We start from the raw sequence: 72,089 nt of genomic DNA on the forward strand, positions 1-72,089 counted from the left end.
ATGAGCTAGACAGAACCTGTAAATGGAACAGGTCCTCCGATGCACTTTCATAGCTACAAGAACACCATAGTAGCAACAAAAGAGGACTTGGCTTTGGGATCCCTGCACCTAAGTGGGATTCCAAAAGCAAGTACCTTACACTTCCTAAGAACAAAATTTGCACACACTGTGGTAAAACTAGTCACTATAAAAGTGAATGCACTGCAAAAGAAAAGGCAAGTCAAAAGAATAAAAAATTTGTTAAAGGGAAAAAATAGGCTGCCAAGTTGGGCTAAAAAGAATTTGATTCATCCTTTTGCCCATAGAAAGGAACCCAAACTAGATTGTATTCCTAAGACTAACCCATGATTTCCTTTTGCAGGTCCAAGTGAAGGGGAGCAGCCAAATATGGTACATGGATAGTGGCTGCTCAAAGCATATGACAGGAAGCAAGAACCAGTTTCTTTCACTTGAGGACCTTAAAGGAGGTAATGTCTCCTTTGAAAATGGGAAGAAAGGTGAGATTATTGGGGTTGGCAAGGTAGGTAAGACTGACTCTCACTCTATTTAGAATGTCTACCTGATTGATAGACTGAAGTACAGTCTAATAAGTATATCACAATTGTGTGATAGAAGTAACATGGTTGCATTCACCTCTACAAAATGCTTTATGACTAATTTTATCACTGACAAGATAGTTTTGAAGGGAAAAAGAGTGAACAACATATATATTGTAGATTTGTCCACACTATCAGATAATGAACTCACTTGCTTAAGTGTGTTGGATAATGATCCCTTCCTTTGGCACAAAAGACTTGGACATGCCAGTATAAGTCAACTCAACAAACTAGTCTCCAAGGACTTGGTGATAGGATTGCCTAACATTAAGTTCAAGAAAGATAAAGTTTGTGAGGCTTGTGCAAGGGGGAAGCATGTAAGATCCTCTTTCAAAAGCAAGAAAATGGTAAGTACCACCAAAACGATGGAATTGGTCCATATGGATCTTTGTGGACCGATGAGAACATTGAGCAGAGGTTGTAAGAGATATGTTATGATGCTTGTTGATGATTACTCTAGGTTTACATGGACATTGTTTTTAACATCCAAAGATGAAGCATTTAACATGTTCACTTCTTTTGTTAGAAAAACTCAGAAATAACTAGGTAATCAACTTGCATCAATTAGGTCTGATCATGGTACTGAATTTAAAAATACTAAATTTGCTGAATTTTGTGATAAGCATGGCATAGATCATAATTTTTCTGCTCCTAGGTGCACTAGAGGAAGAAACAGGTGATGGAACAGGTTCTTCTACCCGGGGCAACCTGATAGGGGGAGCTGAACAAAGAAGAACTGATCCTCAAACCTTGAGGGAACCTGTCCATGAACATGTTCCTCACCAACAAAACATTGAAGGAACATCTAGGGGAAACCAACTGGTTGTGAAACCTTACAAGTACCAAAGTTCTCATCCAATTGAGAACATAATTACTGATCCAACCTCTTGAATCAAAACTAGATCTTCTTTGAAGAATCTTTGTGCTTTTGATGCTTTTCTCACTACAAAAAAATACTAAATTTGTGGAGGTTTTATTGTGGCAGTTACTATAACCTCCGCAATCTTTATCAAATTGTGGGGGGTTATTCACCCCGCAGATATATTATATTTACGGCGGTCAGTAACCTCCGCCACCCTTAAAAAAAAATAGCGCCCACTAACCCTAATGTTTCACTCATCTTTTATTCCTTTATCTCTTCTTTTTTTCCAAACCCTTTTCTCATTTTGAGCTACTCTTCTCTCTCCCCCTCGCTCATTTTCAGCTTCAAATTAAAAAAAAAACCTTTCATTTTCAGAAACCCTCTTTCATTTTCAGGTACAAATGAAAGAGATATGTAAAGGAGAACATGTGAAATAGTTTTCTACAATCAATCTTCAGATCTATGGTAATTCCTCTTCCCCATTTTTTGATTTTGTTTTTTTTTGTCTTTCCTTCTTCTTGCATGTGGGTTTTAAATTTATTTTCTATGTTAATTTGTGTTTTTCCTTTATTGATTTCTTCTCTTTCTTTCATCTTGATGTTTTTCGATTCTCAACAGAAAGTAGCAGAAATTTGGTAGAATCGGTGTATTTTGAAGAAGGATATAACACTTTTTGTTGAAATCGAGATATAAGTCCTCTTTCTCCTTTTGCATTAGGTATTATAGGTTGTAAAATTTAGTTTTTTGTATATTTTGTAGGTTAATTTTTATGATATGGGTCTTAATTGAAATATTTCCTTTTGCATATGTATTTTAGAACTCCTGGGGACCTTCAGAGAAGACGCAATTGTCACTGGCTGCTTTTCCTCTTTCTGCTCTGCGTTGTGCTTGAATCAATCTCAAGGTACTATGTTAGGACTGTTCAAAGAGCACAACTAAAGTATAAACACATTTTTAGTTTTCTTCGTAGTGTTGAATATTAATTTTTTTCTTTCCAGATTCAAATTGGTTTTGTTGTAGATGTGCTTTATGTGTTTGAAAACTATTTTCTGGAGTTGCGATTTGGTTGGTGATGTTTACAAGTATGCAGTTTTCGAAATGTGTTATTTCTGGGATTTAGAATTCAACCTATTTGATTGTCAATAAGCTCTATTAATGTTTTGGAAATTCCATTAGTTGCTGGCAAGATAATCTTCTTCTCATTAAAGTTTGTGCACCCTTATAGAGCTCCAAACAACATTATTTTAATTTTATACCTGCTTGAGCATGTAGATGATTGAATATTAATTGCAGTTATTTCAGTCTCTTGTGATTTCTACACTGCATCTGGCTTTATGATGCATCTACAGAATTCTACTTCATAACTAAGTAATTAGAACTATGCTACCGAAATTATTTGGCACTTGTAGAGTTGAAATATGATATATAAATCATTTGGTGCTTTGAGTAAAGAATGGGTTTATGAACTACCATGAATTCTTAGCCTTATTACCACTTATTTGTTTTGAAGCTTCAATATTTGTTCTCAGCTTTTATGAATTTGCTGCGTCAAATTCTCAGCTCATAAAACTTATTATATTTTCACACACACACACACACAAAATTCACATCAACTGCTAGTCTGCATTTATTTACACATATAGCAGTCCAAGCTAATAGTTTAGACTCTGAAGTTAATTACTCATGATTAATTAATGGCAAGGAGAATAGCAGTAGCAAGTATATTTTGCCCAGTGATGATGTTTGTGTCCCCATTGGAATATCTTACAAATTCCATATTTACCTCCAAATCAGTGCTTGAAATGTTGGCTACATTTGTGAGATAGTGGCAAGGCCCATGCCATTTTGTGATTTTTCTTCCAACAATATTTTCCTTCTGCCATTTGCATCTCTGCATGAGTAGGAAAGGTATAATTGCAAAAGATGATATACTGTTTGTGTAAAAAAAGACACTTTCTTGAGACATTCTGAACTTCAAAATTATATATATCACGGTAACTTTATGATTTCCATCTTATTCTTTAACAAATATTTCTTGTGCCATTTTTTATTATCTTACAAAATTTTATAATGTTGTTGCGTTGTTAGGTTACTAAATCATCCTTTCTCATGGAACTATTGTAGGTTACAGTAAACACTCTTGCTCAGAGAAATCCTTATCGGTGGCACACTAATCTAATTGTAGATCAGTTTCACTTCTGAAACGTTATATATCAATACCTTCCAATGGATAAATCTTGGATTGAAATGCCTAGAAATACAACAACGTATTTACTTGGTTTGAATCAATTTCTAAATTTTGCATTTGAGAATGCTTCTATAGGAGATAGAATAAAATGTTTGTGTCCTAAATGTGGTTTTGGGAAGTGGCAGACTAGAGAGATGGTGTACGGTCATTTGATTAGCAAGTCATTCCCTCAAAATTATGTCACTTGGATTCTTCATGGGGAAACAGAAGTGTTGGAGAAATCTAGAAGCACAGAGGTTATCCCAGATGCACTGCCTCTTGAAAATCCTATGGAATTGTTGATAAATGAAGCATTCCCGGGTTTAAGGCATGAGGGCATTGATGCAGGTCCGTCACAACTAGTTGGAGAAGAAGAAATATTAAATGATCTGTTTTCTTCAAATAACAAAGACTTTTTTGAGTTGCTTAGAGATGAAAGTGAAGAATTATATGAAGGGTCCAAGTACTCGAAGCTAGAATTTTTGATAAAGTTGTATCACATAAAGTGTTTGTCTGGGCTAAGTGACAAGGAATGACTTTGATGCTAGATTTACTGAAGGATGCATTTGGATTTGCAAGGATACCTAATTCTTTTTATGAGGCCAAGAATACCATCAAAAAGCTTTGTCTTGATTATATCAAGATAGATGCTTGTCCAAACGATTGCATGTTGTACTGGGGAGATGATGCTAATGAGGAAACATGCAAGCATTATCATACTTGTAGATGGAAGCCAACTAAGAAGAGCAACAATAATCACATGTCTACTACGGGAAATAAGAAAAAGAAGCAAAATATGCCCGCAAAGTTTTTAGCTAGTGATGGTTTCAATCCTTTTGGGATGATGAGTACTAATTATAGCATTTGGCCATTGATTTTGGTTCCATACAACCTTCCACCTTGGTTGTGTATGAAGCAACCAAATTTAGACGTTATGCACATTGAGAAGAATGTGTTTGATAATATTATATACTCTTTGCTACATGATAAAGACAAGTCAAAGGATCATGTTAAGGCTCGAAAAGATCTACAAGATATGGGTATAAGGCGTGATCTTTGGCCAGATGAGAATGAGAATTGTCGGCTTGCTTCATTTGCAATACCAACAAATAAAAGAGTCGACTTTCTCAAAACTTTAAAAAATATCTCGGTGCCGGATGGTTACTCAAGTAAGATCTCTCGTTGTGTTGATCTAGATAAAAAGAGGATATTTTGACTAAAAAGCCATGATTGTCATATCATTATGGAACAATTGTTGCCCATAGCAATTCAAAATGTGCTTCCAAATCATGTTGTTGCAGTCTTGGTAGAGCTTTCATCCTTTTTTAGACAACTTTGTTCGAAAAGCTTGAGCCTCTCGGACCTAGAAAAGCTACAAGATCGGATTGTACTCACACTTTGCCATTTATAGATGTTGTTCCCTACATCCTTTTTTACTGTAATGGTTCATTTAACTGTCCATCTAGTGGATGAAGTAATACAAGGTGGAACGGTACATTATCGGAGGATGTATTTTGTTGAAAGGTAAAACATTACTTATTCAACATAATTTCAATCAATCTTATAATAGTAATTCAAAGTAAGTACTTATTCTAATACCCTTTTATTTTGGTTATAGATTATTAGGTCCCTTATAGGGAATAAAGCACAACCAGAAGGTTCATAGCTGAGGTTTACATTGTTGAAGAAACCCTAACTTTTTTTTCTTGTTATTTTGAGGATATTGAGTCGAGGGTAAATAGGCCTAAACGTGTAAATGATAGACCAAATCTTAATGAGGCTTCTGAAATGTCGTCTATATTCCCTACACAAGGTAAACCTGTCGGAGGTAATGAAACATTCACCTTGACTCAACTAGAGAAGACTCAAGCTCATCGATATGTGTTACTTATTTGTGCAGCAGTAAAGCCGTTTATTATGTAAGAAAAATAAATTAATTTAATTTTTTACAAAAACTTTGAGTGAAGTGATTAAAATTGATACAAGTAGTGAATTTAGGGATTACATAAGAAGGAGTTCAAGAGGCTGGAGACCTTCGGCAACCGAAGTAGAAAGGAGAGTTAATAAAGAGTTTCCTGATTGGTTTCCAAAGCGAGTGAGTGAAAATGCTTGTCTATGCTTAATTAACTTTCTTGTTTTAATTTTGAATATTTGACAAAAAGAATTTTGTCTATTTAGATTATGAATCCGGATATAGCAAACACAATCTCTACTGATTTGGAGTTTCTAGCACAAGGTCCATGTCCAGATGCGAGAAGGTTCACTGCTTATAACATTAATGGATTCAAATTTCGGACATTGTCTAGAGAACAAGGATCACAAACTCAAAATAGTGGAGTTTTTCTTACCTCTGACACCTCTTTTATTGCATCCGACGCTGACAGAAATGCGAGGCAAGCAGACTTGCCATATTATGGGAAGTTGGAAGATATTATTGAGCTTAATTATTATGGTCAGCTTAAGGTTGTGCTCTTCAAATGCGAGTGGGCTGACACTGTTATTCTTCTGTATTGCTGTAATAAACAATTAAACTTTCCGAAAAAATAAAATAGAAAGTTAGTAATACTTGTTTAACGAAATAGATTCTGGAAAACAAATTAAAAAAATAGTATAGGAATAAATCGAGCCCACTGAATACACAGTGTGTCCTTAAGGAAATTATTCCCCTCAAGTACCCGAAGTGCTGGAATATATCTTCCCAGGATAAAATGATTTAACTCACCAGTGTATTGGTACCAAAACTCTGATGAACTGCGAACCACTCAATGGTCGTAAAACACACTGGAAAAGATTGTGCAGAAGAAGAAAAAGCTTAGAAAATTTCATAAGGAAAGATTCTGGGTTTCAAATTCTATTTATAGAGTTGATGGCAATGTTTCTGAAAAGGTTTGCAACTTTTCAGAAACAACCATGGTTGTTGAAAAGGGGTGTTTGAAATATTGCGGGAAAAATATATTTAAAATAATCCGGAAAAGAAAACGGGCCTGACCGAACCGGGTCGCGGGTCATGGGTTATTCCAGATTAAATTTTTTGTTAATTATTTAATTAATTAAATAATTGAAAAGAATTTTATCCAAAAAGATTAATCGAATCCGAGGCCGAGCCGAGCGACGACGACGGCGCGAGGCTTGCCTTTTTCTTAACTCTTTAAGAGCTAGAAGAAGAGCAATTATATATATACCCATCAAAAGCCTTTTCTTCCTCCGATATGGGACAATGTCCATTTCCAAAGGAAAACTCAAATATTTCATTTTCCCTCCATTTCTCATTCACCTTCTTTAAGCTACACAAGCTTAAAATTCCAACAGACACTACTCGAGATAGATGGTTCAAAAGAGATGCTTGGAATTTTAACTGTGTTAATTTTTCTAGATTGATTCACACTGGTGATCGTGAGGAGCATGATCCTTATATTGAAGCATCTCAAGAAAATATGGTGTACTATGTTAATGATAAAACTGATGAAGGATGGAGTGTGGCGATACATTTAAAGCCAAGAGATTTGTTTGATATGGGATAGGTGGATGAAGGAGAAATATACGAGAATGAGCCATTCCAACAACAAGAATTTGAACAATTTTTTGATGTTAATTATGAAAATGTTCAACTTGCAATAGAGGAGCATATGTTTGAATAGGAATTAGGCCAGTCCTTAAGTTTTCCTCCGGTTCTTCATGGTGAGTATTTTTCATCCCTTTGAGAGTCAAAGAAATATCATTATATTTAATTTTATATCATTATAGAATTTGCATCAGATTTGCATTTACTTGCCATGTTTTAGTTCTGGAGATGAGTATGTCTTTCTTATTCAAGTTTAACAGGATGCATGTGTGAATTGTTTCTTCTTAAATTATTCGACTTTTCTTCTACTAATTTTGTGAACTCCTGCTTTTCTTTTATTGCTTGCAGGTATGATACACCACATCTGACTTCATTTATTCAACCGATAACACGACCAACACCTTCAGGTCAGGTTGCAGCAAATCCGAATTTGTCAGATCAGACAACAACACAGCAGGTTCCATCAGTCCGGGCCGCGTCACAACACCCACCATCTAGAAAGCGTAGTGGACGTGTGTCTACGCAACATTGAACTGTAGATGCAATAGATATGTTATTGCCATTCATTTATACATTCTGCCTATTTTACGCTGCAACTAACAATCTGTTACCTCAAAGAATAGAGAACCTATGCTTAATGCTTCTCATCACTTTACATTCGTTATCAAACCTCTTGCATCCTTCCTCATTTTGCAAATTTAGAAGGTATTTCTCCTTCTAAATTGTAGGAGAGATTAATTCTTTTAAGGTACTGAAGCTTTTCTAAAGACTTAGGGATATTGCCTGATAACTCATTTGATTGTTACTTTAGAATAGATTGAGGCATGACTTTGATGTGAATGTTTTGAAAGAAGTAAGAGTAGCAACAATTTCAGATCAATCTATTTATCTTCGATTTCTCTTATTTTGACACTATTTGAATGATAAACTAGCTAGTGTCTCTGATGTTTTTTTTAATCTTCATTAATTTACTGCGTGCCTCAATCAAATGCTGCTTTTCTAACATAGCTAGTGGGATATATGTTACAAAATGATTTATGTATGCTTACAGTAGATAATTTTTACACTGTAATAATTTAACCTATTGTAGTAGTCTCCTCTAGTTTCTAAGTAACTCGTTCTACTTATTGCCATTCATTTATACATTCTGCCTATTTTACGCCGCACCTAATAATCTGTTGCCTCAAAGAATAGAGAACCGCATTGATTTTTGTTTTTTATCTTTTAAGATTCACAAGGAGCTAGCAAGATACTTAAAGTGAAGAAAAGGGACGTGTTAAATTTATCTAATGGAGAACATATTGTGGTTGATTTTGACGACACAGATTCTCCCATTGGTTAAGGACAAGGCGTTCTTGCAGGCTTTTGTGGAATTTTAGCAACTAACTGCTCCATTTTTCCAATTCACTGAGAGAAATGGCCGGATTTACCTGTGACAATCTTCAACCGTTGTTATGATCGATTTATAAAGGTATTCCTGAGGCATACAATATCTCTGTTTTATGTCATTAGATTTTATATTTGCATGTAATAATTATCTAACCATTGGTTTATTTTTAAAGCCACAATTTTGTTTTAGGACAACTGAGTCAAATGCGAGACGATATGTTTATAATTCTATGTGTAAGAAGTGGGGCGCAAAAAGGCTATAGTTGTTTGATAAGGTCTATGATCCACTTAAGAGCAGAGCTGAGATAATGGATAGCGTTCCACTGGGAATTCCACCGGATCAATGGATTTCTTATGTTGATTACCGCTTTAAAGAAAAGACACAGGTATTTATTTTAGCGCTTCAATTAGTATGTGTAATTATATGGCTATTTGTTTGTATAAGAGGTTGAACCGTCGGAGGTTCCATAAGAGGTTGCCTTATGCCTATTATTATTCTGTAAAGAGAGACTGTATCTAACAAAAATGGAAGTTGTTCTACAAACTAAAGGGCTTCTTTCTTTGCTTTCAAACCCCAAAACCAGAGCATTTTACCTATTACATCAAGCGGGTTTAAGGCACAGATTCAATTCTTTTAATTCTTTCTCTATATTTATCTTCTGATGAGTTCCAAAAATTTCAAGGCTTTGCTAAAAAGCCACAATTGGTTAGTCAAAAGAACAGATTTTTTCCCGTTTACAAAGGAGAGGCTGCCGCTGCAGCTGATGGGGTACCTCTTTTGGGAGAAAATGAGTCACCTAATTCATGGGAATTGAACTTGTGACTCTCAAGAAAATTATTCCACTGTGTTTATAAATCAAGTAGGAACTGATAAATCTTGGCATGCTGTTGTAAGCCTGACAGTTTCCAGGCTTAAAATTTTCCTGATCTCCAAAGTACAATATGTTGGTTTATTTTTGTTAAAACGCTCTTCCTTCTCTTGGCATCATTTGTGCCTTTGTTCTTTTGTTAAACAGATATTATGGTTTTACAAGTATACAATAGGCAAGTATGTGTAATTCGTGGTATCTTTTTGTAAGGAAACTTGTAAAAGAAATGCTGAAATTCGGAAGAAACAAATTGTTTCACATATCGGTAGCTCCAAACCTAACTCCAGAAGAAGGGCTGAAATGGTATTAATTCATTTTGAATACTTTAATTAAACTAGCAACTATTCTTAGTTAGTTAAGTTAATGCGACTTTAACTTTTTCATTTATAGATGGCTGAGACTGGACAAAAGCCTGGACGAGGACAACTTTATCTCGCTACACATAGGAATGAAGATGGATCATATGTTAATGAGGCGGCAAAAGAGATATGTGTAAGTTTTTAATTTCTTCCATCAAATTTGCAATCATTTAGTACCTAGTAATCAGTGATTGGTTCTAAAATATGTTGTAACAAGCAATATGCAGGTGTATGTCTTTTCTCTGATTTCTTGATCCGTGACTGATGATAGGCAGCAAATTATAGGCGTTATATCGAGTTCTTGACTTAAGCTTGATTAACTCTTTTTTTTTTTCTCCTACTTGGTTTTCACCCTTTAATTTATCATTTGTTAGATAGATTAAAAGCTTGATTATCATTTGGTTTAAAACATGTGACAGCAGTACTTTATAAGTCCTTGAAAAACTTAAAAAGGTGAAATGTTTTCAAAAAGAAGGAATCTACCAATTGGTTTATGTCGAATAGAAAAATAGGTCTATGTAAGGAAAAGTAGGAAAGGTCTACTACATTTTGGAAGTGCTTTCTTATTTTCTTTTGACACTCATTTTCAGAAGCATCTGAATCTTACCAAAGTTTTAGATGAAAACTTTAGGCCGTGAAGATATTTTTGTTACTGCAAATTGTATTTTCATGTGATATTTACCAATGTGTTGCTTTTGTCATATCTGTATGACAACTATGCACGCGCTAGATTTATGGAAAAAGTTTCATCTTTACCAAATCTGCCTGTGTATTAAAATTTCCAGTAAACATCTTATCTGTTTCTAATTTAAGAGTTTAGTCATGAGTATTGGAACAACTGTTGTTACTAGTTGTTATCCGTTAGGATTAGTCCTTATCTTTAATGCTTACCTTAGATTAGATATAGATTTAGAATTCTACTTTCAGTTCATATTTATCATTTAGTTAGTTAGCTTTTGATAGTGTTTTGATTTGAATAAGTCATCTAATTCAAGGAGTACTCTTAGGAAGACTTGTATTTAAATTGAGCTTGGCATTCAATATAGATACAGTTTTTTTCATCATATCTTTGAGTCTTTATATGGTATCTGAGCCTATATAACTCTAACGAGCACGATCCTAATTTTTTTCCCACCAAATCCTCCAATGACGAAAGATGGAACCACTCCCAGAGTTGTCAATGCCGACAACACTACTAGTACTACAACCATTGTTCAATTCAACCCCGCTTCCCAACTACCTATCAAACTTAGTGGCAGTCACAATTTTACTACTTGGAAAGCTCAGTTCTCCATGCTTATGCACGGCCATGACCTCTATGGTCAACTTGATGGGTCCACTCTGATTCCCACCCCGAGCACCACTTTTGGCACGAACAAACTTCCAACTCTGCTTATACACTTTGGTTCCGTCAGGATCAACTCATCCAGAACGCCCTTATGGCGTCTGTTGACTCAACCATTGCCTCCACAGTTGCTGCTGCCAGCACATCCAAAAATGCTTGGGGACTCCCTGTACAATGCTTATGCAAACAAGTCCCAAACTCGGATCTTTAGTCTTCGTGATCAACTTGCACGAATCACCAAAGACACCATTCCCATTACTGAGTAGCTTCACGTATTCGGTCCCTTTCAGATGAACTTGCTACTGCATGTGCCCCGGTCACTAACTCCGAACTTATCGTCAAAATCCTAAGTGGACTTGGCCCTGAGTTTCGTGAGATTTCGGCTACCATACGAGCACGTGACACCACAGTCACCTATGAGGAATTATATGAAAAGCTTCTTGACCATGAGCTCTTTATCCGTCATGAGGAAAACAAGAAAACCAATAGTCCTATCACAGCAGCAATTGCCACTCACAACAAACCGAACAACAATCGCAACAATTGCCGCTAATCTTAGAATAACAATTCTCAACCATGGCGACAGAACACCCGCCCCAATACATCTACCCAGTGGCAACCCCTACACAATAACACAACAGGTGTTATTCGTTGTCAACTATACAACAAGATTGGCCATGTTGCAAAATGTATGCCGATCCAAGTCACACAACCACTTTGAGGCCAAAGCCAATCACATCACAGGCTTCAACACCACTGCTAACCCGTGGATAGTCGACTCTGGTGCCACACACCACATCACAACTGAACCTCATAACCTACAGCCGTACCACGGCAACGAGGATGTCTCCATGGGTGATGGTAACAAAATTTTCATCTCACATATCGGCTCTACTCAGTTAAATGCATCAAATAATATTTTTAAGCTAATTCACACTCTATGTGCTCCAGCTATTAAACGCAATTTTATTTCTGTTTCCAAATTCTGTCAGGACAATTAACGTCTGTTGAATTTTTTCCTTTCTCTTTTCTTGTGAAGGATCTGAAAACGCGGACACCATTGGCACGCGGCCGAACCAAAAATGGACTATATGAGTGGCCCACTTCACATCCACAAGCTCACATATCTGCCACTGCAACTTTCTTAACCACTTGGCACCAAAGACTGGGACATCCGCACTCTAGAGCTCTTACATGTTTCCTGAATAAATTCTCGCTTTCGTTTGTTGAGCGAGACAAGTTTCTTTATTGTAATTCTTGTTTGTCTAATAAAGCGTATCGGCACCCGTTTCACCAATTAACTCTGAAAAGCTCTAAACCTCTTCAAATTATTTTTAGTGATCTATGGGGGGCCTCTCCTGTGTTATCTATTGAAAAAAAATTATACTATTGTATTTTTGTTGATCAATACACGAGATATACTTGGCTCTACACACTTAAAAAATAAATCTGAAGTCAAAGCAATTTTTCAAAAATTCCATCCTTTGATAGAAAAATATTTCGATACCAAAATTTTATCGCTTTATACTGATGGTGGAGGAGAGTATAAAAGTCTTGACTCTTATCTATTGCCTCACGGTATCGAACATCTTTCCACCCCACCCTATACGCCTCAAAAAGTTGCTCTTGCTGAGCGAAGACATCGCCACATTATTGAAACTGCTAGAACACTCTTACATGAGGCGTCTCTCCCATCACTTTTTTGGTCCTTCGCATGTCACCATGCAGTTTATCTAATTAACCGACTACCTACACCACTTTTAAATAATAATTCTCCGTTTGAAAAATTATTTGGAAAGGCACCTGACTACGCTTCTCTACGAATTTTTTGTTGTTTATGTTATCCATGTCTTAAACCATACTCCAAAAATAAACTTGAACCAAAATCCACCCCATGTGTTTATCTCGAGTTTTCCCTGTCCCATCACTGCTACCAGTGCTTTGATCCAATCTCGTCAAAAATTTATCTATCCCGAGATGTGCAATTTGTTGAGAATAATTTTCCATTCAAAAATTTATTCTCCAATTTTGCAATTAAACCAACTCACCTTGAATGGGCAAATACTACAATTATTGATTCACCCAACCCCACACCTAATGTTTCTGTTATTTCAAATTTGCTCCAGCCCATTAAAATACTAAATGACCCCCCAGTTGCAAAACATTAGTTACCCACGACTTCTCCTCACCCTGCCCAAACAGTACCACCTCTCCAGTCGTCCATCTCCGGTGCGCCAGCGGCAGAAGCGGGTTTGGACTCTCCACAGACTTCTACTCAAGGTAATCCTCACTCTTCTCCTTCTTCTATAATTCCCATTGCCCAGGACTTTATTTCCCATGTCCATCTTCTCTGAATTCCTCTCCCACTTCCCGTCACCCGCCACTCCCCAACACCCATATAAATGCACCAAGTTCCAAATTCAGAGCATCACAAACCTCTCTCTCCCCCCCCCCCTCTTGTGTATCATCGCAGATCACCCCAATCCAAAACCATGGCCTCTCCCCCTGTTGCCTCTGTTCGAATCGACAACTGCCAAGCGGCTCCACCAGTTGAACCCACAGTGACACAATGCCCTTCCCCTCCCAATCGCATAATCACTCGTTCTCAGAATAATATTCAGAAACCAAAAAGAATTTTTGACTATCTTGCTCACTTAGAAACCCCACTTGTACCGCATACCTTCAAACAAGCCGAGCAACACCCTGAGTAAAAGAAAGCTATGAAACTAGAATTTGATGCTTTACTTAATAACCGTATTTGGGAACTAGTTCCAAATGATCCTTCTAAAAATTTTGTTTCGTGTAAGTGGCTTTTCAGGATTAAAAGAAAAGCAGACGGGTTTGTTGATCGCTACAAAGCGAGATTGGTTGCCAAAGGATTTACTCAGAGGTCGGGTGTTGTTTTTCACTCGACTTTCAGTCCGGTAGTCAAATCCACCACTGTCTGAATCATACTTGTTGTTGCCCTCCGGTTTCATTGGCCTCTTCGCCAACTCGACGTCAACAATGCCTTTCTTCAAGGTGACCTTAAAGGATAGGTTTACATGACGCAACCTTCGGGCTTTGCCTGTGACAATAATCCGACTCATAATTGTAAGTTGCGCAAGGCTGTTTATGGCCTGAAGCAAGCACCTAGAGCCTAGTATAATGCACTCAAAGGCCATCTTCTCTACATGGGATTTGTCAAGACCGAATATGATAACTCCTTATTCGTTAGGATAAGCAATGCTGGCTTCACGTTCATTCTAGTATATGTCGACGACATCATCGTTATGGGCAGCAATCCTATCACTGTGAATGAGGTTATAGCTTCTCTTGCCTCTCGCTTTTCACTTAAAGATTTGGGAAACCTTCATTATTTTCTTGGTGTTGAGGTGATTCGAAGTTCTGATGACATTATTCTCTCTCAAGCAAATTATGTCAATGAAATTTTAAGTGTTGAATTGATGTCTGATTGCAAAAGTGCTAAAACACCAACGAGTAATTCCGAGTTACTCAAACTCAATGATGGGGCTCAACTTACAGATGCAACTCGTTATTGCCGAGTCTTAGGGAAACTTCAATATTTTTCCTTTACATGGCCGGACATTTCCTATGCGGTTAACAAATTGTCCCAGTTTATGCAATCACCATCGGACTTACATTGGAAAGCTGTGAAACTTGTTCTCAGGTATCTTCATGGTACAATCCAGTTTGGCCTACGTGTGTCTCCATTCTGTTTCTTGATCGAAATCCCACCAGTTGGTCTTCAAAAACACAGAAAATTGTAGCCCGCTCATCAACTGAAGCTGAATATAGAGTTGTTGCCAATGCTCTTGCCGAGTTACTGTGGGTGAGAAACCTATTGCTTGAGATGAAGCTCCCTGTCAGAAATACCCCTACAATCTACTATGACAACATTGGTATCACTTACCTAAGCGAGAATCCACGCCTTCACAGTCGCATGAAGCATGTGGAGGTGGACTTTCACTTTGTGCGTAACCATGTTGAACAAAAGGTGGTTCAGGTTGTTCATGTGCATTCTGCTGACCAGCTCGCTGATATGCTCACCAAACCACTTGCCAAACCAGCCTTTGACCGAAATTTGTTCAAGTTAGGCTTAGTGACCCATCACCTAACTTGAGGGGGCGTATTGGAACAACTGTTGTTACCAGTTGTTATCCGTTAGGATTAGTCCTTATCTTTAATGCTTACCTTATATTAGATATAGATTTAGAGTTCTACTTTCAATTCATATTTATCATTTAGTTAGTTAGCTTTTGATAGTGTTTTGATTTGAATAAGTCTCCTAATTCAAGGAGTATTCTTAGGAAGACTTGTATTTAAACTGAGCTTGGCATTCAATATAGATACAGTTTTCCATCATATCTTTGAGTCTTTATAATGAGAAGCTGGTAAGTATGATAAATTTGCTGTTGTAATTGATACAAAGAAAAAGATATTCTTCTTCTCTTGTTTTTCTTTTTTAATAACTTATCAATCACTGATTGAAGGTAGGACACTGACTTTTGGTGTGTAATGTATTTAGGAAAAAATTGAACTAGAATTGAGCCAAAGCACCGTGGATGAGTCTGAAATTTTGCCAAATGATGCCGTTGGTAAGGTGCTGGGAAAAGAGCATTCTGGAAGGGTAAGGTGCTTGGGATTAGGAGCTGTTCCTGGCAGAGATTTTAGACAAACAAGACATCGTTATAGTGATTTGAATGCTTCAAGTTATAATAATGGTTCATGTTCTTCCCAATGGCAAGAGAAGTACAATCAGATGTTGAATGCTCACAATCAAATCCAAGAGAACTACAGAGAAATGATGAATGCTTTTAAGGCGTATATGATAATGAAAGAAGGGAGGATACCTGAAGAATTTGCAGGGATCTTTGTTTCTCCTCCTCATTCAACGGTAAGAAAAGTTCATAACTTTCTTATTTAATTTTGAAAGTGTGCTTGATCAGTCCAAATGTGACTCTGAATTAAGAAAGAAGAAAACTTTTGTGCTATGTGGTGTTTGACTCTTTTTCTCACTTTCTTCACTCCTATATCTACACATGCATTCTCATTTTGTTGTCAGTGTGCTTTTTTTTTTCCCACTTTCAGTTTGTGCTTAGCTGCTGCTCTCTCCAAATGTTAAGTTTTTGTGAGGTTTTGATTTTAAGTTTTGAGCTTTAGATTCTTCTTCAAAAGCTAAGTCACATAAGCTAAGTAGCTTATGTAATTACAAAAGCCAAGTTTTTGTAAGGTTCTGTTGCTAACTTAATTTGCTTCCTTGAATGGTCTGTGATATAAATACATATGCTTTCTATGAATAATACCAAATGTGTAAGTACTGAAAAACTGAAATGTATTGAAATGTATTAAAATTGCAAACTAAATTTGTAGTCATTATTCTTTATCACAGAGCCAGAAATATAGTAGTTTAATTCCCTCAGAACTCAGAACAATAAACATGCATGTTATACACAGTACAACAACATATGAGGCTTTCATCCAATAGTCATCAGTGGCTATGATAAGTATAGCTCACCTAACACATGAACGTACTAAGCATCAGAATCCTCCACCTTCCCTCGATTCTGATGTTGCTAGATTTTGACCTTCAATTTTGAGATTTGAATCACCATTTTGTCTATTATCTTTGCAGTTATCGTGTCCCATCTTTTTCTTCTGTTTCCCAACCCATCTTTTCGTAACTTTGTCTACAAATTCCTATCAATGCAATACTCCCAGATTTGATTCTTCAGGTGTCTTGTGCAGTTTATGGTATTGTGGTTTCTAGGATTAGAGGAAACTTTCTTGGTGTTCTGGATGAAATCTTTTTTTTTAAAATAAAAAATTCCCCTTAAAATTAACCATAAAGTTTGTTAAATATTTAAAGAAAATCTAAAGTGCTCAGTTTGAAAAACTATTTGCAACTGAATCATTTAACACACAATAGCTTTCAGTTCATACGGAGTAATTAAAGATGGCTACAGTGCCACCATTAGCAGAGCTAAACTTTGTTGTGATACCTTTACTTTCAACAATAAACGTACTATGTATTCGGATCATAGAAGTTACTGATACTTGACTGAAGCTAAGTGATTATTAATTAAGATATTGTTGAGGTACTTTTTGTTAATTATATTTTATTTTGATTTTTTTGTAGTCAAGTGATGCGGCTAGCTGATCCATTTCACCCATGGATGTAAGAAGATCATTTGGTGGAAGTAATCCTAACAACAACCATTGAAATTGCTTGCAAATGTATCGTACTCTGATTGAATGGTCATAGTGATCTTTTGTCCATAATAGTTGGAGTAGATGTTCTGTTTAAAGTTAGTTTTAAGACTAACTATAATATTGATGTTTTGTGCTTAATGGATGGATTAGTTGTGTTTAAAGCAAGTTTTTGAGACTAATGATAATTTACTTTAATGTATTTTATGGTTTATTAATATATTGATGTTACTTGATTCTAGTAAGCAAATTATATAATCTGATGATGCTTCATTATATTAACATAATTGAAATCGGATCAGTTATGGGTAACAATTGCCAAAAAAAAAATCAATGAATAGCGGAGGTTATAACTGCTGCAATTTAATGTACAACAATATTGTGTTAAAACTTGCGGGGGTTAAATAAAAATATTGTAGAGGTTTTGACTGCCGCTTATTTTTTATAAGTGGGTTCTTAAAAAGTCAAAATATTGAATTGCGGAGGTTAGACCGATGCTAAATACCCGTCGCTATATGATAACGACGGTCTCCCAAAAAACCCCACGCAAATTGATTGCGGAAAACATTATTGCGGGTTTTTTGAAAATCGTCGTAACAGCATATTGCGGAGGTTTCTGACCGCCGCAATATGTAAATAAAACCGCCGCAAATTTAGCGCTTTTTGTAGTTCTCTTATTGAACCTAAAACTGTTGTTGAGGCTTTGCATGATGCAGACCGGGTAAATACAATGCAAGATAAACTCAACCAATTTGAGAGAAGTCAAGTTTGGCATCTGGTACCAAGACCCAAGGACATATCAGTTATAGGCACAAAATGGGTCTTCAGAAACAAACTTGATGAGATGGAACAGTTATAAGGAACAAGGCAAGATTTGATTGCGGCGAACATTATTGCGGGGGTTTTGGAAACCACCGTAACAACATATTGCAAAGGTTTCTGACCGCCGCAATATGTAAATAAAACCTCCGCAAATATAGCACTTTTTTGTAGTGTCTATCTCTTATTGAACCTAAAAATGTTGTTGAGGCTTTGCATGATGCAGACTGGGTGAATGCAATGCAAGATTAACTCAACCAATTTGAGAGAAGTCAAGTTTGGCATCCGGTACCAAGACCCAAGGACTGATCAGTAATAGGCACAAAATGGGTCTTCAGAAACAAACTTGATGAAGATGGAACAGTTACAAGGAACAAGGCAAGATTAGTAGTTCAAAGATATAGTCAAGAAGAGGGCATAGACTATGATGAGACCTTTGCTCCAGTTACAAGATTGGAAGCAATTAGACTCCTTATAGCCTTTGATACTTACATGGAATTCACTCTCCATCATATGGATGTCAAGAGTGCCTTCCTCAATAGCTATCTAAAGGAAGAAGTGTTTGTCAAGCAACCTCCGGGATTTGAAAGCAAGGAATGTCCTGATCATGTGTACAAGCTTGACAAGGCACTTTATGGGCTCAAGCAGGCTCCAAGAGCATGGTATGAAATACTATCAAAATTCTTGCTTGAGCATGACTACAAGAGAGGTAAAATTGACAATACTTTATTCTTGAAAGAAAAAGGTAAAGATCTCTTGGTAGTTCAGATATATGTTGATGATATAATCTTTGGAGCAACTACTAATAAGTTAAGTAAAGAGTTTGCTAAAATAATGGGGAGTGAATTTGAAATGAGTATGATGGGTGAGATTAATTTCTTTTTAGGCTTACAAGTTAAACAAAACTCAAATGGAACTATGATCCATCAGCAGAAGTATGTGAAACAGTTGCTTAAAAGATTTAAAATGGAAGATTCCAAAGAAATTGATACTCCTATAGCAACAGCCACAAAATTGGATATAGATGAACCTGGTTCATCTATTGATCAGAAGTTGTATAGTGGAATGATTGGTTCTTTGTTATATCTCACTGCCAGCAAACCTGATATTGTTTTTAGTATAGGCCTTTGTGCTCAATTTCAGACAAATTCAAAGGAGTCTCACTTGACTGTTGTCAAGAGAATCTTGAGATACTTGAAAGGCACCACTTACCTTTGTCTATGGTATCCAAAAGGTAGTAATTTTAACTTAGTGGGATATGATGATGTTGATTATGCAGGTTTTCTTATGGATAAAAATAGCACCTCAGGTATGGCACACTTTCTTGGCGCATGTCTTGTGTCTTGGGCTACCAAAAAGTAAAATTATCTGGCCTTATCTACTGTTGAAGCTGAGTATGTTAATGTTGCCTCATGTTGTGCTGAATTGTTGTGGATCAAACAATAATTAATGGATTTTGGAATTGATGTAGGTTGTATCCCTATATTCTGTGATAACACTAGTGCAATTAGTATGACCAAGAACCCGGTTCATCATAAGAGAACTAAGCACAAAGATGTTAGGCATCACTTTTTGAGAGACAACTATGAGAAGGGTTTGATCACTGTAGAATTGTGTTCTACTGACAAGCAAATATCTGACATATTCACAAAAGCTCAAAGTAGAGATCACTTTGAAAGGAACAAGTTAGAATTAGGGATGATTAAGATCACCTAAAAGGAACGAGTTCTAACTCAAAAATTGGTTAGAAAATTATGAATTTTTGTACATAATTAGATTAGATTTTTCTTAGTCTCATACTTTCATAAGTATACTCTTGTGCCATGTGCTAAAATGACTCATTAATCTCTAATGATATTATCTCTATTTTCTTGGAAAATTCAGACTTACACAAGAGATTTCTCAGTGAAGAACCTGGTTCATCAAGATTACTTGGTATGTATTCTCCACTATGCATATTTTGGATAATTATATTTGGATCATGATTAGTAGAAGAGTACCATTTAATCCCAAACCCCTTTGAACTTATCCGTTATAAAATGAACCAGTTTCGTTCAAAAGGAGTCCAAAACCGCATTAAGTGCGTAGATTCTAGGGACACTCTTTAATATCTTTTCAAACTGAATTTCTATTTGATTAGACTTCTGAAAGGTTGTGGTTACCCAATTAGGCACCCCCTTATTAAATTTATTAGTCCTAGTGTTTCTTCACTTCAAATTTTCAAGCCATCAAAATACTCTCCATCTTCTCTGATCTTCCAAAAACACTCAAACTCATCTTTTCTTATACGTAAGCACAGAAATGGCTAACCCTTCTGAGAATCCCTCATCATTACCCAAGAAAACCTCACCCACACCATCTACTAGACCTTCAACTATTCCCATATCTAAGAAAGGAAGGGTAAAAATGATGGCTCGCAAGGTTATCGCTGGCGTAGAGAAAATCAAGAAAATAAATGAAAAATTAAAAGCGAGTAGGGAAGAAGAACCCCAGAAATTTGATGAGTCATTCAAGTCTGCAACTGAGAGGGAAGAAACTGTTTCTTCTGAGACAGAGCAGGTAACATCTGGCCTAAAAGTTACTCCTGAAATTATCTTTGAAGTTGCTACAAATCTAGAAACTAGGTTTGTTCTAGTAGGAACTGTGGCTGGTGTTGAAACAACTGACTCTGGAAATATTGGTGGTAAAAATGTAAAGAGTAAATAAAAAGAGAGAGAGGGTGATCAAAGTGCTGTGAGGCGAATGGGAAAAGGAGTAGCTGAATTTTCAGCACTCTTGTTGGTTTAACTAAAGAATCAGGTGATATGGTAGTTTAGAATAAGGAATCTGCTGGAGAAGAAGAGAGTGTGAGAGAAATAGAGGGAAGTGGATCTGGAGAAGCTGCTGAGGGGTTGGTTCAATTAGGGAAAGATGCTCAAGAACATGTTCCATCTGAGCAGGAAACCCTCGCAGACTTACTGAGAAAGGTATCTGACAATTACAATCCTAAAAGGAAAAGGAGATTATGAGTGAAAGTTCCTGGTACTGCTAGGGCAAACAGGAAAAGAAAGGATGCTTCGTCTATCCCTGTAAAGACTCCTCCTACAAGAGGAAGAGCTACAAGGAGTCAGAAGAAGCAAAGTGAGGTTGAGCTGGAAAAAGCCTTAGAAGAAAGTAAGAAAAAAGCTGGTGCTAAGGGAAAGAAGAAGATGGTTGAGCATGTTGAGGCAGTTGCAATTGATGAGATGGACCTGGTACTTCGGGATGAAGATGAGACATAAGAAGTGAGTGTTGTGACTCCAAAGGCTAAGTAAGTCAAGACTTCCACAAAGAAGTCTGATTCAAAGACAAAGTCTGCTGAGCCATCTACTCTGCTAAAAGAACTAGGTCTGCATTGAAATCAAGAAAAGTGAAAATAGTGGAGGAAGAAGAATGGAATGGAGAAGAAGAAGAAGAATCTGATGTTGAGAAGGACAAGATGGTTATGTTTGGGAAGAGAACCATCTTGAAAGGTAGACTCCTCAGGGATTTGGAGGAGGAAAGGATGTTAATGTTGTTGGAGAAGATACAGTTGCAAGGTTGGAAGGACATGGTCCTTCAGATGGATGGAAAGCTGGCCAGAACTGAGATTGTGGAGTTCATGGCGAATTGTGAGATCAAAGATTGTAAGGTCACCAGTGTGGTCAAGGGGGTGACAGTGAGTTTTATGATAAATAACTAGGAGAAATCTTAGGTATACCTGCTGAAGGGTACAATGATTATAAGAAGCTCAAATGGCCAATTCTAGAGGATCTCCCTGCTACCCTTGCCATTACTAGGAAGTTTGGTGACAATGAAGAGGAGTTTGAGCCCAAGGCTATTTACAAAAGTGAGATGAAGCCACCCCACAAAGTGTTGTTCGAATTTATTAACAAAGTTGTGCTTCCAAGGCAGGAAAGGAAGCACATTGCCACATCTATGGACCTAGTTCTTATGGAATGTTTGGATAGTGGGAGGTAAATCAATTGGCCTCGATTTATCATCCAGGTTCTTGGCAGGGTTCTAAATGGAACCAAAACTCACGTCATACCCTATGGTTTTATTCTCACGGCTGTACTTGCACACTTCAAGGTACCCATCAAGAAATGGGAAGTTGGTACAAGCAAAGATTATTTTAGGGCAAACACTCTAACTACTTGTGACAATAAAGTCCAAACCACTGCCAAAGAACCCGGTTCATCCAAAACGGTACCAATAAACAGCAAAGTACGAGCTTTGATGCAAGAAAGTGGGGCTAAGGATGATGAGATTGATAGGCTGAAGTTGAGACTGAGAGAGATGCTCTCAGAGCTGAGCTGGCAAAAAGAAGGAGAAGAATGATGGCATTCTTCAGGATATGCTGAAACTACTCCAAGCCAAAAACCAAGAACCCGGTCCTTCCCAGCCTTAAGCTTCCTAGCCTAGTGTAGACCAACAAGTGACCCAGTTCGGGATTTTTTTTGTTTCTTTTGCTCATGATCCAGTATTTTTATTTCTTTTTATGCTTTGTGGTAGGATCTTATCAATCAATGAAATTCACTGCTTTTTGCTCTAATTGTTTGTTGATATTTCTTAGATGGCTAATATCCTTAGATTGATAAATGATGCTTAAATCCATGATTGCATTTGAAGTAGCCCCCAGTGGCCATGAGTAATTTCTATTGAAATCTGGTTATCTAACATGATTATGCAACTTTTCGATGATGCCAAAAGGGGGAATTAGGTTGTTCTTTTACTTTGGACTGTGATGTTTATAACCTAATGAACCTGGTCCTTAATGATTAGTGACTTTAAAAAGGTAAAATGTTCTAACTTTGTGTTGATGTTGAGCTGAGTTGAAACAGGCCCTACGCTTATGAGAAGCACAAAGTTTGTCGTCATCAAAAAGGGGGAATTTGTTGGCCCAAGGAACTTAAGCATGAACCAGGTCCATCTACAGTGTACACAGACACGGGCAGATTCAAGCACAAGGGATGCACTTGAGGGAGATAAGCTTAACTTATTATATCTGATATCTCCTGATCGAAAAGGTTGCATAATTGAGGAGGAGGACTCCTTACTCAAAGAGAACAGTATCCAAGATAAGAAAGGATTTAGAAGTTGAGGTTAACTAGAACTCTTCCACCAAGGAAGAGTATAGCATTGGAACTTTAGTTATTTTCTATTCTACTAACTCTATATATTACAGGATGTTCTCACTCTATGATTAGCTGTTACTCATGGACAACTATTCAGAGCCCTTTAGAAACTTATATAGTTCACGTTGAGTCCCCAGAAAGCCAAATTTCCACTCAATCATCATTAATGGATTTGGAGAGCTGGTACCACTCTTTCTTGCAAAAGTCCATAGCAAGCTCTAGCTCAAACGAAGAGTCGCGGTTGATTCATTCGTATCGAAATGTGATGAAAGGCTTTTCTTCACGATTATCAGCATAACAAGTGAAGGAAATGGAGAAGAAACTAGGCTTTGTATCTGCACAGCCACAAAGGATATTGTCTATACACACTACTCATAGTCCAAGTTTTCTTGTATTGCAGCAGAACATGGGTTTATGGAAGGATTGAAACTATGGAAAAGGTATGATTATTGGATTCCTGGATACTGACATTTCGCCTGACCATCATTCATTTAACAATGATGGAATGCTTCCTCCATCTGCTAAATGGAAGGGCAAGTGTGAATCTAATTTCACTACAAAGTGTAACAACAAGCTCATTGGTGCGAGGTCCTACATACAAAACAGTCATTCACCAATAGATGATGTTGTACATGGAACCCACACTTTGCTGGAGGTTTTGTGGAAGGTGCCAATGTGTATGGGAATGCTAACGGCAGTGCAGTTGGGGTTGCCCCTCTTGCTCGTTTGGCAATTTATAAGGTTTGTGACTCTTCTGGTTGCGCTGACAGTGATATTTTAGCTGCCATGGACGTAGCTATTGATGATGGTGTTGACATCCTATCTTTTTCCCTTGGTGAAGGTAGTCGTAACTATTGCGGAAGTCGAATATATAGAGAGTGATTAAATCACAACTACTATATCTAAAAGTAGCTAATAAATAGTAAATGAGACAATAATAAAATGAACACCAAAAATTAACGAGGTTCGGCAAAATTTGATTTTTGCCTAGTCCTCGGACACAATCAACTTAAATTTATTTCACTCTAAAAATACAAGTAAAATACTACAATAGAGAAAGAAGATTCAAATGCCTTAGGAGATAAGAAGGCAAGTGAGAGATATTTACAAATGAACAAAACCCTTTCTATTTATAGAAGGGAAATGGCCTTAATAATATCATGCATGACATCATATTAAGTGTGAACATGCAATGTAAATGCATGAAAAATGCATCTACCAATTTCTTCCTAAAAGGAGGCATCAAATATTCATATTAGTTTACATTAATCTTGTCAAATTCAATAGTAACTTTGATAATGAGGAGCAAGAGGAGTGCTAACCGACTTCGCATATGGCACTCTTGACATATACTCTCATTCAGCTTCATTCTTCGGCGACATAGCAGCACTAAGCTTAAAGTGAGGAGCAAGAGGAGTACTAACCGACTTCGTATTCTCATTCATGCCAAATCGATCTATTACTCTCTTCAAGTATTCTTTCTGAGATAGATAGAGTTTCTTTGAATGTCTATCTCTTTTTATCTCCATGCCAAGAATTTTCTTCGCCTTACCTAAATCCTTCATCTCGAACTCCTTTCTTAGTTGTATCTTCAACTTCTCAATTTCCTCTTGACTTTTGGAAGCTATCAACATATCATCAATGTATAGGAGAAGATATATGAAGGATCTATCTTTAATCTTGCGCAAATACACACAATGATCGTATTTGCTTCTTCTGTACTTCTGCCACAACATAAACTTGTCAAATTGTTTGTACCATTGTCTAGAAGATTGTTTCAATCCGTAGAATGATTTTTCAAGTTTGCACACCATATTTTCCTTTTCAGCAACTTTGAATCCTTCTGGCTGAGTCATATAGATTTCTTCTTCCAAGTCTCCATGTAAAAATGCAGTTTTTACATCTAACTAAACTAGTTTCAAATTCAACTGTGCTACCAAAGCCAACAAAACTCTAATGGACGAGTGTTTCATGATCGGAGAAAATACGTCATTGTAACCAATTCCCTCCTTTTGAGCGTACCCTTTGGCCACCAATCTTGCTTTGCAGCGAACATCTTCTTGGTTAGGAAATCCTTCTTTCTTTGCAAATACCCATTTGCACCCAATTACTTTCTTCCCCTTCGGGAGATTGGCCAATTTCCATGTATGATTATGATGAAGGGACTGCATTTCTTCATTTATGAAAATCCTCCACTTATCTTCTTTTGAACTTTGGACTGCGTCTTTATAAGTGGTAGAAACATCATCAGCTACAATTGAGGTTGCACAAGCCACAGTCTCTATGAGACGAACAAGTTTCTTTATTGTTCTTTTTGGCTTGCTGGTTGCTATTGATTCAAGTTATTGTTGGGGTTCTTGAGTTGGAATCTCCCCTTCCACTGACTCTTCTTCCAAGGGAAAATCTTCTATCGTTTCCTCGTTTTCTCCCTGTGTTGGGAAAATTAATTTTCCCTCAACTCCACCTGCTTTGAAGTACCATCAGTTTGTTTGACATCTTCAACTGTCACCTTATCTATTATGGCAGATTCATCAAAGGTAACATCTCTGCTGAATATAATTTTTCTTGTCTCTGGACACCATAATCGGTATCCTTTGACTCCAGAAGTAATTCCCATAAATATAGCTTTCTTTGCTCTCGGATCCAATTTTGACTCTTTCACATGATGGTATGCAATTGAGCCAAACACATATAAAAAATTATAATCTTCAGCAGGTTTTCCATACCATTTTTCAAATGGTGTCTTGCCACCAATAGCGGCAGATGGTAGGCGATTAATGAGGTGGCATGCATATGTTATTGTCTCAGCCAAAAATTCTTTGCCCAAGCCAGCATTGGACAATATACACCAAACCTTCTCCAGCAAAGTCTGGTTCATGCGTTCTGCCCCTCCATTCTGTTGTGGTGTATTTCTGACGGTGAAATGTCTCAAAATGCCATCATCTTCACAAATCTTATTGTAAAGATCATTTTTGTATTCTCCACCATTATCTGTGCGAAGACACTTTATCTTTCTGCATGTTTGAGTCTCTATCATCGCCTTCCATTTGAGAAAATTTCCCAGTACCTCATCTTTGGTTTTCATAGTATACACCCACACTCTTCGGGAAAAGTCATCAATAAAGGTTACAAAATAGTGTTTCCCACCTAATGAAGGTGTTTTGGAAGCACCCCAAACATCAGAGTGAACATAATCCAAAGTACCTTTAGTATTACGGATAGCTGTTTCAAATTTAACCCTTGTCTGTTTTCCCTTGACATAATGCTCACAAAACTCCAAATTGCAAGTCTTTACTCCTTTTAACAATCCTTGATCTGATAAAAGTTTCAAGGATTTTCCTCCAGCATGTCCCAAGCGCATGTGCCATAGCTTGGTTGCTTCTGCCTCCTTGGCATCACTGGATGTCACTGTTGCTGTCCCAATAACTGTACTACCGCAATAGTGGTACATGTTATTATTTTTCCGAATTCCCTTCATTATCACTAGTGCACTAGAGCATATTCTCGTTACCCCATTTTCTGCAACGACTTTGAGCCCCTTTGACTCTAGGGCTCCTACGGAAATGAGATTTTTCTTCAATTCCGATACGTATCGAACATCTATTAATGTTATGATCAATCTATCATGGTTCCTTAATCAGATTGAACCAATACCATATGCGGTAAGAGGATTGTTATTTGCGGTGTGAATAACTCTACATTCTCCTTCTTGAAAATTAACGAACCAGTCCTTATTGGGACACATATGATAGCTACAAGCTGAATCCATCAGTCATATGTCAGATGGTTTGAATGGCTCAGTTGTAACTAGTGAGAAATCAGAGTCGTCACAATCAACTACATTTGAATCCATGACAGCCTTCCCATTGTTAGGTTTGGCCTTGTTTTTCAACTTTGGACAGTTTTTCTTCCAGTGCCCCTTTTCTCGGCAAAAGGCTCATTCATCTTTGCTAGGTCTGGATCTTGACTTGGATCTTCCTTTCTTCGTTCTCATATGATTTTGAGAACGATCTCTCATGACCAGTGCTTCTCCTTCTCCACTCTTTTGTTTTTCTCTCTTTATTTGTTCATAGTTGTACAAGGCAGAACAAACTTCTTTGAAAGACACTTCATCATTCCCATGAAGTATAGTAGTTTCGAGGTGCTCGTACTCATCAGGAAGTGAACTTAATAACATTAAGGCCATATCTCCATCACTAAAAGTCACGTCCATATTTTGCAAATCTGTCACCAACTTATTAAAGATGGTGATATGATCATTCATTATAGTACCAAAAACATATGTGAAGCGTAACCGTCTTTTTTTCATGTAAAGTTTTTTTTGACTGTTTTTCTTCAAGAATTTATCCTCCAACGCATTCCACAATTTACTTGCAGAAGTTTCTTTTGTGTATAGATACTTCTGTTCTCTTGCGAGGTAAGATCGAATGGTACCACAAGCAATGCGGTTGATAATCTTCCAATCTCCTTCTCCGATATTGTTTGGTTTCTTTTCTTCTATGGAAATATCTAGCCCTTGTTGAAAAAGGACATCAAGAACCTCAGCTTGCCACATCTCGAAATGTCCTGATCCGTCAAAAATTTCAACTGCAAATTTCGCATTTGACATAATTCTTGTCATAAGCGAAAATGCAAATGACGTATTACTGACACTCGATGTGGACTCTTCATTTTTATTATCTCCCATTTTTGCTACAGATACTATTTATTTGCTGACAGTACAGAATACCAAAGTAATTCTTTTCTGATATGGAAGTTCAGACTATGCTGCAACCACAGAGCATACTAAGATAGAACCTTGGCTCTGATACAAATTGTTGCGGAAGCCGAATATATATAGAGTGATTAAATCACAACTACTATATCTAACTACCTCGGACACAATCAACTCAAATTTATTTCACTCCAAAAATACAAGTGAAATACTAAAAGAGAGAAAGAAGATTCAAATGACTTAGGAGATAAGAAGGCAAGTGAGAGATGTTTACAAATGAACAAAACTCTTGCTATTTATAGAAGAAAAATAGCCTTAATAATATCATGCATGACATCATATTAAGTATGAACATGCAATGTAAATGTATGAAAAATGCATCTACCAATTTCTTCCTAAAAGGAGGCTTCAAATGTTCACACTAGTTTACATTAATCTTGTCAAATTCAACAGTAACTTTGATGATGATCCCATCACGCTTGGTGCATATAGTGCAACAGAAAGAGGCATTCTTGTAAGTTGCTCCGCTGGTAATAAGGGTCCACTAGATAGAAATCTTGCAAATGAAGCCCCATGGATTCTGACGCTAGGTGCTAGCACTGTTGATAGGAAAATTAAGGCTACTATTAAGCTTGGAAACAATAAAGAGTTCGAGGGCAAATCAGCCTTTCATGCAAAGGCTTCCAATGTAACCTTTTTCCCTCTATTTGATACTTCAAATGACATTGTGATGGGTTTAAAGTATCTTAGATTTATGTTTTGATGATCTAACAAACTTATTGTCAAGAACCAGATAAAGGACCTAATGCACACTTGGTATATTTATCCATCAATGGACTTAAGCTAATGTGAGCTGTATGACTTCAGATAGAAAAGAACCAACTCAGGGACCTGATCCCTTGGAGCTTCCCTGACAGCAGTACGAAGTCAACTCTACAGTTGGAAAGTGACTTCCTGCATTGTACATGCTACAGTACTGAAACAGTGCAGCAGTCACTTCCCATTGGGAAGGGCTTTTTACCAACCAAGTGTTTACATCATCTAAGTGATGTCATTCAAAGGATATTAATAAGAAGCATTATAACAAAACATCACTTGAACACTTGTGATATTCAAACAAAAGCATTCAAGATCTGATTATCCAGCATTGAAGTCACAAGTGCATCAAGAACAAAGTGCAACACTACTACGGACCAGTTCCATAACAAGTCTTTTATATGTCCTTAGTTGAGTTGTATCTTTGTATTGGTTATTTATTGTAATTCCTACTTTGCTTATCTAGAAGCTTAAATTAGGAACCTCAAAAACCACAAACCCGTAGAGCTTGTGTCGTGACTAGAGTTAGTCATGAGTTGAAGTCTTTGTAATAGGTTTATTACAAAGTGGCTTGTAATAGGTGTATTGCAAGTTAGTGAGGGATTAAGAGTTTAATTCCTAGGTTGCAATAGGTTGTAATCTAAAGATTGCTCAGTAGTGAAGTTGAAATCCTACCAGTGTAGGTCGTGATTTTTTTTTATCCCCTTGAGCAGGGAGTTTTCCACATAAAAATTTCTCGTGTCATTTACTTACTGTTAGATTAGCTAGTTCTGTGGGAATTGTTATTGGACCAGGTCTCTATACAGTTTAGTGAACTCATACATTCTATCAATTGGTATCAGAGCAGGTTCTTTATAAAAGGTTAACACCTAAAGAGGATCCTCACCATGGCTGCTCCACCAAACTTCGAGGAAGGACAATCAACTTACAGGACCCCAAGATTCAACAGCCAATACTATGGGTGGTGGAAGACTCGAATGCATGACTTCCTAATGGTAGAAGACTCCGAGTTATGGGATGTTATTTGTGATGGTCCATATGTCCCAACAAAGAAGGTAGGAGAACCTGCTATAATGGTGTCGAAAACCAGGAAGGAGTACAATGACGCTGACAGGAAAAGTGTAGAGAAGTACTTTCGCGCCAAAAAGATTTTGGTGTGTGGTATAGGACCTGATGAATATAACAGGATTTCAGCTTGTTAGTCTGCCAAGGAGATATGGGAAGCTTTACAAACGACACATGAAGGAACTACTCAAGTAAAGCAGTCCAAGATCGATATGCTCACCACTGAGTATGAGCTCTTTATAATGAAGGATGATGAATCCATTCAAGACATGCATACTCGATTCACTTCCATTATAAATGAGCTACACTCTTTTGGAGAAATCATTCCTAGGAACAAGCTCGTGAGGAAGGTTCTTAACATTTAACCCAGCTCTTGGGAAAGTAAGGTGAATGTTATCACTGAAGCCAAGGATCTGCAGACATTGACTATGGATAAGCTAGTTGGGAATCTGAAAACCTACGAGATGAAGAGAAAGAAGGACAGTGAAAGAAGAGAACTAAAGAAGGAGAAGAACCTGGTACTCAAAGCTGAAAATAATGATTCGAGTGAGGAGGATAGTGACATGGCATACCTTACCAGAAGGTTTCAGAAAATGGTTCGAAGAAATGGAGGTATACCAAAGAGATGCAGTTCCAGTAAACCAAAGAATTATGACCTCAGTCATAAGTGTGGAAAGCCAGGGCATTTCATCAAAGACTGTCCTCTTATGAAGCAAGAGCATTTCAAGCACAACTCTGATAAAGCAGCCAAGAGGAACCCGATTCCTAACAAATACTTCAAAAGGAAAAATATAGCTGGCAATATTGTGAAGCAAGCTCTTGTAGCATGGGGAGACTCCTCTAGTGAATCAGAAGAAGAAAATGATGCAGGTGATAGTTCCATGATGGCAGTTGAAAATGAAGCAAATGAATATGACTCAATATTTTCTTTGATGGCTCATTTAGACGATGATGAAGATGATGACAATGATGAGGTAAACTTTATGGATGTTCAGAGGAATCTGAAATCCTACTCTCCCAAGTAACTCATGTCATTAGCTAATATTTTGATTGATGCATATCATAGTCTTGTGAGTGATAAGGATGCCTTGACCATAGAGTTAGGAGATGCTGAGCAGACTAGAGATGACTTAGTGGTTTGTGCAGTTGACCTGAAGGAAACTATAGAAAATCTAAAAAAATGAGAAGGAGGTTCTAATAGAAATAATTGCTAGTGTAGAACATGAAAGATATGATTTAATGGTAGTTGTAGTTGACTTGAAAGAAACCACAGAGAACTTTAGTAAAGAAAAGAATGCCTTAGTGGAGAAAGCTACCATTACTGAGCAAGAAAGTGATGATCTCTTAGTGGTAATTGTAGAGCTTGAGAAAACAATTGAGGGACTTAAAGCAGAATGTAAGCCTGGAAATTCTGAAAAAGGGAAGGAAGTAGCTAGTGAGGCACATATTAAACTTGAAAATGAGCTGAATAATGTGAAAACTAGTCTGTGTGCATGATCTTGAGAAATCTCTTAAGTGGACCTGGTCCTTAGATGCTATTACTTCCATGTACTTTAATAATGGTAGAAACAGGCAGGGAATAGGGTTCCAAAGGGAGAAAGTTTCCTATAACCCTCATAGCAAGTACGTCAATGTACCTAATAAGTGGCTTTGTACCCACTGTGGTAACAATGGGCATTTCAAGGAAAATTGCCAAGCAGAGTCTGGTCTGTTCAGAAAAACAAAGTTTTTGCTAAAAAAGTAACTAGTGGAAGACGACCAGGTGCCACTCACAAAAAACACATGTTGCCTGCATGGACTAGAAGAACTCTCATTCATCCTTTTTCTCATTACAAGGGACCCAAACTTGTTTGGGTTCCTAAATCTTACCCTTGATTTATCTGTGCAGGGAACAGTGAAAGGAAGCAGTCAACAATGGATTATGGACAGTGGATGCTCTAAGCATATGACTGGGAATACCATGGACTTCCTTTCACTAAAAGCCCTGCAAGGAGGGAATGTATCCTTTGGAAATGGGAAAAAGGGGTACATTCTTGGTATTGGAAAAGTTGGAAAGTCTCTCTCACACTCAATTGAGAACGTGTACTATGTAAATGGTCTGAAGTATAGTCCTCTTGAATGTTTCTCAAATCTGTGATAAAGGAAACAAGGTGGAATTTTTGTCAAAGGTGTGCACAGTTACTAATCTGGTAACTGGTAAAGTGGTACTAGTGGCTAAAAGATACAAGAACATCTACGTTGCTGATTTTGAGTCCCTACAAAGTGGTGATATGAGCTGCTTGAAAGCAGTTGATGATGATGCAGAGTTATGGCACAGAAGGTTGGGACATGCAAACTTCTCTCTTCTGAACAAGCTGATACAGAAAGACCTGGTTCGTGGATTGCCAAATTCAAAATTCAAGGAGCACAGAGTGTGATGCATGTGCTAGAGGAAAGCATGTGAAATCTTCATTCAAGCCAAAGAAGAATGTCAGCACATCAAAGCCACTTGAACTCCTTCATATGGATCTATGTGGCCCTATGAGAGTGCCAAGCAGAGGAGGAAAAAGATATATTTTTGTGATAGTAGATGACTACTCAAGATTCACTTGGACACTGTTTCTCATAACCAAGGATGAGACCTTCAAAGTGTTTGCAGCCTTTGTCAAGAAAATCCAAGTAAAGATGGAATCAAAAGTGGCTTGCATCAGATCCGATCATGGAGCAGAATTTTGACAATGCCAAGTTTGATGAATTCTGTAGTGAAAATGGCATCACCCACAACTTCTCAGCTCCAAGAACTCCACAGCAAAATGGAGTTGTAGAAAGGAAGAACAGAACCCTTGAAGATATGGCTAGAACAATGCTTATTGATAATGGGATAGCCAAAAACTTCTGGGCAGAAGCCATAAATACAACCTGCTACTTGGTGAACAGGTGCATGATCAGATACTTCCTGAACAAAACTCCCTATGAACTGCTCAATGGAAGGAAGCCCAATCTGACTCACCTAAGAACGTTTGGGTGCAAATGCTATGTTCTCAACAATGGAAAGGATCAGCTTGGAAAATTTGACGCCAAAAGTGATGAAGGAATTTTTCTGGAGTATTCCTCTCAAAGCAAAGCTTACAAGGTTTACAATAAAAGGACTCAGTGTGTGGAAGAAAGTGTTCATGTAATCTTCAATGAGACACTTCCATCTGGTGAGAAGAGCAACAAGGATGATCAAGACAGTAAGCCACTGCTGGTTCCAGGAGAGATCACCGACATGGCAAATGGAAAGGCAGATATGATGAGTCAAATGAAGGAGACAAATGAAGACAATGCAACCTCTTCCTCTCCAACTCAAGAGGAACTAGGTACACACATTACAACCACTGGAGCTGAAGAAAGAGTAGCTGATGCAGTTCAAAGTAACCCACAAGCAGCAGAAAGAGGAATTCAAGGGAACCATTCAGGATTATCTAGTTCCTCCATTAATGAGATTCAGGTTCCAAATTGGAAACACAAAAGATCTCATCCTCTCGATAATATAATAACCCCCCTTGATTCTGGAGTCTAAACTAGATCAAAAGCCAGAAATTCACTTGCCTTCTCAGCCTTCCTCTCCCAAATAGAACCCAAAAATATTAAGGAAGCCTTGAAGGATGCAGACTGGATCACAACTATGCAGGAGGAGTTGCATCAATTTGAAAGGAACAAAGTATGACACATGGTACCTAGACCCTCAGATAGAACCATCATAGGAACCAGATGGGTATTCAGGAACAAGCTTGATGAGCATGATGTGTGAGCTGAACTTTTTCTTGGGTCTTCAAGTGAAGCAGTCCACGAAGGGAACTTGTATTAGTCAGCAGAAATATATCAAAAAGCTTTTGAAGAGGTTTGATATGGAAGCATCAAAGGTGATCGACACCCCCATTTCCACTGCCGCTAAGATAAACATGGATGAATCTGGCTCTCCTATAAATCAAACAATGTATCGAGGCATTATTGGATCACTCCTCTACCTCACTGCCAGCAGGCCAAATATTGTATTCAGTGTGGGTTTATGTGCAAGGTTTCAATCAAATCCCAAGGAATCTCATCTAAAAGCTGCTAAAAGGATTCTGAGATATCTTAAGGGAACACGGGACTTGGTTCTGTATTACCCTTCAGGTAACAACTTTAATCTTGTTGGTTATGCTGATGCTGACTATGCAGGTTACCTTGTGGATAGGAAGAGCACATCTGGAATGGCTCATTTCCTAGGATCCTGTCTGATTTCATGGGGTACAAGGAAGCAAAATTCAGTAGCTCTCTCAACAGCTGAAGCAGAATATGTTGTTGCAGCGTCCTGCTGTGCTTAGCTCTTGTAGATCAAAAAATAAATGGAGGATTTTGGGGTATACACTGACTATGTACCTCTATTATGTGACAACACCAGTGCACTCAACATAGCAAAGAACCCGTTCCAACACAAGAGAACCAAGCACATTGATGTGAGACATCATTTTCTCAGAGACAACATGGAGAAAGGGCTTATTTGCATGAAGTTCTGTAGTACAGAAGACCAAATTGCAGATATCTTCACCAAAGCTCTAAGCAGGGATCATTTTGAGAGAAACAAGATGGCACTGGTGTTAATCAAGCCAAATTGAGAACCTGATTCCCTTCCCTATGTCTATGAAAATTACATTCATGTAAATCTAGCTAAAGTGTTTTCTGGCCAAGCTTAACTCACTTCTATACCGTTGTAGGTAGACACGGATGATGATTATAGAAGCTGAAGGAACAATGCATGAGCAGAATAAGAGAGTTGAAAATCTTTTTAAAATGACCGATCAGGAACCTAGTTCTTGTACCACAGGTTAGTAGTCTTGTGTTTTTCTCATGCGTTTCTCAAAAGAAAAAAAAATTACCTGCTACGTCATCCACCTTTTCAGACCTTGCATATCACGTCTTTTCTTTCAAATCTTTTCACTTCCCTCTGCAACGGTGCATCTTCCCACAAACCTACCGCCATTTCAGAACCCGTTTCTCTCTTCCCTCATCATTATCCTTTCCCTCCTTAAAACTCCTTCATTCCTAACCTTGAGCGAGCATCCCTCTCTCTCTCTCTCTCTCCATCCTTCCAGAATCTTCAATCTAACTATCTATCATGGTTGAAGAGCAAGCTACCCTACCCACCTTGGAAGGTAACATCTTCGACTCATCTGCCACCTTCGAAACACCACCAAAATTCCCCTCTTCCACCATTACTGACGCCGATATATCTAAACCTGATTCCCTTTCACCTCTTATCTCTCTCACCACTCCATCTGACCCTATTTCTTTGTTAAGTGTTGAGGACTCAGAAGCCTCAAAAGTCGACATTGTTTCTTCTCTGTTGCCTTATACTCTTAAAAACCAGAAGAAGGATGAAAAAAAGGATGAAACTCAACAAAAAAAGGGGTTTTTGAGGAAGATATTGATCAGTACATAAGTTCTCCAGTCTTGGACATTGTTGCTCCCATGGAGTCTCAGGAAAAGGAGGCCGCTAAAAACATATTGGCCATTGCTGCTGAGGGACTGGTGAATGAAGGACCTTCTACCTTGCCTGAGTCTCAGTAGGAAGGGACTCCGCTCTTAGGAGAAAAAGGAACAATGGTGCTCTTTGAACCACCTGCACCTGAAGAAGCTACTAGGAACCCTGCTGATGAACCTGATCCCCTCCCTGAGGAAATAGGTCAGGAATTATCTTCCCAGGTCAGCTTTGACCCTGCTTCTTCTCCTCACTTTGACACTGAGCCGTTGGAGTCTATCCCTCCTGTTGTGAGACCTAGTGATGAGGATGATCAGGATGATGTGGTTCTTAGTGCTCGCTTTAAGATTAGAAAGCCCGTGGTCACTCCTGAGCCCCCTTCTAAGAGACCTACCACAAGATTGCAAAAGAAGGAAGCTTTTGAGTCTGCCCTGAAGAAAAACAGAAGGAGTAGCAAGAAGAAGAAGAAGAAGAAGAGGCTGATGAAGGAAGGGGAAATTGTGTGTGAAAAAAATATTCCAGTAGTAGAGGTGGATGAGGATGCTCAGGAGGAACCAAGTTCCCTGGTTGAGAGATCTCAAAAAAAGAAACAATCTGTTGAGAGTGCTTCAAAGGAAGTTCTTGAAAAACCAAGTAAAAAGTCTATGAAAGGTAGTGTCAAGTCTAAGCAAGTTGTGGAGGAAGAATCTGTGTCTGATGATGATATTCTGGTAAAATAAAGTGGTAAGGGCAAGTCCATTGGCAGGTTTGGCAAAAGGAAGTTGGAAACTGTTGGGGAACCCGGTTCTACAAAAAAGGTGAAAAGTGTAAGTGTTCTAGGGAAAGAAAGGTTGAGACATCAAAAGGTTTTGTGGGGTCGCACTTTTGACCCAGAGATTTCTGAAATGGCGGGTATGAGACAAATTCTTGAGATGGTGGAATTTCAGCAGTGGGGTCATCTGTTCAAAGAGGATGTGGCCAAAGTATATGAGGATGAGGTCAAAAGCTTCTATGCTGACCTTTTCACTATTGAAGATGACCACATCTGTGTTTTAGTGAATGGAGTGGATATGGTATTGGATGCTACTATGTTGGGGGACATTCTCAAGGTTCCATCTGAAGGGTTGTCATATGTGAGAGGTGCTTGTGGCTTTAATTTTAGGCGCGCCATTGTGAAAGAAAAAGTTGTCCAGCATGGGGAACGGGTACACAAGAAGGCTCTGCTTCCTGTATACCAACTGTTGTTCGAGTTGGTTAACAAGGTTCTGCTTCCTGTATACCAACTGTTGTTCGAGTTGGTTAACAAGGTTCTGCTCCCTCGTGCTGAAAGAAGGTCCATTACTTCCAAGTCTGATCTATACTTAATGGAAGCACTAGATGAGTTCCGTTCTATCAACTTGCCTGCCATTATGATTGAACATATATAGAAAGTGGCAGCTTTCAAAGATGGGAACCATGGACTTCCGTATGGCTTTCTTCTCACGCGTGTCTTCAAGTTCTTTGATGTACCCTTAGGAAATCCCAAGATGGGGATCAGAAAACAAACCTTCTCGAAAACTACACTGGAGGAATGTGAATGTATTGAAAAGGTTGGATGAAAGGGAAGCACTTCGACGATCTTACAGCTAATCAACGCCCAGAATAGTGCCACAGAGGAGATCAGGAAGCTGAAGGCAAGAAACGCCATTCTTGAGACTCGGCTTAGTCAGGCTATAGCAGCACCAGGACCCTTCAGTTCATCAAGTGAAGAAGTTGCTCATCTGTCTAAAGAAAATGCTGAGCTCAGGCACAAGTGGAGAACCTGAGAGAGAACCTGCTCGCAGAGCAAATGTCCGCAAATGCTCGGTTTGACCTTGTTCTCAACACTCTTATTGCCTCCTCCAAGACCTCCTCCTCTAGTTCCCCCTAAGAAAATCTTCCAATGACCAGTGTCAAGTTTCTTTATTTTGTTTTGATGACTTGTGGTAGTTGTTTTTGTCTTTTTTTTTATGTGGATGGATTTCACCTATACTACTCCCGCTTTCAACAGTCCAAACTTGCCTTTGTTGTAATAGAAAAGGCTTAAGTTTTATAAAAATCAATGAAGAGTCTCTTTTGCTGTTAAATGCTTGTCTTTTTCCGTTTCTCTTTTCTATCATGTTGTGTGTACACATGTGGCATGAGTTAGCTAGGCTAGACTTCTTTATGTTGATTGCTTGCTTGTGTATTTTTAATGATGCCAAAAGAGGGAAGATAAATTGAAGGATAAATTGAAGCAGGGGGATCTAATTACGGAGTAAGCATAGAGTTCGGGGGAACTTGTGAAATTCCTGATACTTTATCTGGTTTATTGTGCTCTGCAAATGGTTGTCAATTTTTAAAGTTTGTCATCATCAAAAAGGGAGAAATTGATGGGTTTAAAGTATCTTAGATTTATGTTTTGATGATCTAACAAACTTATTGTCAAGAACCAGATAAAGGACCTAATGCACACTTGGTATATTTATCCATCAATGGACTTAAGCTAATGTGAGTTGTATGACTTCAGATAGAAAAGAACCAACTGAGGAACCTAATCTCTTGGAGCTTCCCTGACAGCAGTACGAAGTCAACTCTACAGTTGGAAAGTGACTGCCTGCACTGTACATGCTACAGTACAGAAACAGTGCAGCAGTCACTTCCCATTGGGAAGGGCTTTTTACCAACCAAATGTTTACATCATCTAAGTGATATCATTCAAAGGATATTAACAAGAAGCATTACAACAAAACATCACTTGAACACTTGTGATATTCAAACATAAGCATTCAAGATCTGATTATCCAGCATTGAAGACACAAGTGCATCAAGAACAAAGTGCAATACTACTACGGACCAGTTCCATAACAAGTCTTTTATATGTCCTTAGTTGAGTTGTATCTTTGTATTGGTTATTTATTGTAATTCCTACTTTGCTTATCTAGAAGCTTAAATTAGGAACCTCAAAAATCACAAACCCGTAGAGCTTGTGTCGTGACTAGAGTTAGTCATGAGTTGAAGTCTTTGTAATAGGTGTATTGCAAAGTGGCTTGTAATAGGTGTATTGCAAGTTAGTGAGGAGTTAAGAGTTTAATTCCTAGGTTGCAATAGGTTGTAATCTAAAGATTGCTCAGTAGTGAAGTTGAAATCCTACCAGTGTAGGTCGTGATTTTTTTTTATCCTCTTGAGCAGGGATTTTTCCACGTAAAAATCTCTCGTGTCATTTACTTACTGCTAGATTAGCTAGTTCTGTGGGAACTGTTATAGGACCAGGTCTCTATACAGTTTGGTGGACTCGTACATTCTATCACATTGATACTATTGGTTGCGATAAAGGTATGCTGGCTGACCCTGCTATTAGAGGAAAAATAGTTTTGTGCTTTGGAGGTGGTGTTAATACGAGGAGTGAAAAAGGACAAGCAGTAAAGGATGCTGGAGGTGTTGGCATGATTATCTTCAATGAGCCAGAATATTGTGTTACTACGTTAGCCGGTGCTCATGTCCTTCCTGCACTGGATATTACTTATGATGATGGAATGAAAATTCTTGACTATATGAATTCAACAAAGAAACCAGTAGCCAGAATTACATTTCAAGGAACGGTAATCGGCAATAGAAATGCACCAGTGGTTGCTTCATTTTCTTCTCGAGGACCAAGCTGGGCTAGTCCTGGAATCTTGAAGCCTGACATTATTGGTCCTGGTGTTAACATTCTTGCTGCTTGGCCTACCTCAGTTGAAAACAACACAAATACAAAATCTACCTTCAATATTATTTCTGGCACCTCCATGTCTTGTCCTCACCTCAGTGGAATAGCTGCATTGTTGAAAAGCGCACACCCCAATTGGTCTCCTGCAGCTATCAAGTCAGCAATCATGACAACTGCTAATACAGTAAACCTCGCCAACAAGCCCATCCTGGATGAAAGGCTTCTACCTGCTAACGTCTTTGCCATTGGAGCAGGACATGTCAATCCATCAAGAGCAAATGATCCGGGGCTAATTTATGATAACCCCATTCAGAGACTATATACCTTATTTGTATGGTTTGAATTACACAAATCGACAGATGAGAAACATTCTACAATGCAAGGTGAATTGCTCGGAAGTGAAAAGTATTCCCCAAGCACAACTGAATTACCCTTCATTTTCCATCACACTCGGAGCAAATTCTCAAACGTATACAACAACAGTCACTAACGTCGGGGAGGCTAAATCATTTTATAGCGTGGAGATCGTTTACCACCCCGAGTTTCAGTGACTGTTAAGCCCTCTACTCTAAAATTCTCCAAGTTGAACCAAAAGTTGACATACCGAGTGATCTTTTCCGAAACAACCAATAGTTCAAATAATGATGTAGTTCAAGGATTCTTGAAATGGGCTAGCACTACACACTCTGTAAGAAGTCCAATAGCAGTTGTGCTAGCCTAGTAAAACTGTCTGATCATTGCATTTCTGGTTTCTTTTCTTTTTAGTATTTTGTCCTTTACATTATGGAAGGCTTTGCAATTATTAAGATCTATTATGTTTTGGAAGTTTCATTAAAATATTATATTCCCATTGTAGTTGTTAATGAAATGGATGTTGTTTAATTGTTTTATGGCATCCTTTTTCTCATATGAAACTAGTCAGAAATTAACAACCAAAGAGCCACTTCTCTCATCGGCAAAGAAGGGCCACTACCAAGTTATTGTTACGTGTTGTCTTAATTTTCTTACCATACAGTTTTCCTTTGTCTTGTAGGAAAAGGTTTGGACTTCTATAAATTGAGGATCCTTATTTCTCATTCAGTAGCATCCACAATGTAATCATAAGGGGTTTGAGAGTCTTGTTTAGGGGGGAGAACTTTTCGGGACAAGTGTGTCACTTGTGTTTGCCTCTTTGTGAGGTTGTTCTCTCGATATTTTGTACTCTCTTTTATATAGTGGATTGCTCATCTCCGTTGTGGACGTAGGTCAATTGACCGAACCACATTAAATATTTGTGTCTCTTTTGTTGTTTAATTTATCGTCGTTCAAGGTTGCTTTAATAGTTTCTGCATGACACCTTACTTTTTCGGTTCTAACAGTTATGACCAACTTATCATCGAATGACTCTCGATAAGCGAAAAGTATAAAATAAATTGGGACGGAACAAGATGGATTTTATAACTTAATTTGAATATTTTTTTCATCACAAACATACTTCTTTTGCTATATTTTTAATGCTATTTAGATTTACTCAATTTTAAAAAGCTGAAAGTTCAGATTAATATAACACCAAATTGTTATGAAATTAAACATAGCCCAATCTGATATAGTTCGTTCTTGTCTACTTGTGGGATCACACACTACGTATGTTGTTGTTCAAGATTATGAAAATTGTATTAGCATTCAAACTAATAACAATTCCAATATTGAGGAAAATATAAAAAAATAAATAGACACTATCACTACATTGCGTCAATCAAGCACCACAAGTCTCAAGATATAATGTCTAGTATTTAGATGGGAATGTCAACATCCAAACAACAAAAGTTGGAGTCACAAAAACATAAAAAATTATCAAGAAAACCATTATGTCGAAGTGACGAGATTATGGAAGATTAAGGTTCAAATTCAAGCAAAGACAAAAAATAGTAGATAATTTTTATCAATCTGTCAAAATTTTAGTGGACAAAGTAACCTCATACCTTTGTCGGTGAAAAGTAGCAGGTGTCTCAGACACTAATCGAGACGCTTTGATGGACAAAGTTAGACGGGACTCAAGCACTACTTTATGATCCCAAAAGAAAAAGGAAAAAGGAGGTTGACGTGGAAAAAGAGAGTCAAGAATGAAGAAACAAAAAGAGTTGTTGCTCAAAAAGATTCAAGAGCTTTGTAATTCAAAAGAGTTAAGCATGCCAATAATGACAGAGGCCAACTCCAACTTCTAATAAGTGGACAAAATAACATCCACATGGTACATGTTATATACAGAGAAATAAAAGTTCCCAACTTTGAATCATTATAATATGCACGGAAAAAGGGAAAGCAAGGCTGAATTGACCTGGTCCTTAATTTCTTTTAGTGCCATTACCAGCTCTTTTTTGACATAGGGAATAACTTCATCTTTTTTCTTTTGGTTTCCACATACCCGCTATAGGGTCTGACTAATTTGTATTTGTGATGTGAAGTCCTACTTTTGGGGGTGGGGTGAGGGGTAAAACACTCTTTACTAAAGGCGACTCTATGTCCAAGGCTCGAACCGGAGAGTTGTAGTTAAGGATGAAGAGGTAGTTACTATTCCACTACAACTTTATCCAAAAAAAAAAGATAAGCTTAAAGGTAAACCACTTTCGTTTAGAAAAAGAAAAAGTAGAGTGATCTGTTTTTTTTTTTTTAAATCTCAAGGGACCATTGGAAGTAGTAGATAAAGATTTACAGCTCAAAAAGGATTTTCCTCTAATGAAACTCCTCCAAAACTCTAACTATGTATTAATTCCAAGTAAGTTGTGATCGGCTATATAAATTTTCACTGTCTATTTCGCTCCATATATTTTTAAGATATCAAAATTGGCTGGCTGCAAACATAGTACAGGCTTGTAGATGGTGATTAAGAATAATCAATAATATAGGAAAGAGTTCACCTATTCCTAGGTAGTAATTTGTTCACATCAATGTCCTTTTCTTTTCCTGCTTTTCTTGAGTCTTTCTTTAACTTTGTTTTTTCTTCTAATGATGGTATTCCTTTTTCAACACAACAATACTATAATCAACATGAGGTGCTTTATGTGAATTAATAATTGAAAAAGCTTCAAGAGTGTTGAACCATAAAACCAGTAAATATTAAAGGGCCAAAGCACTATATATACTACTAGTTGTTTAAAGAATTTCAATCGCATTACATTTCTCCTATTACTCAGTGAGTTCTCCTCTGCACATGCTTTTGACACATGTCCCGTCCACAAATCCAAGCTTACCATTTCCTCTCAGTGCTTACTTCATCGCCCTACTCCACAAGGCATAATTTTCTGTCCCTGTGAGCTTTATGGGAACTGGAACTAGACCTGGAGCATCGGATGCTTGAAGAAACAGCGGGTGATTATGTTCTAGCAAAGTCACTTCGTTTCTTGCCATGTATGCATTGAAGATCCACGAATCTCTAATTTCAGAGAGATTCTACTGTCATTCATCGAAACTTCGCGTTTGAGCCCTAGATTCGAGATCGCTGCTCTGATACCATATTAATTGAGCTAGCAACGACTGAAAATCATACATGCAACTGACTACAATCAATGAAACAGTGATGAATTCAATCATAGAGAACGAGAGATGAAGAGAGGAATATTTTAGAAGCTTTGGTAGTTAATTTTGTTATTCTTAAATCTGAGATCAGTGTGATCTCCTTTTATATCTAATTACATGTACTCTTAGCTCTCTCACTTTCCTTATTTACAATATGTAGTCTCCTAGTTCCTTGTAGCCTTCTTTTAGTCCCTTCACTTCAATAATAAGTGATGATTATTATTTTTCTCTAAGAAATAGCTTTCATCTTGAGCCGATGGTCTATCAAAAATAACCTCTTTACCTTCTCAAGGTAGGGGTAAGACACACTATCCTCTCCAGACCCATTGTGGGATTACACTAGTTTTTTTTTTTTTGTTGTTGTTATCTAAGAAATTGCTTTCACAACTAGATAACATTCTCAGAAAGTATAAGGATTATAATAATAACCATGAGCAATTTTTCTATCTTATCACAAACACAGTTGCTGTCTCGAGTCTGAACCAGCGGTGTCGACCTCCATCCTGCCAGTGTCCTGTATAACAAAGTTTCTCAACAGGGCAACTCTCTGGTCTCGTTTCTGGATCACCCCTCTCATCTATAACTTCAACATTAAGCCCCGGCAACTTCTGACCTAGCAGCTTACATACTCCAAAACTTACTGATAATTAGACATCCAAAGGGATCACATTGTCTCCAACTTTGCAGCATTGGCCAATAGAGCCTTGTCACGAAAGGAGCAGTCTCTAATCTCCAACTTACGGAGGCTTTCACAACTAGAGAGCGCGCTGTGGAGGCCAAGATTGCAATCGTTATCAAGAGCATCTCTAGCTTCTTAGTGTGGGGACTGATGTACTCAAACACACAATCTGTAACGAGGCAAGAAACAGAAAGTCGACGGAATTCCTTGCAGGGGTTTGAGGCTAATATGATCCAACTTTAGCATATTTCCAATTTTAGCTATCTTTCCATTTTTGTGTCGTCGATTAGTTGAGTGAGGAGTTAGTTGTGAGTTTGTTACAAATGTTAAAGAATCTCACGTGGTTAGCACATGTATATGAATTCAGCACATGAATATGAACAAATCTTTTTGAGAGTGTGATTGTGTGTGAAAGAAAGAGAAAGAATAAGCATATTAGCATGATAAATGGAAGAAGAAAAGCCGGACAACGTTGCACTATGAGTGGCTTATGAGGTTGTTTAATGTCATTTTTAGGACGGCAAGAATGCCCGAGGAGTAGTGGTGGAGTACAATGATCCCGCTAGTGGGGTGTTCATGGTTCGGTTTGGATCGATTTTTCCCTAAAAAGAAACTAAACCAAATAAGTCGGTTTTTCAAATAAACCAAACCAAACCAAACCAATTAAGTCGGTTTTTTATCTATTCGGTTTTTCGATTTTTTCATTTATTTATCGATTTTTTCTTAAAGTATGAAACATATACTATACATATTTCGGCGACTACATTTACAACATAACACAATCAAATCAATTGCTCTTTGATAAATCTATCATTTACTAAAATATATTGATGATAATTGAACCAAATAATGATGAATAATTTTAGGACTCAATTAAAAATAGATTATATAGGTATAATAATAAATTTTAAATAGCTACTTTTATAGTCAGTTTGGTTTAATTTTTGTCTGTTATTTTTTTATTAAAACCAAAACCAAACAAAATTTGGCCAGTTTTTAAAATTCAAAACCAAAACCAAACCAAACCAAACCGAAAGAGTTTCAGTTTTTTGGTCAGTTTGATTCGGTTTTCGGCTTGCCTCGATTTTTTAGATTTTTATGAACACCCCTAGCCATTATACAAAAATAAAGGTGATATTCAGAGTTGCAATAACTACAGGGATATCAAGCTACTAAGCAACAACAACAACAATATCAACCGAGTATAATCCCACTAGTAGGGTCTGGGGAGGGTAATGTGCACGCAGACCTTACCCCTACCTTGGGGTAGAGAGATTGTTTCCGATAGATCCTCGACTCCCTATCTCCAAGAACTCCCTGCCTTGCTCTTGGGGTGACTCGAACTCACAACCTCTTGGCTAGAAGTGGAGGATGTATCAAGCTACTAAGCCACACTATGAAAGTTTGGGAGAGGGCGGTGAAGATGAGGGTAAGGAGGAGTATATGATCTATTTCTGAGAACCGGATCAGGTTCATGCCGAGCATTTGACGACAGAAGCCATTTATCTTGTTAGGAAATTGGTGGAACAATATATGGAGAGGAGGAAGGACTTACATCTGGTGTTCATCGATTTGGAACAGGCATATCACAAAGTCCCTAGGAAGGTTCTGTGGAGATGCTTGGAGGCCAGAGGTGTACATATCGTATACACTAGGGCGATTAAATACATGTAGGATGGAGCCAAGACCCGAGTGATAACGGTAGGAGGGGGTCAGGACACTTTCTAGCAGAGGTGAGGTTGCATCAGGGATTCGCGCTTAGCCCGTTCCTATTTGCCTTAGTGATGGATGAGTAGACACGACACATTCAAGGGGAGGTACCTTGGTGCATATTATTTACAGATGACATGTACTGATTGACAAGACACGAGGCGGTGTTAATGTTATGTTGGAGATCTGGAGGCAGACCCTGGAGTCTAAAGGTTTCAAGTTGAGCAAGACTTAAACAGTATACTTGGAGTGCAAGTTTAGTGACGTGACTTAGGAGTCTGATACTAAAGTGAGCTAGACACACAAGTCATACCTAAGAGAGAAAGTTTTAAGTATCTTGGGTCTATAATTCAGGTAAATAGGGAGATTGACGAGGATATCACACATCGTATTGGAGCAGGGTGGATGAAGTGGAGGCTCGCATCTGGCATCTTGTGCGACAAAAATGCTCCACCAAAACTTAAAGATAAGTTTTACAGAGTTGTGATTAGACCGACCATGTTGTATTGGGCAGAGTATTGGTCAGTCAAGACTTCTCATGTTTAGAAGTTAAAAGTTACGGAGATGAAGATGCTGAGATGGATATGTAGTCATACAAGAAGGGATAGGATTAGGAATGGAGATATTCAAGATAAGATGGGAGAGTCCTGTGTGGTGGAGAAGATACGGAAAGCTAGGCTGAGATGGTTCGGGCGTGTGAAAAGAAGAATCATAGATGCCCCAGTGAGGAGGTGTGAGAGGTTAGTTGTGGCGGATCCAAGGGAGAGGTAGGCTGAAGAAATACAGTGAGAGGTGATCAGACCGGACATGGCACATCTTTAGCTTACCGTAGAGGTGACCCTTGATAGGAGGGTATGGGAGTCGAATATTAGGGTTGTTGGTTAGTAAGTAGTCAAGCGTATTTCCTTTCCAAACTGATATTTTCTTCCCTAGCTGTAGTATTAGTAGTATTATCGTTATCCTTGTGTCAGGTCATATGTCAGGACAAGAGGCGTGCAAATAATCTTCACAAATTGATTAATTAAGAAGATTAAGATGATAATGGGCATTAAAAAAAATCAGAAGTCAATGAATTATATTTTAATATTATCTTGGAATTGTCAATCTTGATCTTAGCTATTTGATTCTTTTTTTCTGTTGGTGGCTTTTCATAGTTGATTCAAGAAAACAGCATGCTGACACCTCACTAATATACACTTACTGTATATATATGTAGATCTGAAAACGAGCAGAGTATGTTAGGTTACAGGTCAAATGTCAAGATCCAAGAGACGTGCAGATAATTTGCACAATTGATTAAGAAGACTAAGATGATAATGTGTGTATTAAAAAACTTCAGAAGTCAATGAATAATGTTGGATTAATCGTAAATCTCTAGCTATTTGTTTTTGTTGGTGGCATTTTAAGTTCTTCTGTCGAATTACTTGATCAACTTCTCTCATAAATCTTTCTGAATCCCATCTTCAGTCAATTACTACAATTTCTCTCACAAATATTTCATAATCCCATAGCTAACTTTCTTTGCCACTGTTGAGAATTATTTCTCAAACAAGCGGTTCTGACATCAGAATCAAGGTTTAATTGTTGAAGTCAAAAGGTAAGATTATGTGATTGATGTTCTCTTACTTTCTATGTTCTAGTTTTCTATATATGTTACTAGCCTGCAGTTAAGACTGCACAATTTAAAACAACAGATATATATATATATGTCCCTTATTGCCTTGGTAGTACGGACAAATAGGAAAAACTGTTGTAATGGTAAATGAGCAGGACTAGGGAAGAATATATTATGTGGTGATAGGTAATGTTTTGTTGAATATTTTTGTCTTGTACTTTCTTATGTTTCTGGTGTTAGAAACTAAAATTACTGTTCATCTAAATGGGTATTTGCTATTTCTATAGTCTTGTAGCCCATCTACTTATGTTTTATGGAGTACAATATAATAGGGATAGATCTTCAAATTAAATTTGTTTCCTTCTTTGACTTTTTATATATACTTCTTTTCTTCAGTTTCTTGTATTCTTCTATTAGATCCTGAAAGGAAAGGGAAGGATCGGAGAAGCACTTGGTTTGGCAGTACTGAGTAGTGAAAGTTACAAGTATGGAAAGAGGAAAAGAAACTGAGGGAGAAAGAGAGAAAGGGAAAGCAATCAGATTATCGGTATGTCATACAATATATTATCATAACACCATATTGCATATTCCTCACAGATTCTTCATCTGACTTGAGCTCATTAAAAATATGTGGGAACCTAGTGTGCATGTCCTTTATTGACTGAGTCTAAAACTTCCTTAAAAGGTTTCTGCAAATTAAGAAGAAACCAATGTGTTTTTTCTCCACTCTATCAAAAGTAATTTTTTCCTTTCTAATATCAGAAAAGAGAAACTCTCTTCAACTACTGTGGAGGATTCCTTGAAGCGGCCTTCTACAGAAAACTGCAACTATGTTCTACAACTCAGGTACGATTTTAGACTTGGAAACTTTATAGTTACAGTACTGTTGACAACAAAATAGATCTTGGGAGGAACTTTGTGTTCTTGATTGTGTTTTCTTTCAAATTAAATTATAAACATACTTGTTCTTATTCATTGGTAGTAATAATAAATAAGCATACCATGCACCATCAAGTAATAATTTTTAAGAATTCTCGTAAGATGAAACCTTTGAGTTGATGATAATGGGACTCTCAACAGGAATTTCAGTCAAAAGCTATAATTATATACAATTTGAATTTAACCTGTTGTTGTACAGAATATGGTAGAAAACTATAATTTACATACAATTTATATATAATTACTTGTATACAATTATATTAGTTGTGTATATTGTATGTCGTTTGTACATCTGACATACAAAATATATACAATTTATGTCTTCTTCTTCGAGTTTCAACCTAAAATTCCAACCAAAATCAACTCAAATCTTCACCAAACTCTCTCAAAATTGAGATCTTGTGCCCTTATCCCCTTACCTCTTCATACGAATTTTTAACTTCTTATCTCAAGTAGTTGGTTTATTGCCATATATCTCAGATTTTTCATCTTCAACATCAATTAAAAAGGTTAGTCAACCATGGTCTTAGCCTCGATTAGCTAAACAAAGTTTATTTAACTGAATTTTTATGTATGGTTATATCTGCAAAAATGTTTTCTGCATTGACTTTCTTCTGTTTCAAATTTGGCGTCCAACCTTTTGTCATTTTCTACCTAACATCAATGATCTCACCTTCACCTTAATTTTCAACTTCTTATCTTAAGTAGCTGGTTTGTTGGAAAGGGAGAATTCATACACTATCATATTATATTATATTATTATATGTTATATTATATTAATATATATCATACTATATTATAAGCATGAATACTTTTAGGTAAAATTAATTTACTAAAATGTCCTTCAAAAATTGAATGACAATTTTATCCTTATAAAACAAAATCATTTTATTAAGTGTTAATTTCAACTGCATTTGAATCGAATAATGCAGAGAATTGTGTCATCTTCCATTAACAGGGTTTTGTAGTAATTGTTATAAGTACTATTTACGCTGTAGCCTTTTAACATTCTAAACTTTATTTGCTTCATCTTTTGAGTTTCCACTGATAATAACAACTATATGTAGCATTTTCACACCTTTATTGCACTATATAAAGTGCTCAACAAAAGTTTCAAATCAATATATTCTTTTTTTTTCTCCTCCTAAAAAATTCTCTTCATCTCAAAATCGACTGCTGTGTTTTGCTCAACACCATCTTGATAGGTAATTAGACCAATTCAATTTCATATGATTGCATTATGTTTGTGAGCCTCCCTGTTCTATTTATTTCCTGCAGAGGAGTAGGTCCTACTTTACGATATATTAAAGGGCTTACGAAGTTAAGGCAGACACTGCCCTTTTTTCCGTTACATATGCATTCTTAGGTCTGTTAATTTTCCAATTGGTTTATGCCTAGGTTATATGAAAGATTTTCTTAGTATCAACTTGATATATAAGATGGTGTGATTCATGTTTAATGAACAATGTTTTTAAATATATTTTTACGTAGAATACAAAGGAAAGTAATTTCTGGATGCTTATTCTACATAACTTAGACACTAAAAGTGATATATATATATATTGCTATAAGGTATTATGAGATATCAAAAAATAAGAAATCTATCAACCTGAATATTTGATACGTTAGAGGAACTTCATAAAAAAAGGGTTGTAACAATTCAATTGATTTTTTACAGATACAAATTGTGATAGTGAGTGACAATCAAGCCATTCGATGATTTGAATAGGCTTACTGTTCATCAATTTTAGTTTGTACTTCCCTTTCAAATTTCCAAATACTCACGATTACATGTTTTAATATCATCTATACTGTTTTAAAAAGTACAACAAAACAAACCCAGTGTAATCCCACAAGTGGGGTCTGAGGAAGGTAGTGTGTACGCAGACCTCACCTCTACCTTGTGAAGGTAGAGAAACGGTTTTCAATAAACCCTCAGCTCATGGAGCAGTGACAAGGAAGCAACCAACCATAACAATAACGAGAAAAGAAGAATAAAGAAAACAAGGACTCACACATACTAACTATCAATAAGAAAGAAACACATATAATAAAAAGGTCTAGGAACACGAAATAAGATTATTACTAATACTATCAGTAACACTAAGAGACACCCTCGGCTCCCTATCAACCTTCAACCCTAATTCTCGATCTCCACACTTTCCTATTTAGGGTCATGTCTTCCGTGAGGTGAAGCACGACATATCCTGCCTAATCACTTCTCCCCTATATTTCTTACTACACATGTGAAGGGGCCTCTATTATGCCCAATAAAGTCTCACACAAGATGCTTATATTTAGGTTATCCAGCTAACTGAACAAGAAATTATTTACAAATAGTTAGTTATAAAACAACTTACCTTAAGGAAGAATATGTCAGCACATTCCATGCATGGGTAAAAATTTTTGGCCGTTGTCAACTCATCTTGCTCAGACCGACCCATAGTTTGGCAGCACCTTAAAATACTGTTTTTAAAAATTCATTACAAATTAACATGGACACACGTGCAATACACGTGTCCAGAAACTAGTTATACTAAAAGTAGGAATCTCCTATCTTCAAAGTTAGTTTACGGTAATATCCTTTAAAATTTGAGTTATCATTTTGTCCTTGGAAAAATCCCTTCAATTAAATAAAAAAATTTCAGTTACATAATTCTTATTTATTAAATTAAAAATGAACCACTGAATTAGAAATGAAGCAGTAATACTTTACTGCTTCAGACTCAATGCAATGAATCCAGTGAGAGTTGAGGGCATTTGATTCTCCTTCAGTTATTTCCCAAAGACGTTCTCATCACTATTATCATGGAAAACATTCACATTTTTATTTTCTTTTTGATAGGATATATGCATTCTTGTTATGTTTTAATGATCGAACAAATTTAATGATAAGAACCGAATAAGGAACCTGATACACATTCTCAAATACGTGAGAATAAAAAGTCTCAAGTAGAGACGTGAATCAACTCTTCAAAAGTCAAAGAAACAACATAGAGAACCGATGGACACCAGTTCCCTTGGTGACCGTACCAGTCAACCTTCCAACAGCTGTAAAGTTGCTGCCTGCACACGCAACAGTATAAAACAGTGTAGTAGTCAACTTCATTGGGAATGCCCTTGCACCAAACATGCTTGCATCATTCAAGTGATGTCGCCCAAGTTATATTAACATTAAACAAAAGGCAAAACATCACTTGAATTTTGAAGATTCTATCCAGCATTCTCTCAAGTTTGTGCATCATTCTAGCAATCGATTTTTCAAAGGATCAAGAACAAAGAACAACATAATAAATGACTAGTTTCCGGTATTGAGTTTTTACATGTCCTTAGTTGTGTTACACCTTTGTTAAAGCACTTTACTGTGATTCCTACTTAGCTTAGTTAGAAGCACTGTGTATGAAACTTTTGTAAAACCATAAATCTTGTGTTTATGTCTTTGCTAAAGTTAGTCGAGTTGTAAGCTTTGTAATAGAGTTATTACAAAGGGGCTTGTAATAGAGTTGTTACAAGTTAGTGAGGGATTAAGAGGTTAATTCCTAGGTTACAATAGGTTGTAATCTGAAGTTTGCTCAGTAGTGAAGTTGAAATCCTACAAGGGTAGGTCGTGATTTTTAATCCCGTGAGCTAGGAGTTTTCCACGTAAAATTCCATTATGTCCTTTACTTACTGCAGTGTGCGTGCGTTCAGTGGAAACTAATAGAGAACCTGATTCTCTATATAAATTGGTGGACCCTTAGTTTCTATCAATTGATATCAGAGCAGGTTCTTTCTATCAAGCTAACACCTAGAAAGGATCCTCATAGCTGCTCCACCAAACTTTGAAGAAGGTCAATCTACCTACAGACCACCAAGATTCAATGGCCAATACTATGGATGATGGAAGATAAGGATGCATAATTTTATCATGGCTGAAGATTCAGAGCTTCGAGATGTTATCTGAGATGGACCCTTAATCCCTACGAAGACCAGTGGTGACCCAGCAGTATCAGTTCCCAAAACAAGAAAGGAATTCAACGATGTTGATCGTAAGGCCATATAGAAGAATTTTCGAGCAAAAAAAATTCTCGTATGTGGTATTGGACCAGACGAATACAACAGGATTTCAGCATCTCAATCCGCTAAGGACATCTGGGAAGCTCTCCAAATAGCTCATGAAGGGACAACTCAAGTCAAGAAGTCAAATATTGATATGCTTACCACAGAGTACGAGCTCTTCAGGATGAAGGATGATGACTCCATTCAGGACATGCATACTCACTTCACCTCCGTCATTAATAAGCTTCGTTCTCTGGGAGAAATCATTCCAAGGAACAAACTTGTCAGGAAAATACTTAGCGTATTATCCAGTACCTGGGAAAGTAAAGTAAATGCTATCACGGAGGCAAAGGATCTACAAAAGCTGACCATTGATAAACTCATTGGGAATCTGAAAACTTATGAAATGAAGAAGAAGAAGGACAATGGGAGAAGAGAGCCCAAAAGGGAGAAGAGTCTGGTCTTCAAGACAGACAACAATGATTCAAGTGGTGAGGATACTGATATGGCTTACTTGACAAAGAGATTTCAGAAAATGGTTCGCAGAAATGGATGTATTCCAAAATGGGGCAGCTCCAGCAAGCCAAGAGGCTATGACTTATGTCATAAGTGTGGGAAGTCAACACATTTTATCAAATATTGTCCTCTCCTCAAGCAAGATCAGTACAAACATAACATAGACAAAGCAGCTAAGAGGAACCAAGTTCCTGACAAACGATTCAAAAGAAAAGATATTGCTGACAACGTTGTGAAGCAAGTTCTTGCTGCATGGGGAGACTCTTCCAGTGAATCTGAAGAAGATGATGAAAAATGTGACAGCTTCATGATAGTAGTAGAAAGTGAAGCAACTGAATATGACTCTATCTTTGATGGCACAATCTTACAATGATGAAGATGATGGCGATGAGCTAAATTTTCTAGATGTTCAAAGAAATATGAAGTCTTACTCTCCAAAAAAACTTATGTCTTTGGCAAATGTTTTAATTGATGCTTATCACAGTCTTATAAATGATAAAAATAAATTAGTTGTGGAACTAGGAGAAGTAGAATATGAAAGAGATGATCTAGTAGTTGTTATGGTTGATTTAAAAGAAACCATTGAGAGTTTAAAAAAATAAAAAAATGCCCTAACTGAAATAATTGCTAACATAGAACAAGAGAGAAATGACCTAATGGTTGTTGTGGTTGATCTAAAAGATACCATCGAGAGTCTTAAAGAAGAGAAAGAATCCTTAACTGAGAAGGTAGTTAATGTAGAGCATAAGAGAGATGACCTATGAGGGGTAGTTGTGGACCTAAAGGAAATAATTGATGAGCAAAAAGGAGAAGGCAGTCATGAGATTACTTGAAAGGGAAAGAAAGTTCCAAGTGAGGAACATCTTAGGATTGAAGATGAGTTAAAATTAGTAAAATCTAGTCTGTGTGTTGAACTTGAGAAAAACAAGCAAATTCATGAAGATATAGGAAGAGTTAAGAGTGATCAAGAAAAATTATTTAAGTGGATCTGGTCCTCTGATGCTATCACTGCCATGTATAAGAACAATGGGGGAAATAGGAAAGGAATAGTGTTCCAAAGGGAAAAACTCCTTACAACCCTCATAGCAAGTACGCTACTGTACCTGATAATTGGCTCTACACTCACTGTGGTAACACTGGGCACTTTAAGGTAACCTGTAAGCCTAGATTTCAGTCTCAACAGAAAAATAAAGTTTTTTGCTAAAAAAGGGGTAACTACTGCTAAAGAACTCGGTCCCTCGTATAAAAAATGTGTGATGCCTGCTTGGACCAAAAGAGTCATGATTCATCCCTTTCCTCATTACAAAAGACCCAAACTTGTTTGGGTTCCTAGGTCTAACCCTTGATTTCCTTGTGCAGGAAGCAATGAAAGGGAGCAACCAACAATGATACATGGATAGTGACTGCTCGAAGCACACGACTGGAAGCACAAATGATTTTCTTTCACTCAAAGCCCTGCAAGGAGGGAGTGTGTCATTTGGAAACGGCAAAAAAAAGATACATTCTGGGAATTGGAAGGATTGGGAAGTCTCTTTCTCACTCAATTGAAAATATGTACTACATGAACGAGTTGAAGTACAGCTTGTTGAGTATCTCCCAAATTTGTGACAAGGGAAACAAAGTGGAATTTATGTCAAAAATATGCACGGTCATAAATCTTGTGACTGGTGAAGTGGTTTTGGTGGCTAAAAGATACAAAAATATCTATGTTGTTGACTTTGAATCCCTGCAAAATGGAGATCTCAGCTGTCTGAGCGTTGTAGATGATGATGCTAAACTATGGCACAGAAGACTAGGTCATGCAAGCTTTATGTTACTGAACAAATTGGTCAAGAAGGACCTGGTTCGTGTCCTACCCAACTCAAGCTTCAAGAATCACAAGGTGTGTGATGCATGTGTAAAAAGAAAGCAAGTCAGATCTTCTTTCAAGCCCAAAAAGGAAGTCAGTACCTCAAGGCCACTTGGTCTCCTCCATACGGTCTATGTGGACCTGTGAGAGTGCCAAGTAGAGGAGGAAAGAAGTACATCTTCATTATTATGGATGACTATTCCAGATTCACCTAGACTATGTTTCTCAGATCCAAAGATAAAACCTTTGAAGTATTTGTTGCATTTGTGAAGAAGATCCAGGTGAAGATGAGCCATAATGTAATAAGTATAAGGTAGGATCATGGCACAGAATTTGACAATGCCAAATTCGATGAATTCTGTGCTGATACTGGCACCACTCATAATTTTTCAACTCCAAGAACACCTCGACAAAATGATGTTGTGGAGAGGAAGAATAGGACCCTTGAAGACATGGAAAGAACAATGTTGATTGACAGTGGCATTGCAAAAATATTCTGGGCAGAAGCTATCAACACTGCATGCTACTTGGTGAACAGGTGCATAATCAAGCCCCTTCTGAACAAAACCCCATATGAACTGCTGAACGGGAGGAAGCCCAAGATAACACATCTAAGGACATTTGGGTGCAAATGTTTTGTCCTCAATAATGGAAAGGAAGCACTTGGAAAGTTTGATGCCAAAAGTAATGAAGGGATCTTTCTAGACTATTCATCACAAAGCAAAGCCTACAAAGTATACAACAAACGAACTCAATGCGCTGAGGAAAGTACAGATGTGATGTTTGATGAATCTCACCACTCATATGGGAAGGATTCACATGAAAAGATTGATCAAGATGGAGAACAGTCAACTGTCCCTAGTGAAGTCGTTAACATGGCAAATGGAAAAGCTGACATGATGAGCCACGTCAAGGAATCAAATGATAACGGTGCAGTCATATCTTCAACTAATGGGGAGGAACCCGGTTCCTCAATCACTACAACTGAAGCTGAAAACAGAGTTGTTAATGTTGTCCAAGGGACCCCACATGCTGACGTGAGAAGCAGAACTCATGACAACCAAGGATCACATTTAGAAATACCTGGACCTCCCCACAATGAGGTTCAGGTGTCTAACTGGAAACACAAAAGTTCACATCCTCTTGAAAATGTGATCACTCCTCTTGATTCAGGTATTCAAACTAGATCAAAGACAAGAAACTCGCTTGCCTTCTCAGTTTTTCTCTCCCAAATTGAGCCCAAAAATATCAAGGAAGTATTGAAAGATGTTGATTGGATTACAAATATGCAAGAAGGACTCCATCAATTTAATAGGAACAACGTATGGCATCTAGTTCCACGACCTGCTGACAGAACTGTTATAGGAATCAGGTGGGTATTCAGAAACAAACTTGATGAGTTGGGAAACACTACTAGAAACAAGGCAAGGCTAGTAGTTCAGGGTTACAATCAGGAAGAAGGGATTGACTATGATGAAACATTTGCTCCAGTTTCTTGAATGGAGGCCATCAGAATCTCCATTGCCTTTGCATCTTATATGGAATTCAGATTGTTCCAAATGGATGTCAAAAGTGCATTTCTGAATGGCTTTCTAAAAGAAGAAGTTTTCGTCAAGAACCACCTGGATTTGAGAATGATGAATATCCTGAGCATGTTTTAAAACTTAACAAGGTATTATATGGACTAAAGAAGGCTCCTCATGCTTGGTATGAAAGGTTGTCCAAATTTCTTCTAGAAAATGGATTTACCAGAGGAAAAATTGACAACACCTTATTTTTGAAGAAATGAGAGAGGAACCTGCTCATTGTGCGAGTCTATTTTGATTACATCATCTTCGGAACAATAAATGATTCATTGTGTGAGGAATTTGCAAAACTCATGGGAAGTGAATTTGAAATTAGCATGATGGAGAATTAAATTTCTTCTTGGGATTGAAAGTCAAACAAACTACTAAAGGGACAATGATAAGTCAACAGAAGTACATCAAGGAGCTTCTGAAGAGATTTGATATGAAAGGATAAAAAATCATTGATACTCCCATTGCCACTGCTACTCGTCTGGACATGGATGTACCTGATTCCCCTGTGAATGAGACCATGTATAGAGGTATCATAGGGTCACTCCTGTATCTCATAGCAAGAAGACCAGATATTATTTTCAGTGTGGGACTTTATGCCAGGTTTCAGTCTAATCTAAAGGAATCTCATCTGAAGTCTGCCAAAAGAATTCTGAGGTATCTCAAAGGCACACAGGACCTGGTTCTCTACTATCCCTCAGGAGACAACTTTGATTTAATCGGATATGTTGATGTTGATTATGTTGGGTATTTGGTGGATAGGAAAAGCACTTCTGGTATGGCACATTTTCTGGGATCATGTCTGATCTCATGGGGTACAAGAAAACAAAATTCAGTGGCTCTTTCAACTACTAAAGCTGAATATGTGGCAGCTGCCTCTTGTTGTGCTCAATTGTTATGGATCAAGCAGCAGCTGGAATATTTTGGTGTATTCTCTGACTGTGTGCCCTTAATATGTGACAACACCAGTGCTTTCAACATGGCCAAGAATCCAATTCAACATAAGATAACAAAGGGCATTGATGTATGACACCACTTCCTGAGAGACAATGTTGAAAAAAGGCTCATCTGCATGAAATTTTGCAGCACAGAAGATCAAATTATAGACATCTTCACCAAAGCACTGAGAAGAGGGCACTTTGAAAGGAACCGCTTGGCACTAGGGTTGATAAAATCAAGCTGAGGACCTGATCCTTCAATGATTGGCTATGAAAGAATTTAGCAGGTAAAGTGGCTAAAAAGTATTTTCTGGCTAAGTCTAACTTATCTCTATACCGTTGCAGGTAGATACGTATGACGATTATAGAGCAAATAAGTAGCCAATGATATCGCATTTCAGTCAAAAGGATAAAGTTTACATTTACAAAATATGTCAGGGAACCTGGTTCCTTTGACACAGGTTAGTAGTTTCTACGTGCTCTCATCCACATATTTTTAACGGGTAGAATGGTGCCACGCCATTAAAATGTAAGTATTTCTTTTCTCTCTCCTTTGGAACTCAAGTATCCTCCTATCTGTTATGAAAATACCCGTCCACCTAAATTGGTACCCGTTCTTACCCGATCCCTCACTCCTCTTAAATAACTTCTCTCATGGTCACTATCATAATTGTTTACATCAAAGCTATAAATACCTTTTTTTTCTTTTCAAACCAAACACTCTCTTCTTCCATCAAATTCTCACTACCCTCCACCATTCAAAATGTCCCAAGCATCGTCCCCACTGTTTCTTCACCCATTGAAACCTCAGTGTTAGAGCCTACAATCCCTAAACCATCTAGTCCAAACCATAAACTAGAGTCACAACCACCTACTGATTCCTCTCCAACTCAGTCACGCACTGGCTCTCATCGGAGTAGAAAAACCTCGACGCCCAAGAAATTTATGGCAGCAACCTCTACTTCGGTCTCGTCGGAAAAAATGGTAGAAGCTGATACAGTGGCAGAAGAAGAAAATCAGGAAATCTCTAGTCGACAAGTGGAAGAAAGTTCTGAGATGTAAGGAGTGGGTTGTAACAGTGATGAATCGGTAAAGACTACCCCAGGCCTTGATCTTAATGCTGCTGATTCTACAAGTAATGCTCTTCCTATGTCTTCTGAGTTTATCTTGGAATTACAAGAATAAGAGGCTATAGAAAATATGCTGCAATAGTTGATGGGGGAAATCTTATTGGGGGTTATGAGGGTGTGTTTGAAGCCAATAGGTCTCAGAGGGAAGAAAATGGTACACATGTAGAGAGTAGGGAACTGGTGCATGTTGATACATTAGCACCTGACAATACTATTAGGGAACCAACTGAAAGACCTGATCCCTCCACTCAAGAGGAGCCCTCTGCTTCTACTTGGGATAAAACCCCTGGTTCTCCACAAGAACCCTAGATTAGTACTGATCCCGCTCTCTCTCCTCATTTCTATGTTGAGCCATTGTCCATTGTTGTTCCTGAAATGAGATCTTTTTCTAAGGAAGAGAATGAGGATAGTGAAGATGACTATGACAATGTGGCTATTGCATGATTCATTAGGGCTAGGAGTAGACATGCTACTCCCTAAGAGCCAAATTTTAAGAGACCCACCACTAAGGTTGCAAAAGAAGGAGGCTCTTGAGTCAGTTCTTAGGAAAAGCCAAAAAGAACAGAAGAGAAGGAGATTGGTCAAGGATGGGAATATTGTAAATGAGAAGGTAGTGTCCTTGCACTAGCTGTTGATATTGATGATGAGGTGAATGAAGAACCTGGTTCCTTAGTTCGTAGGGATTCAAAGAAACCTACATTTCCAAAGTCCAAGACAGAGTCATGTGTGAGTGAGATGGGTTTGAGCAATGTTGAAGGAGAAACATCTGGTGAGAAAGTAGTTGACAAATCTGATGAGAAAGCAGTTGCTAAGTCTAGGAAGAAGGTGACTTAAGGGTCGGTTGGACAAGTGTCTGAGAAATCTGCGGAGAAAAGAAAGAGTGCAAGAAAATCAGTGAAAAGGAAGGTTGATGCCAGTGAGGAATTTGGTTCCTCCAAGAAGACCAGGGTTGGTGCAACCCAGGATGCTGGCAGGGAAATATTGAGAAACCAAAAGGTGTTGTGGGGCCATACATATTCCCCTGATATTCTTGACATGTTAGGAATGCGCCAACTAGTGGAAATCTGTGAATTTCAACAGCGGATACATTTGTTCACAAGTGAGAGTCCCAAAGTGTATGAGGAAGAAGTGCGTAGTTTCTATGTTGACTTCTTCATAGTTGAGGATGATAACATTTGTCTGAAAGTGAATGGTGTTGATTTTGTGATGGATACTGCTGTACTGTGAACCATTTTGGGCGTGCCCACTAATGGGATGTCCTCCATTGAGGGGGACTACTCTCCAAACTTCAGAAATGCCATCGTGAAGGATAAGGCAGGGCAGCAAGGGGAACATGTACATATGAAGGCCCTCCTTCCAGTGTACCAACTGCTATTCAAAATGGTGAACAAAGTTTTGCTCCCACGTGCTGAAAGAAGCTCAATTACATCACGAGAAGACTTAGCTCTTGTGGAAGCACTGGATGACTACACCACTATAAACCTGCCTGGTCTTATGATAGAGCATATGAAGAAGGTGGCAGAGTTCAAGGATGGTAATCACGGGTTGCCTTATGGGTTCCTCCTCACTAAAGTGTTTGAATTCCTCAAAGTCCTCTTGGGACGGGCTAAAGTAGGAACTCGCAAGCAATCTTTCTCCAAAACCACACTTTAAGAGTGAGTGCATTGATAGGAGTGAGGGGGGGGGGGGGTTGGCATCAATTCCACTTCTTCTCAGCTGATCAACGCTCAACATAGTGCCATTAAAGAAATAAGGAAGTTGAAGGCACGGAATGCCATTCTCGAAGGTCAGCTCAGTCAGGCCTAGGAGGCATCGGGTTCCAGTAGTGCCCAAAGCACAAAAGTTGCCCGTCTGACAAAGGAAAATGCTGCTATCAGGAAACAGGTTGAGGACCTGAAGGAAGGGCTGCTAAACAAGCAAGGGTCTGCAAATGCTCGAATGGACATCCTTCTTAGAACCCTTGCTTCTTCCTCTGCCTCCAGTGCTCCCCCTTCCAATGCTCCTTAACAACTGTCCCCTTCCAAGTGTCCGGTTCTTTTTGTTCGTAACAACGGAACTGCTCCCTGTTTTATTTCCAAAAACTTAATGATAATCTCGTCCTTTTGTTGTGCAAGTCTTGCTCTTTTGCTCTGTTTTCTGTTATGTTGTGAGCACACATGTGGCATGAGTTAACCAAGCTAGACTTCTTTTTGCTTCTTGCTAGCTACTAATCTTTTTATGATGCCAAAAGGGGGGAGATTAAATAGAGGGGGAACAAGATAGGGTACAACAGATTTAGGGGGAATTCTAGTTCTAATGGGGAACTTCAATTAAATGTTTCTCATCGTCAAAAAGGAAGAAATTGATAGGATATATGCATTCTTGTTATGTTTTGATGATCTAACAAACTTAATAATAAAAACCAGATAAGGAACCTGATACACATTCTCAAGTACGTGAGATTAATAAGTCTCAAGCTGGAGACCTGAATCAACTCTTCAGAAGCCAAAGAAACAATAAAGGGAACAGATGGACACAAGTTCCCTTGGTGACCGTACCAGTCAACCTCCCAACAGCTGTAAAGTTGCTGCCTGTACACGCAACAATGCAAAGCAGTGCATCAGTCAATTTCATTGGGAATGCTCTTGCACCAAATATGCTTGCATCATTTAAGTGATGTCACCCATGTTATATTTACATTAAACAAAAGGCAAAACATCACTTGAATTTTGAAGAATCTATCCAGCATTCTCTCAAGTCTGTGCATCAATCCAGCAATCGATTTTCAAAGGCGTCAAGAACAAAGAACAACATAACAAAGGACCAGTTCCCGATATTAAGTTTTTACATGTCCTTTGTTGTGTTGCACTTTTGTTAAAGCACTTTACTTGTGCTTCCTACTCAGCTTAATTAGAAGCATTGCGTAGGAAACTTTTGTAAAATCATAAACCTTGTGTTTGTATCTTGGCTAAAGTTAGTCGAGTTGTAAGCTTTGTAATAGAGTTATTACGGAGGGTCTTGTAATAGAGTTGTTACAAGTTAGTGGGGGATTAAGAGGTTAATTCCTAGGTTACAATAGGTTATAATCTGAAGTTTGCTCAGTAGTAAAGTTGAAATCCTACAAGGGTAGGCCGTAGTTTTTAATCCCGTGAGCTGAGAGTTTTCTACGTAAAATTCCATTGTATCATTTACTTACTGCAGTGTGCGTGCGTTCAGTAGAAACTAATAGAGAACTTGGTTCTCTATATAGTTTGGTGGACCCTTAGTTTCTATCATTTTTTTTCCTTCAATATTTCCCATTTATTTCCTATACTATTTTAAAATCCAAAAGTCGCTTCTTGAATTCTCTTAACTGCACCTCCTCTTATCCCTTTTCTTTGAAAGTTCAACCTTACATTATCTTCTCTTCTCTTATCTTTATCTCTCTCTGAAATAGTTTTTGCGTTAAGGTATGTTTGTCATTTACTCATTTACTTTATATTTGTTTATTTAGGCTCTTTTGCAAGCTTTAACTCACATTTCTAGCGCTTGATGTATTCTTTGTTGTTACTATGTTATTTGTGTTATTGGAATTGCAATGTTTTACTGTCTAGCGTACGTGTATCATCGTTATTTATATGCAGTGCCAAATCAAATAATTTAATAAATCCTTTCCCTACCTTATCATTACAATTGAAATTCTTTCTAAATATTCCTTCCATTCTGTTATGAAGAAAAAAAAAAGAAAGAAACCTAAGCAGATAAGAGGAAGAGTAGATGAATGACGCTAGAGAGAAATGAATATGGTAGTAATTAATGTTAGCGACGAGGAGAATGACAATTCCACCATCATTGTCCTAGAGCTTTATTTTCACTGTGAAGGTCGTACAAAGAAAGAAAAACATTAATCAATCCATTTATTTTGAAGGTAATTAACAATTCTTTAATCTATGCATTGAAAATTATACAATACAATACCGTAATTTATGCATTGGATTTTTGTTTGCGTCTATTGAAATCGTCCATTCTATAGAGTTCATATGTACTTTAAATCTTGAGTACAAGTCTCTTCTTGGTATAAGAGAAAGAGAAAATAAAATAGTTTATTATACGATTACTATTTGTAACTTTAGGATTTAATGAAATTAGTTTTGGTTCATTCTTTTCTTATAGTATTTGGTTTTAACTAATTTTTTAAAGAAAAATTTAAATATTCTGCTTTGAGAATTAGAGAAATGCATGATCAACTGTAAGATAATAACCTTTTTTCTACTTACAGAATTACAAAAAAAAAAGTGTTTGTTCCTTTTCGTATTATAAGTCTTTTATAAACTTATCCACTTGTGTAAATTGTACGCGCCTCACGTGCGCCCCCTTTCCTCTCGTAAACCCCCTGTTTTCTTCAGCTTTTTCCACACGCCCCAACCGATGGAGCCGCCGGAGGACGCCACTATGGCGCGTACGGTAGCTCAAACAAACTTTCAAATAGACTCATACATACTTGCGAACGATTATTGGAAGATTCTCGAGAATTAGGCCCCAAATTGAAAATATTTGGTCGAGATTCTCGGAGAAATTTGCTCTGAAAGGTTCAGTCAAAATAGGAGTGCTTGACAACATAAATGTATTCATGGATTTCACCACTGATGAGGATTTCAATACCATTTGGAAAAAGAGAGTCATAGAGATTGAGGGACTGCAAATGTGGTTGCAAAAATGGTCTCTCGATTTTAAGCCGGAAGAAGATCTTCCTATAGCGCCAATATTGGTGCTGCTTCCTCAATTGCCTTTTCACATGCATACTTGGCACTACGTCAAGCAAATAGCAAGTGCAATTGGGACTCCTTTAGAGATGGACACTGCTACCAGAGGAAGAACCCGTCCAAGCATGGCAAAGGTAAGGGTGGAAGTCGACTTACTGAAACCTGTACTTAGCAGCGTTTGGGTGAGAGATGAAGATGTGAACTCACCATTGAAAGGTTTTACCCAAAAGATAGAGTATGGTGGTGTACCCAAATACTGCAGACATTGCAAGAAGATGGGGCATTCCTTGATTGAGTCTCGAGTTGTAGAGAAACAGAAACTTGCAGAGAAGAAAGAACTGGAGAGGGTCCAAATGAACACAGCTGATAATGTTACTACGACAAAGAAGAGTGACAATGAAGCTGAGGATACAAATGGTGTAGACAAGATTGCACACAAACAATAGAAACATAACAAAAATACCAGTAGCACAAGCGCAAGACAAGAGAACAAGGAAGTGAATAAAGGAGGTGAGGAAGCAGCAGAAAAGGAGGCTAAAACAGACATGAGGGAGAGGTTGAGAACAAAGAAAAAGAAGAGCAAAGTTAAGAAGATGCCAAGGAAGAAAAGCAAGGTTTCTTTTAAGCTTAGCCTATAAATAGGAAGGGCAAGAAGAAGATAGTTACAGTAGAGGAGGGCATCAATATCTCTGTTGAGGAAGCAGGAAATCTGTGTAACATCAGAGAGAATGGGACTCAGACTATAGCAGAGCAGGAAAAGAAAGAGACTGTAGAAGGGCAAGAGAACAAAGAAAATTCTGGTGATCAAAATAGTTTAAAGTTAATTGCAAAGGCAATGGGTATACCAAGTTCGGATAGCAAGGGCCCCTCTCAAACAATGGAGGACCAAGATAGCAGCACGCCAGAGATGAATGAAGTTATTGCGGAATCATCGAGCTTGGCAGCTCAAATCAAAAATCAGAAAGGGATCAACCTAATCTTGGACATAAGTATGTATCATGCAAAAGAATTGGTGATAGGGGATGATTGGCATAATGAAGAAGAACTGAACAGTATTACGGAGACAAACACACCAATGAATCAATCAGAAGAAGAACCAGAGGATCTAGGGAAGAAAGATGAAGAAAACAAGATGACAAGTGAGAGCATGTCCCTAACTGGGAGGGGAAGGAGTAGACAGAAGAAGAAAGGAAGAAAGAACAAAATCAAAATAGCCCCGAAAGCAAGAAGGGGAACTCAAATCAATCCGAATTATTGATTTAATAATCAGTGGAATTTTTTGAAATATCAGAGGAGTTAGGTCTAAGAAGGCTATTCACAGATTCAAACACCTTGTTACTATAAATTGGGTGGACTTTGTAGCTATTATGGAGCCTTTTGTTAGTAAGGATAAAGTAGAAGGATATATGAGATTCCTTGGATTTCATAACTGTATTGCCAATGACAATGGTAAAATATGGTGCTTTTGGACAATAAGTTGTCAAACTACTATAGTAGCCAATGAAGAACAATAAATCACTATCAATTTCAAGGATAACACAAATGAAGTTGGAGTTTTTGTCACTGCTGTTTATGCAAAGAGTTCTTCTAATGAAAGGAGGGATCTTTGGCACAGTTTGGAGATCACCTCGAACATGGTAATAGGTCCATTGTGTGTGGGAGGAGATTTTAGTGCCATTTTGGATGCGGAGGAGAAATTAGGAGGCAGGCCTTACAGGGCTTCAAGAAGCTTTGATTTTGCCTCATGTATACAACATTGTGACTTAGTCGATGCTGGATATATAAGAGCAACTCACACCTGGTGCAACAATAGTAACGCCAAGGAAAAGAATATGGAAAAGGTTGGACAGGATCTTGATCAATGATCGATGGATTCAAAGATTCCAAAGTAATAGTGTGAGACACTTAGTGAGAACATGCTCCGATCATAGACCTCTTTTGATGAAATGTCACGCAGGTCAACAAGTCATCAAATATTTCAGATTTCTAGATTTCTGTGTGGAGCAGCCAAGTTTCAAGGATTTGGTAAGAGCCACATGGATGCATGAAATTAGGGGCAATCCTATGTGGAGGCTTCAACAAAAACTAAAACTACTCAGCAAAGCTTTGAGTCACTGGTCTAAAGAAGTGGTTGGGGATGTCTTCCGGAATATCAGTGAATGGGAAACATAGGTGCAAAGATTAGAAGAGATTAGTTTAGCTACTAATGATGCCAGAGTAGGGAAAATCTTAACAAAGCACATGCAGAATACATCAGGTGGAATCCATTCTAAGACAGATTTGTAACCTAACTCTTTATTTCAATATATACCCTTTAACTTTAAGGGTGATGGTTAGTTAAAAAAAACTAATGTTTTCTTATTTTGAATCTTGTGTAAATGTTTCGAATCGTGGAAACAGCCTCTTGCAGAAATGCAGAGTAAGGCTGCGTACAATAGACCCTTGTGGTTCGGCCCTTCATCGGACCCTGCGCATAGCGGGAGCTTAGTGCACCAAGCTGCCCTTTTTTTTTGAATCTTGTGTAAATACTTTGTGATTTTTATTCCTTAACTTGTGTGTCATTTTCTTTAATATAATGTTGCAATTATAAAAGTGTGTTTAGAATAATACATTAATTAATTTTTGAACTTTAAATGTGCTTATAAATAAGGGTTCAGTTACAATATACATATTTCTTAAATTCTCTTGAAAGAAAATTTTGAGATAATATGAAAACATAAAGCATTATTATATAACGAAAGGTTCGCTTTTACATGCAAAATAAAGAAAAAAATAATAAAAAAAGAGAGAAACATATTGTGTATGCGTCTGTGATTTTGACACTCCTGCAAATTTTTGTCCCTCTAGAAAAATAATAATGATTTGGTTCAAAGTTTCAATTTTAGTTAATATTTATACTTACATGCATTTAGAAGAGAGAATACAAGAGTTTGGAGTCTCAATCATAATATTCTCTTCTCAATACAATATATTTTTTATGCTTATATATATTAGTACCTTGAATAGTAGTATGTAGTATATCTTTGTAAATTGGCAGAGTAGTTTTACTTTTGTAGTTATAAAGCTGAGAAATGTGTTTATAAAAATGGATTAGAGTTTATTCTTTTATTAAGTTGGCTAAATGGAGTCAGGAATCATCATTTTCTTTTACTATGCGTTTTCCTTTAACTATTACTCTCTCCGTTCCAATTTATGTGAACCTGTTTGACTGGGCACAGAGTTTAAGAAAAAATGAAGACTTTTGGAATTTGTGGTTCTAAACAAGTCAAAAAGGGGCCCAGAATATTTGTGTGGCTATAAAAGCTTCTTATTGAGGGTATAATTGTAAGTTTAAGCTAAATTATTACCAAATTTAGAAAGGGGTCATTCTTTTTAGAACGGACCAAAAAGGAAATAGGTTCACATAAACTGGAACAGAGGGAGTATTTTGTATGTATCAAATAATATTTTTAATAAATTAATTTATGTTTTTCGTTAAAAGAAGTTTGCACTTATCGAATTTTGGTACACGCGCAATGCGCGTGCAGAGAGAGAGACTAGTTATACATACACAAAAACAGAGAGGAGAAACCATTACATAATTTGTGTTGACTCAGTATATATCTCAGATTTTTCAGTCTTCAACATCAACTAAAAAGATTAGTCATTTAGTCTCTAATAACTTAAGAAAAGTGTGTTTAATTTTGGACAAAAAACAACTACTACTTTTTATGCATGGCTATATCTGCAAAAATGTTTTCTCCTATATATGCTTCTTTCTTCAATTTCTTTGTACTCTTACTTCTTTCTCCTGATAATGTTTATACATCAGATCATGGAAAGAGGAAAACAAATTGACAGAGAAAGAGAGAAAGGGGAATTAGCAAACTTTGAGGTATGTCATAATTAGTTTGTGCTAGTAATATTGGTTTGACTTATGTTACTCTTCTAACTCCTTATATAGAATGAATAACTCAACAAAGAAAAAGAATGATCAGGATCAGATGATCATAAGAAATATTAAGAGAAAGGGAAAATAACAAAAAATTGAAGCAAATCGCCAACAATGATCAGGAATAGATGATCTTAAGAAATATCGATTCTTTCTTCTTTTTTTCACTGCAAAATAATACTACAAATATAGGGATAAAATTTGATAATGGATCCATTGTTTTGTTATGTACGTGAAGGGATATCAAGTGAGTTACGATCAAGCGGACTCAATATTGGTGGAGCCATGGGGAGGCAATGCTGGTGAATCAGAATGGAATTACAAGTTGAAAAGTCCCATTAAAGAAATATTGATTGCTCATGGAGATATTATAGATTCCATCATGTTCAGAACCGTTACTGAACAAGGTACTACCATAGACTCAACAAAGTTTGGTGGGGATGGAGGTCGAATAGACAAGGTAAGTCCAAAAGATTGTGGTCGGCATATTTATTTCTCATGATTGTCACCTTCTTCTCAAGTTAAATTTGTGTCATGTCATGTCATAGCAATGAGCTCAAATTATGTAAAATATTATTTATTAAGACAATTAAACTAGTAATGGCAGATTATTCATTTATCTTACAGCCTTCAAGTTACCTTATCAGGCTCTTGATATGAAAAATCACGCTATAGGTCAACTTAATATGATAGTGTAGCGACTTTTTGCATTTCCAATGTACACAGCGTAAAATCTGTAGTTATATAAGCATCTCTCAAGTCAAATATGTGAATGCACTTGTTGCTTCATATTTGAGTTTGCCTCTTCCTTTGCATTGAGAGGATTCAACTAAGTGTCCAAATTTGCGTTAGGTCACAGGTTCTGAATCCTAATATGACATTCTTGCACTTTTCTGAATTCTTGTCAAAATTCTCGACTTTGCTACTTATTTAACCAATATGTGATTTGCTATAATCTCAGGTTGTTATCGAGGCAACTTCATTGGAATATTTAAAAGGCATCAAGGGGACATTTGGATATTATTATGGCCATTCGGTTATAAAATCTCTATGTTTTATAACTAATGCAAAGAATTATGGACCATTTGGGTGTGAGGCTGGTGGAATCCCATTTTCACTTGTGATGAAAGAAGGTGTAGCTATTGTGGGATTTCACGGGCGTTCGAGGTTGTACCTTAATGCTATTGGTGTTTATTTGCAGAAACTTGCTCCTCCCACTTCAGCAAAGGAACCTATGGTTGAAGACATTGAAATCCGTGACGTATGTTGTGATTATGTTGTGATTATTCCCTCCTTCGTTTAATCACCTTCACTTCAATTTCTTCACCTCATACTTCAACAAATGAACCTATGGTTGAAGATATTGAAATCCATGACGTCCGTACTACTTTTTCTCTTAATATCATGAATCGGATAAATTTTATTTCTTGTTTGTTTTATTTTATTTCTTTCCTATTAATTGTGACTTTATATACTAAACCAACAGATGCATGTGTCTGCACATAAATTTCTTTCACTTAATATATATTCTTACGTTATTAAATCGCTTAACCATTATAAGTTAGTATGATTTGATATAAATATCGAGTACGAGCAAGTTTTTACTGTCAGAGACATGTGCATTCACTATTTTATAACAAAGAATAGGAACTTATTGATAGAATTGTAAACTTCTTGTTGTAAGAATAAAAAAACAACTAAACATTATAAAGCTTATCAATCCTGGTTAGTTATGATTTTCAAGAGGTTGTGTTTATATGTTTGACAGTTACTTCTATTCATCTCTTCCTCGGAATGGTTGGAATAAATCTTCACTAAATCGTACATCCCCCTTTTTACTGCATAATCTAGTAAATTGGGGGGGGGGGGGGGGGGAGACACCAGCTGAACATATTCTTTTAATGCAGTTGAACATATGCATAGTAAACCATTTTCTTGACATGCTTATTTTGGATACATAACCAGTTGCTCAAACTCTAAGAACATAATATATAGAGAATTAACTGTCTTTATTTGTGAGAATTTGATATAATGTGTAGTCTTTTTGTAGGTGTCATTTTCTACACTTCGCAAGGACACTCTCAATGTTCTGGATTTCATAGAGAGCTTAAAGAATGAAGAAATTCAAAAAGCTGTTGATGTGGATCTAACTGAAAAGCTGATATTGGAGCTGGACTTCCTCCTTCTGAATCTCCATCATCTTTCCAAACAAACTTCTCCATTCATGACAGATTATGAGATTCTTCAGAATGTATGTGGCAACATAAGAGATTTCCACGAGTGGATAGTGAATGGTTGCGTTGGGCATGAGATTGTTGAATATGTCTTACCTCAGTTTCAACTAATGGCTGAGAGGGTAGGACGCTTCCTATGGCCTAATCAAATTGGTGGGCACTCTCGACTCTTCAAGCTAGAACATCTATTCTTTGAGATTATTCCAACTCAGTTGGAGGTTATGCACATATGTTTTACAAATTTGAAAGCTTCAACATCAGCAGAAGTTGGACACTTTATTAAGCAGCTCCTAGAAACCTCTCCGGACATTCTTAGAGAATATTTGATCCATCTACAAGAGCACATGATAAATGTTATTACCGCTAGCACTCCAGGGGCTCGAAACATTCATATCATGATAGAGTTCCTATTAATCATTCTCACTGATGTGCCTAAGGACTTTATTCATAATGGCAAGTTGTTTGAATTCCTAGCACGTGTTGGAGCACTCACCAGGGATGTATCAGTTATTGCTCACGACTTAGAAGAGAAATCAAAGAAAGGAGAGAGTACCAATGAAACAAACAGTGCAACTCTAGACTTGCTCGAAAATGTTGAACTCCTGAAGAGAGAACTCAAAGATGTTTACCTGAAAGCCCCGGACTCATCTCAACTCTACTTTCCCAGGAGGAGTGATGGACCCCTGTTCATGCATCTTCTACTTAGACACTTAAATGATTTGCTCAATTCCAATGCTTATTTAGTTGCTTTGATAAAGGAAGAAATCAGGCTGGTGAAAGAACATCTAGAATTTCTAAGATCTTTCTTTGGGATTGTTGAGCAAGAATTGTATAAAGTTCTCTGGGCACGTGTTTCAGATGTGGCATACGAGACAAAAGATGTCATTGATTCAATTATTGTAAGAGATAATGGACTCTTACATCTTATTTTCTCACTTCCCTTTGCCATAGAAAAGATTAATCTTATCAAAAAAAAGGTCTCAAATTTGATCGAGAAGATTCCCAAGATCATGGGCGTCATTGCTGTGAACTCTCCCAACAAGCCAGTTGCGCGTAAGTCATCAATATCTGGTAAAATAATCGTAGGTTTTGAAGAGGAGACATACTTGATAATTAGGAAGCTCACCAGTGGACCAAAAACGCTAGATGTCATTTCGATCACTGGTATGCCGGGTTCCGGTAAAACTACTTTGGCGTACAAAGTGTATAATGATAAGTCAGTTTTTGGTCATTTTGACATCTGTGCATGGTGTACAATCGATCAAAAGTATGACGAGATGGAGTTGCTGAAAAAACTTTTTAATCAAGTTGTTGGCTCAACTTCGAAATTCGGTAAGAAGATTGATGTTGTTGATGAGCTACGGAAATATCTGTTTGGAAAGAGGTACCTTATAGTCTTAGATGATTTGTGGGACACTGCAGCATGGGATGAGTTGACAAGACCGTTTCCTGAAGTTGAGAAAGGAAGTCGAATTATTTTGACGACTCGAGAAAAGAAAGTGGCTGTGCATGCACAACGCCACAGTGTTCCTCTTGACATTCGATTGCTAATACTGGAAGAAAGTTGGGAGTTATTAGAGAAAAAGGTCTTTGGAAAAGAAAGTTGCCCTGATGAACTACTGGATGTTGGAAAAGAGATAGTCCAAAACTGTAAAGGGCTTCCTTTGGTGGTTGATTTGATTGCTGGAGTCATTGCGGGGAAGGAAAAGAAAAGGAGTGTGTGGCTTGAAGTTCGAAATAATTTGAATTCCTTCATTTTACAGAAAGAAGAGAACGTGATGAATGTTATAGCATTAAGTTATGACCATTTACCTGATCCCTTAAAGTTGTGCTTACTTTACTTTGCAAGTTATGAGAAGGACAGAGCAATTCCAGTAGAAGTTTTGAAAAGATTGTGGCGTGCCGAAGGATTTGCGGAACACACTGAGATGAACAGTGTGAAAGAAGTGATGGATGTTTATTTGGATAATTTAATTTCCAGTAGCTTGGTTATTTCTTTCAAGGAGATAGGTAAAGACCGGACTTGCCAAATTCATGATCTTGTGCATGACTTTTGTTTGATAAAAGCAAGAGAGGAAAAGTTGTTTGACAGTACAAGTTCAAGTGCTCTATCATCATCTTCTTCAGATCTGATGCCACGTCAAATGAACATTAGATATAGTGAGGGGCATAAAAATTTTATCCTGTTCGATTCAAAAAATAAAAGGCATTCTGGTTATAAACACCTCTATTCTTTGAGGATAACTGGACACATATATCATGACAAAAGTCTTTATGATTTATGTCACCTAAGACACTTGAGGCTTCTTAGAGTGTTGCAACTGGATGGCATTCTGGTGAATGATTCTTTGCTGAATGAAATATGCACATTGGTTCATTTGAGGTACTTAGACATTTCGACAGAAGTTAAATCTCTTCCTTCGTCTTTTTCAAATCTTTGGAATCTGGAAACTCTATGGGTATATAAATATGGACCACCCATGGTACTATTACCAACAATTTGGAATCTTGTAAAGTTGCGAGTACTGGGCATAGATAATTGTTCTTTCTTCGATTTGGATAAGAATGAGCCAATACTGATTGCAGAGTACTCAAAGTCAGAGAACTTGGGATTAATACAGGGACTCAAACTTTCCTATTCAAAAGACACAGAGGATATTTTCAAAAGGTTTCCCAATCTTCAAGAGCTTAGATTTAATCTCAAGGAATCATGGGATTGTTCAACAGGGCGATATTGGTTCCCGAAATTGGACTTCCTAAATGAACTACAATCTCTCAAAGTAACTTTTGAAAGAGGCCGATTTGCCCCCTCTGTAGCGGAAAATCGGCCATTGTGGGATTTTTATTTCCCTTCGAGTTTGAAAGATCTGTGGTTGCGCCAGTTTCCTTTGACATCCGGTTCACTATCAACAATAGCGAAACTGCCCAAGCTTGAAGATCTGTACCTTGAAGACACAATCATCGAGGGGGAAGAATGGAACATGGGGGAGGAAGACACCTTCCAGAATCTCAAATGTTTGACATTGCAGCGAGTGACTCTTGCTAAGTGGGAGGTTAGAGAGGAATCCTTTCCTGCGCTTGAGAAATTACGACTGTGGTACTGTCGAAAGCTTGAGGAGATTCCACCTAGTGTTGGGGATATTTGTTCATTAAAAAGTATCGAACTGCGGAGGAGCCCTCAACTTGAAGAATCTGCTCTGAAGATTAGGCAATATATTGAAGATATGACGAGGGATATCCAGGTCCTTGTTTATAACTGATCAAGTTTTGAACACTTTTACCCTGGGAAAATATGTGAGTACAGACGAATTTATCACCTCCTCATTTTCATTATATGTGGCAGTGTTTGACCAGTGTAATTTTCTTTTGCAGAACGCATGTAAGGAATACACCCTCAGACATCTAAATTCTATTGCTGTTCTTGTTTTCTTCATTTTGTGGGTAAATATACCCAGCATTTGTTCTTTCAAATTGTTGTTCTTGTATAATCTCTTTTCTTCTTCGGCATGGCTTGAATTGTTT

At 37.5% G+C, this 72,089-nt stretch overlaps 3 protein-coding genes, 1 long non-coding RNA gene and 1 pseudogene across 23 annotated transcripts in view; 4 read left to right on the forward strand and 1 right to left on the reverse strand.

Annotated features, from left to right (window-relative positions):
• Positions 1–1,739: 1,739 nt before the first annotated feature.
• On the forward strand, positions 1,740–17,621 carry LOC104098168 (uncharacterized). Of its 10 annotated transcripts, none has more exons than XM_070196444.1 (10): positions 1,742–1,923; positions 2,077–2,175; positions 2,276–2,362; positions 3,583–4,854; positions 7,596–8,718; positions 8,810–9,022; positions 9,716–9,808; positions 9,896–9,997; positions 15,738–16,106; positions 17,349–17,621. In XM_070196444.1, exons 6-10 carry the CDS (start codon positions 8,945–8,947, stop codon positions 17,367–17,369), a joined length of 663 nt encoding a protein of 220 aa, XP_070052545.1. In that variant the 5' UTR covers positions 1,742–1,923; positions 2,077–2,175; positions 2,276–2,362; positions 3,583–4,854; positions 7,596–8,718; positions 8,810–8,944; the 3' UTR covers positions 17,370–17,621. The 10 variants fall into 10 exon arrangements, with proteins under 10 accessions (XP_070052551.1, XP_070052552.1, XP_070052545.1 ...); XM_070196443.1 differs by lacking the exon at positions 3,583–4,854 and having other exon boundaries at positions 7,596–7,759; positions 8,477–8,718; XM_070196446.1 differs by lacking the exon at positions 3,583–4,854 and having other exon boundaries at positions 7,596–7,759; positions 8,573–8,718.
• Positions 5,216–7,670, forward strand: LOC138906787 (uncharacterized). Its single transcript, XM_070196452.1, has 3 exons — positions 5,216–5,604; positions 5,675–5,780; positions 5,864–7,670. The coding sequence occupies exons 1-3, from the start codon at positions 5,474–5,476 to the stop codon at positions 6,230–6,232; spliced, it is 606 nt and encodes a 201-aa protein (XP_070052553.1). The 5' UTR covers positions 5,216–5,473; the 3' UTR covers positions 6,233–7,670.
• Positions 17,622–23,668: 6,047 nt separating the features above from the next.
• Positions 23,669–39,877, forward strand: LOC104120497 (subtilisin-like protease 3; annotated as a pseudogene).
• A 6,403-nt stretch (positions 39,878–46,280) lies between these two features.
• LOC104086235 (putative late blight resistance protein homolog R1A-3) overlaps positions 46,281–72,089 on the forward strand; it is a 26,753-nt gene continuing 944 nt past the window's right edge. For 2 of the 11 annotated variants that reach the window (XM_070196430.1, XM_070196433.1), the window contains exons 1-8: positions 46,282–46,676; positions 47,091–47,241; positions 47,457–47,540; positions 66,214–66,276; positions 66,572–66,793; positions 67,295–67,594; positions 68,384–71,861; positions 71,940–72,008. In XM_070196430.1, coding sequence (XP_070052531.1) covers positions 47,182–47,241; positions 47,457–47,540; positions 66,214–66,276; positions 66,572–66,793; positions 67,295–67,594; positions 68,384–71,827 — 4,173 coding nt within the window. In that variant the 5' untranslated portion in view covers positions 46,282–46,676; positions 47,091–47,181 and the 3' untranslated portion in view covers positions 71,828–71,861; positions 71,940–72,008. Of the gene's footprint in view, positions 46,677–47,090; positions 47,242–47,453; positions 47,541–53,546; positions 56,839–56,859; positions 57,013–59,404; positions 61,110–64,522; positions 64,660–64,907; positions 66,053–66,211; positions 66,277–66,571; positions 66,794–67,294; positions 67,711–68,383; positions 71,862–71,939; positions 72,009–72,089 lie in introns of those variants that run through there. The other 9 variants (XM_070196431.1, XM_070196432.1, XM_070196437.1 and 6 more) reach the window with 9 other exon arrangements.
• LOC138906792 (uncharacterized) overlaps positions 47,778–72,089 on the reverse strand; it is a 34,575-nt gene continuing 10,263 nt past the window's right edge. Inside the window, exon 2 of the long non-coding RNA XR_011414447.1 lies at positions 47,778–48,047. This is a non-coding gene — a long non-coding RNA (uncharacterized lncRNA). The remainder of the gene's footprint in view (positions 48,048–72,089) is intronic.

The sequence above is a fragment of the Nicotiana tomentosiformis genome, chromosome 2 (assembly GCF_000390325.3).
Source record: "Nicotiana tomentosiformis chromosome 2, ASM39032v3, whole genome shotgun sequence".
NCBI classification, from domain to species: domain Eukaryota; kingdom Viridiplantae; phylum Streptophyta; class Magnoliopsida; order Solanales; family Solanaceae; genus Nicotiana; species Nicotiana tomentosiformis.

Excerpts from the sequence above, each read along its gene's own strand:
- LOC104098168 (XM_070196444.1), top strand. The coding sequence starts at position 8,945 with ATGGATAGCGTTCCACTGGGAATTCCACCGGATCAATGGATTTCTTAT. Across the intron at positions 9,998-15,737 it reads AGGCGGCAAAAGAGATATGT|GAAAAAATTGAACTAGAATT; the intron begins GTAAGTTTTTAA and ends TAATGTATTTAG. Across the intron at positions 16,107-17,348 it reads TTTCTCCTCCTCATTCAACG|TCAAGTGATGCGGCTAGCTG; the intron begins GTAAGAAAAGTT and ends ATTTTTTTGTAG.
- LOC138906787 (XM_070196452.1), top strand. The coding sequence starts at position 5,474 with ATGTCGTCTATATTCCCTACACAAGGTAAACCTGTCGGAGGTAATGAA. Across the intron at positions 5,605-5,674 it reads GCAGTAAAGCCGTTTATTAT|TGAATTTAGGGATTACATAA; the intron begins GTAAGAAAAATA and ends TGATACAAGTAG. Across the intron at positions 5,781-5,863 it reads CTGATTGGTTTCCAAAGCGA|ATTATGAATCCGGATATAGC; the intron begins GTGAGTGAAAAT and ends TTGTCTATTTAG.